Source organism: Archocentrus centrarchus, chromosome 22, assembly GCF_007364275.1.
Source record: "Archocentrus centrarchus isolate MPI-CPG fArcCen1 chromosome 22, fArcCen1, whole genome shotgun sequence".
Taxonomy (NCBI): Eukaryota; Metazoa; Chordata; class Actinopteri; order Cichliformes; family Cichlidae; genus Archocentrus; species Archocentrus centrarchus.
The window spans coordinates 10,993,113-11,064,733 of record NC_044367.1 but is presented as its reverse complement, the minus strand read 5'-3'; the positions used below and the strand labels follow the sequence as shown (position 1 = coordinate 11,064,733).

Below are 71,621 nucleotides of genomic sequence, written 5' to 3'. Positions count from 1 at the left end.
ATTGACCATTATGTTTAATGGTCAATTTCAGATGAGAAACACCTTCTCTCCCCATGCGCAAAGAATTGCATTTGTGCTCTGCTTTGTGAAATGGTGAGTAACAAATCAGGGCCTGTTCAGCATCTTGGACATGGTGACTGTTGCCTGGGTCTCATTATTTGCAAAGGAGCTGTGCTGTGGGACACCAGTGTAAGTGAAATATAATTAATCTATCACATCTATTCCAAAATGAGCCATTGACACCTTGCCTTTGAAGCTGTGCTGCTGCGTGGATGTAGATGTGTATCAGCTGTGTCTGGCCCCTGGGTGCCTCAGATATAAACATTCACGCCACCGGATGCTGTTATCCTCTATTGAGTGACACTGATGCGTTATGTGGGATTGGCTAAGATAGCAAGGCAAAAGCTACAAATCTCCATTTGCAATGAGGAGAAAATTCCATAGGATTAATTTTCTGTATAAGACCCCTGCCTGGGCCCCCACCCCCACCTCGTCCACAACTTCAGCTGTGCAGCCTGGTGTTAAAAGACCCAGAGGAATACTGTCTTTGTCATCCTGCCGTTTGGGGCTGAAGAATAAGAGAAGTTTTAATCCCCATTGTCCATGAGTCTGGTGGTTGTGGTGGGGGGGTCGGCGGCTGTAAGATGATCCAACCGGCCACACTAATCCCTCCATACCACTTTCGCCTTCACATCAAAAACACCCCCACCCTCCCACAAAGCAGCGGTCTTGTGCGTTGGACCCCAATGTGCAAATTCTAAAGAGGAAAATGGAGCAAAGAAAAAGTTGCAACAACAGAGCAGAATAGACTTAAAGACAGTTGCACAGAAGACAGGGCGAGCTCTGGGGTGATGGTGGGGGCATCACAGCCTCCTTCCAGCCTGCGAGAACACACGCTCCCTCTGCTGCCACTCTCCCCCTCGGGTCGGGCCATGATGCTGCTGCAGTTGCTCTTTTATAGGTCTCCCTGGCAACTGGAATATTTCCCGAAATCCTGTGTGTGTGTGTGTTTTTTTTTCTCATTTTCTAGAAGGACTACAAGCCAGGGGAAAGGGGACAGGTGCCACTCAGCCGAATGCACATGGGCTTACAGTTGTACACAAATACCAACTGTGATACACCATATTGTTTTTTTTTTCCTAAATCCCACTGGATAAGCCAGTATAACAAAAAGATAGACAAATGTTAAAAAGTGGGTGTGTGTTTCTTTTTTGCTGGTGGATCAAACGTGACTTTTAAGAAGTATTTAAGGAAATAAGTAGTTCGACAGAAGATTTACTTACATCCTCTGTTTCCACAGCATGTAAGTAAGTAAAGTTGTTGAGTCCTTAGTTTTTCTCCAGTGTTGTCTCACCAAAACTGGATGTCTTTTGTGCAGTCTTTAGAAACCAAAACACATTAGAAATGACCAAAAAGGACCTTGAAACACATATTGCATAGGCATCTGATAACATTATAACAGTCACATCATGACTGAGATGGTGAATGTTAAATGACGGACGCTGGGGAAGTGGGGTTCCCTTCATTATGATGGTCAGAGTGTCCAAAGCGACAGAAGTAACAAAGTAAGATGAGAGACCAGGGGCAAAGCTCAAGGCCACTGAAGTCATCAGAACGATCCTTGTTGTGGCCTCTGGGGGCACACACACACACACACACACACACTGAAGATGCTCTGATGAAGTTCACTGTAACAGAGAGTGTGCAAGGAGTCAGGGTGGGGGCAGGGAGCAAAGACACAGGGGGTGGTGTGTGTGTGTGTGTGTGTGTGTGTGTGTGTGTGTGTGTGTGTGTGTGTGTGCGTGCGTGCGAGTGTGTGTGCGAGGGAGCCAGGAGACAGCCGTTTAAAATTCTGTTTCCTGCAAGTGAGGAGGCTAATCCTGCCCCCATAATTCCCTGCAGCCAAAGCACCCCTCCTTCCTCAACATCACCACTCCCTTTTTCTCTATCTAGCTCTCCCTCTATCTCGCTCATTCTCTCTCTCTTAGTGCACACTCCATGAGTGACAGCACAATGCCCAGGCCCTCGCACGCTTATCTAACTCTAGCAGATGGTCGACTTGGATCAATGCACACACGCCACGATCAATGGCTGCGATAAAGAGCGGCGGGGATGGTACCCTCTCCCTAGCTCCCTCTTTCCTTCTATCTGCCTCCCCTCATGCCCAGCCTGCTGCCCCCTGCCCAATTGTTTCTCTTCGACGCTTGTTCATCTGCATCTGCACTGGCACCTACCCGGCGGCAGGCTCTCTGCTGGTACTGAGGCCCTGCTGATGGCAGGGGTGCCCAATGTGCTGTCCCCGGCATCTATCCACCTCCCTCGACCTGCTCCCTGGGAGAACTCTGAGCCCTCTTTCTATCAGGCTTATCATGAGATCACTGCTTCATCTCCTCCTCGCCCACCCTCCTCAACTTATCTCACTCTCTCTTTCTCTCCTGCATCGGCTCTGGCTGTATCTCACATGTTAATCTCCCACAGCTGTACACATTCTCTTCAGCCATACAGTGAGCTTTCTGCTTCTGAACTTCTATGCTCTCCTTGAATGCACCGTTTACTATGTAGTTACCATCCTCTGATGATGCAACATCACCCTCATCGGTTCCCTGCTGTATGGGATGTTTGTATGAAATGCTTCGACTTATTTATACACTACAGACACTTTGTTTCAATGTCAGCCAAGGTTCAAAAGTGGTCGTCTAATTGGACACTGACATAAATGAAGTGAATCAAAGTGGGTCATAGACAGAACTGTGAAGAGAAAGTGGAGCAGAAGTCTGACTGAGTGAATCCCCAACAGGAACTATGGGTGGAAGTGGGCCAGGGTGCACGCTGCTAAACAAATTTAAACACCATAAGCAAGGATTGTATTCAGAAACACACAGGGGAATCTGATACTGACAAGTCAAAACACCATTTCCACAAAATACTTTAGTTTAGTTGTATTTTTTTTAAGTGCAGTTATGTCACTGTAACTTTATGATTGGGCTTCTTCTGACATCAAAGTCACAGTTTCTCTTTCAAGGACCATTAAAATTAAGACAGCACAAAAAAAATTTTTATTCCTTAAAAAGTATTAGAAAACACAGGATTCACTGCTTATTTGAAAAGGACCTTTCATGACAACCCTACTTGTATAAATGTACATTCAGACTCAACACTGCCAGTGTGTAAATTAAACTATTTTTGTCCTTTCAGGAAACAATGAAGTACTATACAAATGGTACTACATTACAGCTATTACTTGGTACCTATATCTATAATGAAAACATGGGGCCATGTGACTTGTCAGTTATATAAACTTTGCCTAAAGAGTTAGTTCTCCCTTTCCTTCTCCCATAAGGAATTTGTAATTGGCCGTTGGTGATGTAATGTGGTTCATAATAAGCCCATTAAAGCCTTTCTCTGTGCTGATGGAAAACGCAGTGGCAATATGGACACCTCCGCTATTTATACCTCTCAAATCCTCATGCATATTCACACAGTGTAGAGACAGGGAAAGAGCAGGCAGACACCCTGACAAATAAGTGCCTGGATCTCATTTCTTTTGCAGCCTAAGCTATTTCAGCACAGTGGGGCCTCCTCCCCTCCTCGTACTACGGCCACAGCCTCAGCCATTCTCTGACTCTGCCTGCTTTCATTTGGTCTTGGTCAACATGAGCACGAAATGTGTGTACATGTTTGTGTGTGAGAGAGAGTGAGTTGAAGAAAGTGAAGAAAGGTGATAACGAGGCTGTGCTATAGAGTTTAATCTGTCGGTTCTGTAAATCATTCTATATGTCACCATCGATAAAGCACACCCACCTATAGGTGTGATCAAGCCACTGTATCCCTCTTTAGTCACACTGACTCCTTTGCCTTGCACCAGTCATTGTTCAAACTGACTTGTACCACATTTTCACATGTTTCCGCTTGCAAAAGTAAAATATCTTCATAAAAACACAGATATACAGTTTTTATACGTGCACTGTAATCTTATGATCTTCCTATAAAGATGTAAACGTATTTCTTAATTTGATGAAGTAATTGCAGCTTAGACAGACAGCTCACATTTGTATCAACTGATTTATTACAGTGGCAGAATAAGGTTAGAGCTTGGTGACTGGGCTCCAAGCTCATCATCCCCATATGATACCTACAGAAACCGGGAAGTGATGAGTAAATCTGATCACAGAGCACTACAGGTGGATGCCAGGGTGGTGGAAGGGTTGAATAAGCAGGCCACTATAGGGCAGCAACGGCAAAGACATCAGAAGATGTGAGAAGATTGAGGCATGTAGTTGCCTGGCTAAATTAGCTCACCTGCTTTAAATCATTAATAGATTTTCAGTTCCTATTTTAATCATGGTACATGATTAAAGAAGGAACTTAAGCAACAGTGACATCTCTTACAAGAGAGACTATAAAAATCATTTCTACAGTTTTTTGTAGCATGTGCCAATAATTTGTATTAGATATATTCCCATTGTGGAGCATGTCTAGAAAACTATGCTGAAGTTGTAGAAGAGAAAATGTTTTGTTTCTTTTTAAGTGGACACATGTGGCTTCGCCAAACATCTGGGTAAAAATTGCAGTGGGGGCCATCTGCATACATAAAAGAATCAACATATTTCTTGGGTGAATGTGAATTTAATTTTTAAATTTTTATGGCTATGGCTACCACTGCATCATTGTCGCCTGAGAGTAGCCATGTGCAACAAAGCCAGCACATATGCAGGCCAGAACAATCCCCAAACCATGCCCAATACACTGGGATCAAATGGCAGGCGCTAGGTGATACACCACACTGTAGGTGTGTAGGTGGGTGCCAGCAGGATTTGAGTATAAATATGTAATTTCATTTAAAATATAGATTATTGTGAATGTAATTTTATGCAAAATAGGTCTACCCAACCAGTGGGCAAATAATTCAATTTTTTAGTAATTTCAGTAGTTGCTCAGTTCTGCAGGAAAACAGCAGACTTGGAAACCAAAGCAAACCCACCTCCCAGCAAGAAAGGGGCTAACACGAACACAATGTGAGACGGAATAAATGAAAGGAACTTAAAGTTCAAAGCAGCTAGGTTTCAGAGAATTTGAGCATCTTTGGCCATATAATTTTTGTGCCTTTTGTCCTGTTTCTCTCCTCAGCCCCAACCGGTCATGGCAGATGACTGGCCCTCCCCGAGCCTGGTTCTGCCGAAGGTTTCTTCCTGTTAAAAGGGAGTTTTTCCTTCCCACTATCACCAAGTGCTTGCTCATAGGGGGTCATTTTGACTGTTGGGTTTTCACTGTAATTATTGCAGGGTCTTTACCTTACAATATAAAGCGCCTTGACGCGACTGTTTGTTGTGACTTGGCGCCATATAAATAAAATTGAATTGAATTGAACAAGCTGCTGCGATAGCTACCTGTGTGCAGAAACTTTACTGAGACACAAAGTTGTTGGTCTTTTTTCTTTTGTTTCTGACCTATCTGTTCCTATGTTAATTGTCATCAGGCGGTCCCTGTGTGGTAACAGAGTGCAGCGGTGCAGCTCCTGCGTCTACATACAGCTGGACAGATAGTCTGGCTGACCACACTTGGCTATTGTCACATGAGCTGTTGTCTGAAGAAGCCGTGCTCCCCCTCTGTCCCTCTTCTTTGTTCCCTTACCCACACTTCTTAATCCTGCTTAATTTGAGTGCAAAGAAATTCACATGTGCCAGTAAGAACATTTACAGAGTACACTGCCTCCATTTTCCCCCCCAAAATAAAACAGAGCTTAAGCACTAAGCTGTATTGATCTTACAACTTGATAGTGTGATTAAGGGGTAAGATGGCGCCCCCCAAAAAAGTGCACACTTTAAGATTACAGGCTACGCTACACCGCATTTAATTGGGAATTCATTAGTATGAGTGCAAAACCTTGGCAGGGATGTGCCCCTGAGTTTAAGTGTGGACTTCTCCGTGTTTTGATCTGTGCGTGAAAATGTTATACTTTTAAGGGAAGAGAAGAGGAAGAGAAAGGTAAAGAACAATTTGACTGTGGCAACCATCTCTGGCACTTACCAGCTATCAAAGCAGAGGAATGGATCTTTGTGTGTGAGCAAGGTGAAAGAAACAGAGAAAGAGAGGAGGGCGAGGGGAAGCCATGGGCCAGAGAGAGAGAGAGAGAGATTTGTCCCAATGGAGATTTGAACACCTCCATGCTGTGGGTGGGCAGACTCTTAGAGAGACACAGAGCTAAGGGGCTGCACGGCCACCCGGTAGAAGAAACTCTACACCCCAGCGTTGGTAGGCATTAGTTCAGCACCAGCTCTTCAGCTCACACACACTGACAAACCCAAAGGCTGTAGAAGTAGAAGCTTTGATCATAAAATCACTGGCAGAGACGACAAGAAGAGATCTACTAGTTCCATTTAACCCACTTCCACTAAATTACAAAAAACCTTCATTTTTCTATCTGAGCATCAAAGTACCACAAGGCCCTTCTGTCCAGCAAGGTAGTTTCTCCACTTAAAAAAGACATTGTATTCTTCTGTGTCATTTTGGACTTAAAATGTCAAATATTGAATAGGCTGACAAACAAAAGAAAAAAGAAAAAACCCATCACCATGCAACTGAGCAAAATTGGCATATTTTTCTGAAATTTTTGCAAACATTAAGCCAAAAGGTAAGAAGCACAAAATAAAAAAAAACTCAGTTGACAATGGCACTATTTCATTGTTTGCAATACTAAATGTAATGTCTCAGATCTCATTGGCATCTTCCTCTGGCAGCCCCACTTGCTTTCCTTTTTGTATTTTCATTGTGGATTGTTGTTTACTGGCTTCAGCGTGTTATATCAGTGCCTCTCTTTCCTCAAAACACCTACTCATTTGAAGACTGATTCATTCCAGGCTAATTCATATTCCCAAGGGATTAGAGACATCTAATTTGGTGATATTTCTGTCATGCATACTTTGGATGTAGTATTCAAACAGTCGTCCCCTCCCCATTTGCCACAGCACAAAAACACACACACACACACGCAAAACAGAAACACTGCAACACACCATGTAGTTATCTTGCGTGCCAACCTAAGTATCTTCTCGTGTGCTTGAAAGATTCTCAGTTCACGTCTTGGTTGGGCATCTGCATTGTGGTGTGATTGGCAGATAAGGGTTCAAAATCAGGACAAAGAGGAAAAAAAGAAATGTGAAGATAAGTATTTCCAAAATGAAATCAGGGTACAGAGGCACATTGGAACGTTATGTGCCAGTGGATCCAGATAAAAGAGAGAAACAGAAAAAGTCTGAAATACTTGGACAAGGCCCCAAACTATGCAATAAACAGATTATATCCCAAGATAGCAATCATTTGTTTATGGATGCCTAAGAAGATCAGTGTTAAAGGTGAATGCAAATCAATTTAAGCTGCAATATGTAGACGTTATGCAGTCAATACAGCATCCTTACACATAGTAACTCACACTGGTAATAAATAAGTATAAAACCAGCGGGGTTAGTAACACAATTAAAAAACAGATGGATGATTCTATTAAAATCTATAAAATTTAATTGAAATAGGCAAGATGAGTTTTGTACTTTATACATGGGAAAAAATTAATTTCTAAACAGTTTATTAGTCTGATGTTCTGTTTTAACATATTACTTTTAGTTTACTCAAACAGTAATAATGTTAATGATAAATAAAGATTACATTTTCCCACCATAATCAGAGTGCGGGCATTAAAATGATCTTTTGATGTACAGCATCTGATTAAGTCCGAATCTGATTTAATATTTTTTAGTGGAATTGTAGCTGCTTACTGCTTAAATTGGTCTTTAATGGCAGAAAAAAAGCAACTGTTGCTTTTCAGTGTGGAACTTTTAAAGTTAACCATGATTTTAATGCTAAACTGCTTAATAATATTACAACTAAGTCAGTGTCTGTAAGTAGTGTAAATCAAGCACTTATGTAGCGCCATCATTTTTGGTTTGTAACACAAGGTTTTAAAAAATGTTATTTGAATAAAAGGTTATTTGAATAAAAGGTGCAGAAGACAGTACAGGAAGGGTAGAGTGAAGAAGAATGCAGGGAGTGATTCCCAAGTACAAGGTGACATTAAGAGTGAAAGTTTGCAGTGAAACCAGTTATGAGTTAGAGATAATGCTGCTGATAAAAGAGGTGGCAGAGGTGAAGGCATCTGAGATCAAGATGCTGGGTTTTGCTCTGGGAGCATCAGAGGGTCAGCTCAGGTTGAACAGTGCTTGAACTAAGGAAGAGAAACACAATTTTAGTTGGTTTAAACATGTGCAAAGAAAATATACTGGGTATGTTGTGATGAATTGGTTATTTTCCCAAAGTGTCCATAGATGATGTTTTTCCACAGTGTGCCCTGTTTTTCGGAGGGTGGTGTGACAGTGATGGATAGCTGCAAGCTTGGTACCAATAAGAGCCTCCGAGTGGTAGATTTGGGGCCCAGGACTGTAGTAGATGGACCCTCCAGGAGACCTACTCTAAATTAAATCCTCTGAGGCTGCCAGGCTACATTGACGCTTTCCTGTGCCTCACACCCATTCTCAACCGCTGCCTCCAGCCAGCCTCACTTTTGTTCCCCAAGAGCAAGTTTTTCCTCCTTAATTAATTCAACAGAAAGTAATTAAACCTTTGCATTTTGCCGACATGCCTCGTCTGCCCCCACCCTTACGAGACACAAAGAAAAGGTAGGATGGAGAGAAGGGGTGCAAGAAATTAAGAGCACTCATTGCCAAATGACCGTCGGAAGCAAAACAATATTAGCCCCCTGAGTTAGTAGCCAGGACTCATAATAAAGGAATAACAAGACCAGGCATCGAGCTGAAATGAATGCTCTGCGGTGGTAGTGCAGGTTGTATTGTTCAGCAGGGAGGTGAAGGCTGCTGACATAGACGGCTCTAGCCACAGAACCCACTCTTAATTTGCTGAGTGATGTAAGTCCTCAGGGGTGCGTGTTGTTTTGCCCCGAGGGGTAATAATGTACTTGGCAACTTCACCCCTGCATTTAACACTTTATGTGAGCATTTCAGGAAAAAAAAAATCCTCACTGCTTTAAGCCTGTTCTTAAAATCACGTATATATTGTACTGTGCAAAAGTTCAAACAGTACTGGGACTAGACTGCACATGAAAGATGGACAAAGCCACTGTGATGTAAACACCCCCCCCAGTTTGCTGACTCTTTGGAGGCTTGACTTTTGCTTCATCGCCACAGCCATGTTGGATTTTTTTAAGCCAGAAGTGTCCGTATTTACATAAGAGGGTGAACTAGTTGTAATCTAATGTTAGCAAGCTTAGTTAGTAAGGTGCATCCATTTTGCACAGACACAAATACTTGCAAATTAATGCTAAATACCCCTGCAATGCACTGACAACCTGTACAGGATGTATCCCACCTCTGGCAGGGACAGATGTCTATTGACTTCAACCACATATAAAATACCAGAATTTCACTCACTAAAAATGATGAAAAATATATTATCTGTCAGATGATTACATCAAAAAGGCACCACCATCACAAACATGAACAAGAGTGGCTCAGACATGTGTTGTTATAAAAGGGGAGGCCATAGAGACCAAACAGTCTTCGTACTAAGTTGTAAACTTGTTTGTTTCTGTTCTACAGTTGGGCATTGAAACAAGAAAGTCTATTTTTTTCAATCATCTGATACTTTTTTAATGGGAGACATTTTTTGTAATTGTAATGCCAATGTTATTTATTTTTTTATGTTTTTTGTTTTTAAGAAAAGGTGGTAGTTGTGTAAGAAGTGGCTCTCTGGATGAAAATAAAAAGCAGAAAATGTTTTCAAATGAGTTCAAATTAGATCTATTTTGAATGGACTGAAACACTACTTTCACATTAAGCATCAGTATGAATAATCCTGAGATTTCATGAGATTTTCATGAAGTTTTATTTTTGACACTTCAAGCATACTTTTTCTTAGGTAACACTTTTGATGTAGAAATGATCCTTCAGCTAATGGTTTAGTACTTTTTTATACTACAAATGAAGAATATAAAATTCTTTTTCCACTGCATTAAGTTTTAGTTTCATAGCAGCCACTGAGAGTTTCTTATTAACCACAGAATACATCTTTATGTTCTTTAGTAATCACCTCACTTTCAGTGGAGCACATGATCCATCTCATTTGGCTCCATGTGGCACACAATCAGCAAGTGTTTTCAGTGTAATCAGCCTACATACAAATCGCTGGTATTTTTTTTTTTTTTTTGTCTTATTGAGCTATAAATGATTCATGGCCTGTGTCCTGGGTGTGGTTCAGGGATGTCTTGATTATTTGTCAAGTAAAGAGAAAAGTTAGTTAAGCCCATGTCTTTGAACTATGATGTTGGGTCAGACAGCCAAGACAGATATTTTCCCAGCAAATATTTTAATCCCCAACTAATCACTTGGTGAGTCCAGTGTGTGGAGGTTTTGGAGGGGGTGGTGGTTGAACTGGGGGGGATTGGAGGCTATGAGGAGGGGGCTGCCTCAGTGGCTTGGCACATTCTTCCTGTCAGTGACACGCCCTTTTTTCCAAGGGGATTGTGGGAAGAGTCAAACAGGGCGACCTCCGGAGTGAGCTGCTGGATGGCAGGAGGTGTTGACTCAGGTCCTAGAGAAAAGCCACGTGGGTGCATGGATGGGGCACCCGCAGCTGTACAGGTGCTTACACAAATGCTCATGATTGATAAGAGATGTGACTCAATTTGTCATTGATCTAAACGTTGAATCTGAGGTATAAATGAAAGTATGCATCTCTTTCATGTTCAGTATAAAGAATCTGCCCTCAAGAAGCCCCTCTCTTTCTGCAGTTTGGATTACATTTCCTTTGAGTGGAAATGCTGTGCATGCACTCCTCACTCTAAACATTTTTTCCACTGATGCAGAGAAACACACTTTCTCATGCTGTGGCACTCCAGATTCCTCAGCCGTTCGGTGACTCTTGGCATTTGCTTATTATCAGAATATTCTTAATCATAGTGGAGACAGTGCCAGTGGAGAGAGCGAGCCGAGAGAGACACGTCAAAACATCTTCAACCGTAAAGGACCAGACAGCAAGCGTGATGGGCAAATTAGTCAGAGGCGCTGCCTAAATGGATGGTGAGGGCACAGGGGGAGAGATAGGGAGTATACGAGTGTGTGTGGAAATCAGCGAGGGAGCAGAAAACAGAAAGAGAGAAAGAGAGGAACCTTCTCCGTTTCACCATTCAGCGGTGCCTCCTATTCCCGAAGCACTTCGCCAGATCACAACCCACTAACTGATAGAGAAATAAATTAAGGAAAGGCTGCTCAAATAGATACGATTCTGAAGGAGATTTAAGGAGTGGAACTGATTGTGCATGTCTGATTCCTGCGCTTCAGAGTCCTCACCCGGGGGGCTTGGCTTTCAAAGCTGAGTGACTTGCATGGAGAAACACTCCATTAACAAAGTTCAGCTATCCTCTGAGCCCCCCCATCTTCCCCCTCTCCTATCCCCCCTCTCCCACCACAGAAGACCTCTCCCAGGCAGCACAGCTTTTTTTTCTGAAACTGTTTCAGGGTGCAGTGCCTTCATAAACAGGAAGATTGTAGTATGTTTAGAGAGCAAACAGTTGACAGAGGGAGCTCCAGGCTTGGTTAGAGCATTAAAGGATAATTCTAATTAATACAACTTGGATCCTGTTTTTGTAGTTTCGACTATCATTTCTATCAGTTTGGATAACATTGTGCTCTACCAAAGAGTCTGCTGAGCTCACACCACATATCACCATCGACATAAAATGAAAACAATGGGGCAGCACTAGCAGATGATCAAGCACATGGTGACAAAACAACCAATGCAATGACTTTATCTACATAAAATAACACTTGTACATCACTCTGATTATAAAAATTATAAACATTATAACAATAACAGAAAGATTATAAAAGTCTTTCTGTTATTGTTACATTCATGCATTTATAACCAATCGTGAACATGTTTTTTCCTCACCTGAAAATAAGTCAAATTCATTTGCAGACTCAGAATTGGAACACTGGTGCCCAGTACCCATGGTCATAATGATGCATCACTAACATGAGCCACTTTATATAACAATCAAGGAAAAACAAGCACACTCCAAACTGTTCCATCACTGCCCAGAAAAAGTATGTAACTGCCGATTTTCCTATGGTTGTTGTTTACCTTAAATTATAATCATGTTTCCCTTTGTTGCCGTTTAGCTACCGTCATCTTTGTCTGCTTCTCTTCTTCCTGATAGAGGCGCCCATCCTTTGTTGTGCTTTTCTTTTTATCCTACTTAAAGGGCATTTGGGGGCATTTCCTGTATAAAATAATGTTGTACAATTTGTGGAGGGAATTGGTGGAATTTGGAGATATGTAAATAAAACTGATATGACTTGAGTAGTGCAAGGCAAGTACTGTACAGCATTTCAAACCTTAAACCATAGGTTTGGTAAAGTTTCAGCAGTTTTTGTTAAGTTTGCCTCTTTTAGTGATGACATTGTTTTCTTAGATTACAGATAATGTGATTTTATATATTCTTGTGAGCAGGTGCTGGAATATTTTTAAAGGAGTTCCTGAGACAGTGCCAGCTCTTAAGCTAACCTAACCATCGGCCAGTTCTAGCTTCTTATTTGCAGATATGAGAGTTACTGAGCTTCGCACTTAACTCACCCCAAAAGGTTGGACTTTTATCAAAACTGCAACCCCAGTTACAACCTTATTGGTCCTGTAAATGTTTCTGCTATACAATTTGCTTTAGCCCTGTCAGATTTGTTGGTGCTAAACTATTCATGCATTCCTAAATCGTATTAAAGGGTTAACCTGAGCTCAGGCAGTTTAGAAAGACAGAGGGGCATTGAGCAGGCAGCATGGAGGAGAGCAGTAGCTCGGGTCCAGAGTCCCAGGATTAGAGTCATGGGACTAGGCAGAGGCAGGACCATTACCCCTCAGTGGAAAGGCTCAAACCCAGTGACTCCTTCTCAGATCAGATGGAAAGGGAAATACTCAGAAAAAGAATAAGTAGTGAAAGGGATGTAGGCGTAGATGGAGAGGAGTGGGTTATGTGTCCAAAAAGAGGCTCCCAGAAGTGCAGAGCAATTAGGTGCAGTGGGATGGGGAAGTTGTGTTTTTATGGTCAGAGAAGAGACTTGTGATCACTTTGAGAGAGGGTGTTCATAATCTCTATGAGGTGGTTACTGCAGAAGAAATGATTGTGGTAATGGAGGTCAGTGTTTGAAAGAGGAGCTTTGATGGGCCATCACCACTGAACTTCATTTAACTTAGTCCATCTAATCATCTGATACCAGTCCTCCAAAACCCATTCACAAATCCCTGTATTATTCCAGCAGGGCTGTTATCACCTGAATATGTTGCAACTTTATCACACAGCTCATGTCTACAACTGAGCTCTTGACCATTTAACCTCTTTAACTTGTCAAAATGCCATTTGAAATATTTGACTTTTTTTGGTTTCTTTGCATGGGTGAAAAGAGGAAGTAGTATAGAAGCTAGGTGAGTGTGGATAATTGAGCAGTCTGCAGGCGTGGAGCCCAGAGATAAGTGAAAGAGTCAGAAATTGAGTGTGATGCTGAGGCGAGGGCCCGGCCCTTTATTTGATGGAGAAAAGAAGAAACGGGAAAAAGGAGAAGAGGATGTCTCTGAGGAGGAGAGATAGACAGCAGCGGAGCGAGGGACTCAGAGACAGACAAGGGGAAAGATATGGATGGCAGGCAGCAATTACTGAGACTGAGGCTCCATGCGAACGCAGCCAAATGTGTGTGTGACAGTATGCGAGGAAAAGAGAAGCACAGAGCAAGTGGAGGAGTGCGGGTGGTGGTGGGGGCAACAGAGGGAGGATTGAGATCTCTGCCTGCCTGGGCCCCTGCTGACTCTCATACAGGCAGATCACAGGCTCATCATGTCAGCTCTGTTTGTGGAAATCCTCCCTCATCAAATGACAAATTTGCTACACGTTTACCTTTATCAGATCTGAGAAGAGAGGCAGAGGAGACGAGCGAGGAAAAAGGGTGTGTGCGTGCGTGTGTGTGTGTGTGTAAGTGCTTCTTTCTGTCGCTTCTACCATCGAGGGGCCAATTACTTGCTCCTCCGAGAGCAACTCTGCCATCTCAGGCCTTTCATTCAACCGCCCCTTTTCTCCTCCTCCTCTCCCTCGTCCTCGGAAACATCTGTCTCTGAATATGCAATGAGTGTGTCAAAGAGAATACACCCACGATCAGCACAGAGCTAATATTTGCTAACATCAAACCTGTCTGTTCTGCCTCTAGTGCTGGGTACTGCCGCTGGAGCAGGATGCCTCCGGTGCTGCTGGGAACCTCTCCCCCTCCTGCTGTAAGATTACTGGCCTTGTTACTGACACCATGCCTCGCTGGCCTCCTCCCTCTCTTCCCTCCCTCCCCTTTACCCATCCTCTTCTTATCATCCTGCCCCTACTTTTTTTTTCTCCCTCCTCCATTAAAGCTTAATTAACTGGACTTGAGTCTCATCAGCCTTTTGCAGCCTTCTTGAATAAACATCAGTATTGACCAAAGTTTTGCTTGTCAGTCTGGGTTATCAGGATTTTTATGGATCATGGATAATGAATGTATTTAGCCTGTCTTTAACCTGTCTTTACCGGTTTGTCTTTTAAATAAATTTTCCGACTCTTGTGCCGGAGAATGTGAACATCAATAGAGGAAGGATTTGATTATGTGTAGCTCTGTAGATTTTGTACTTTTGTAGGTTCATAGAAGTAATAGTTTGATCTTAACATGTTTTTGAGCACATTAACCCTGTGCTTATTTCATTTATTAGTTATTAAGGAGTGCTAAAATACACTTTCACAAAATCTATCTTTGGAGTAGATTTTATTTAATTAGTTGCATTCCTTAATTAATTTTAAAAAAAGAACATTTATTTGCTTTTAGAAACCAAGCTGTGGTTCTTTTAAAAGCAAAGCTGTATTCTGCTGTCTAAGAGTAAAATTTCATTTTAACTAGCTCAGACTGCTGTTACCAACTTGCTGAAGTAAAGGATAAAACTACAGGTCTCTTGTTACTTCACAAAATATGATGTTAGAGGAATTAAATATTGCAGGCTTTAGAGTCTCAAAGCAAAAGTGAAAAACTTAGGAAACTGGCCTCTGTACATGCTGAAGTTTCCTTGGGTAATACACTGAATTCCAAGCTGTTCCTGAATCAGGCCAGCACTAACATTGGTATCTCTGTGTGTGCTAACAGGTGAATAAGAAACATTGTGAAGCCTTTTATTCGACTAATGCAGATGGTTAATAACTCCACTCTCTTTACTTTCTAGAAAGGATTTTTATCGAGTTTCCAGCCTCCTGATAATCTGGATTTTTACAGTTTGGCTAGCTACGATCCCCCTAATTTTACTTTTGGAGATTTTCGGGAACCAGCACTTTAGCACATAAGAGAAAACAAGAGAAGAGGAGCTGTTTCAACAGGAGACACTCTACTCTGTGTCTGCCTCTGCTGAGTGATGAAGATTAAAAAGACAGAGAGAGAGAGAGGGAGGGAGGGAGAGCAAGATTAAAAGGGGACCATAGCTTGACTGCAAGAGAGAGAGCGAGAGAGAGAGAGAAAGGGTGAAAGAAGGGAGGGAGAAAGAGCGAATGGAAGATAGCAGGCTATGACAGAGAGAGTGAGGGAGAGCATTTGCATAATGTCCTCCACCACAGTAAGTCCCTGAGGCTAGCCATGCTGGATAACAGAGGACCAATACTCTTAATTCAATCTCTTTATTTTTCTAATACTTCAGAAATTAATAATTCGTCCCCATTCCACCCCCAGCCACCCCCTCTCGTCCACAAAAACCACCGTGAGCGCCAGGCTGAGCTGCCTAAGTTTGTAACTTTAACCCAAGAAATTGATGTGAGCAGGCCTTGAGGCAGACCTGCTAATGAATGGATAGAGAGAGAAAGAAGAAAGTTAAAAGATGGTCTTTTATAAAGTAATTTAAGAAAATCCTGTTAGCTGGATCAAGTACAAGAGTATAATTTCTTAAAATGGGAAAAAGAGGAGCTTCCGCGCCTCTCCCGCACACTTAATAACAAAATTAAGGAGGTAAAAAGATAAAGAGACGGAATCAATTAGACCAGGCATGGTAAACAGTGCTAACTGTATAGAGGGTGGGATGATCCACGGAGGTGGGACGATGGGTGTGATTTTTAAGTGCTCACACCCTCGGGCTGCTTCATGCCACACCACCTCTGACATGGCCCTGATGAGCACTGGGTGAAATCAGAGAGGGAGGACACAAATACACCTGCCTTCACTGCCATCTTAGATTTTTTAAAAGGGGAAAATATTCCAGCAGTGCAAAATATACCCAACATTAAATTTCAATATTACATTGATATATGCCTTACAAATAAAAATGTATTTTTGCAGACATTAAGCAGTCTCAAAGTCATTTTTTTCTACTAAATTTGACTTTCAATGACTCTCCTACTGTAGCCTTCATTCAGCTCCAAGTCACTAGGATGTCCCTTTTTCTTGCGTCCTGATGACACGATCACTTCCCTATGGCAGAGTCATAGAGAGACACCCATCAAGTTGACAGCCTGTTAACCAGGCACTAAACACACTAGAGATAAGAGGAGATTATCAGACTGTTATTGTTCCAAAGGGGAGTCCTCTGTCACAGAGACCTGGCCAGGCTCAGTCAGTCAGAGAGCTGGGTTGTTGGTACAGTGCCGGTGGTGATTATTTTCGGGGAAGAGGATCTTTTACCATCTCTTCCCTTCTATTGTCAGAAAACTGTGGTTTTTCCCTGGAATGTCAAAATAAGATCAATCAGACAAAGAAAACGGTTTTGAAAATGATTTATAATTTCATTCATATCATGGTTGTGTAGATGCTGAAAGTGTAAAGTAGTACTAGTAATGTAAAGTGCATTTAATGCAATCTTTAAGCAATTAAAAAGTTTACTGCTTTAATATCCCCTAAAAATCCATTTATTTATTTATTTTTTATCAGGTTGCACTTTGTTCATCCTGTGCATCGTTTTGTTGTCTTTATAAACTTATATATCATGCATGCTGCACATCATGATTGGACTGACTCACATACTTTTATTATACTTTTATTTTTATTATTAAATTACTCCTGGCATCTTGACATTTTCGATATATAGAGTGGCAAAAGAAATAAATATTTTTTCACTATTGGAAATATATATATATATATATATATATATATATATATATGACTTTTGCAATTATGTATATTTACATTTTTTTTATAATTTCTTTATGTACATTATTCAAATGTATAAGATAGTTAGTGCATTTATTATTGAAAATGACAATGAATGAATTACAGTGAAAAAAAAAGACATTTCAGCATCTTATCTTAGTGATCTTTATAATTTGTATCTTTACCTTTACACAGAAATGTGACTCTTTTGACCTTTTATCCAGTGCTTCACTTGTGTCCCACTTCCTCAGTAGATAAAAGCAAGGATGAATGCTCTCTGTGGGCATACCAAACACCGAGCATTATTTGATTCAGATTCCCCTGGGTGTTATGACTGGGAAATAATTGTACGTATTTGTATTTGTTTCTTTTAACTGTGGTGTGCTCTGGGAAATTCTTAATACCTTCTAGAGATTATACGGTAACTCCCAAACTCCCATGATTATAATTAAGCCTGACTTGGTTATAAAATGAGCAAATAGCAATTTAGTTTTGCATCGTGTGAGGGAGCATCTCTGTGTGTTCCCTGTGTCTCCATACATCTTTACATTTCTAAATATACTTACAATGGTGCTTGTGAGTTTGAATATATACATGCGTTGTGTGTGTGTGTGTGTGTGTGTGCCAGGAGAAAGTGCTGCAGAGGAAATGCACATATTGAGAATGTTTGTTTGGGCATGGAGACTGCTATCATCTTTCTTCTTGCAAAAAAAAAAAGAAGAAGAAGACAAAAAAAAACACACACACACACAAACATTCCCCCATCCATTCTTTCTCTATCTCACACTCACTCTCTTCAGCTTCTCCCTCTCTCTTTCTGTATCACTTACAAAGGCAGCCGTTTCCTCCAAAATGAGGCCACGTACGGAAGGTATGCAAATGAAATCATTGCTCGTGGATTAGAATGGGACACCATATACCCTAAATCATGATTGTCAATCATGGCTGGGGATTAAGGGATATGGGCTCACAGACCTAAAAAAGCAACATTTCCCCCCTCAGGCAGATCCCCATTGTGAGAAGCTCTGAGGAGGAGAGGGCTCCACAGGGGAGGAGAGCAACACTGGAACACTAGTGCCCCCTTCTGTCTCATGTTCACTGCACCGTTTCATCATCAAACACAGCCAGTCTCAACAGAAATAAGAGGCTGGCACACACGAGCCTATTCATTTACATTCGATGTAGCCGCAGGCAAAAACTTGATTAGACAAACGCACATGCTTTGGTGATGCAGTGTTTCATCTTCAGTGGAGGAGAGAGAGACCTCATTTGTTTCTCTGGCAAGTGTGCAGGCTTGGTTCAACATCAGTGGGTTAGGAGGGCCAAAGGCCTTACAAACGTAACAGATGTTTGTTTGCCCTGTGAGTGAATGTGTTTAACACCGAAGTCCCTTAAACATCACAATCAATTTGTTTTTTATACTGCGATTTTAAAATGTTTCTGTATACTGTTTGCAGTATTTATCTCTGTCCTGGGTGCACCGAGATACCATTAGTGGTGTATATTCTGTGGAGTTTAAGCATGCATTGTATACTATAATAGCAAAAATGCAAAGATATGCTTTGGACTAGTTACAGGACTACTGCTTATTACAAATAATTACTCATAATGTAGAATAATATGAAAGAATAATATATTATAACATTAAATACAGACACATAAAAATTCACATGAAACGTGCTTAATGCTCCTCCAACTCAAGATTCCTCCTTCATATTTAGGAAGTAGTGCAGCTCCTCACACAGAGACATGTTTAGTGGATTGTGTGTGCAGACCCTGGAGCCCTCAGCTAGAGTGCCAGTCTGTTCCTGTGGAGCAGTCAACCAGACAAACCCAGCCAAGAGAGAGCAAGGCACAGGCACCGGGCCAGGAAATAGCACTGGAAGACACTCCACTACGGCAGAGAATTAATAGTGTTTTTAGGAGATGGGGAGGGTGGAAAAAAAGGGGGGGAGGGGGCAAACACACTAGTTTAACTACTTAAAAAAATTGTTTTTTGAGCATTGTGGCTGCAAGAATCAAGGGAGAGCATTATTAAACCCCACTAGATAATAAAAGTGAGCAAAGGAGGAGAGTTGGCACCATTCACATCCTGCACAGTGCAGCCCTCAGCTGCCCAAGACTGAAGGTGGTGTGGCACCTGTGCCTTTTTGGCCCTGCCATCATATGGGCAGGAGGTCAAGGCCAGGGCAACATCTGCATCACATCAGAGGGCCTGGCTGTGTGCCCACACCACTAAAATCTCTCACAGAGGAATCCTGAAGAATAGAGTTGAAAATGGCCACAAAATGCTTTCTATGAAAATCCACCGTAGATGTATAAATACAAATCATAATGGATTCTACTGTTTTAACAATTTTTACTCTAATTCAGCTTATATTTAAACTAGTTAATCAGTTTTCAATGATCCCATCTGTTGCACGATTTCTGAATGTCGAGCGCTGTTTGCTTCAAAAATGCTAAGAACTGAGACCATTTACTCAGACAAGATGTTCTCCATGAGGCCAAAACACTCATGGATCTAGTCACAATTACTGCCTAATTTTAACAGGGGGGATCCTTAATCCCAGACTGTCTTCCACAGCAAGTCCACCTGAGTCATCTTTTCAGTGGTGGGTAAAATAAACCAGAAAAATTGATATGAGCCACAAGCACACTAAAGAGCAAATCATTATGCATCATTAGGTGAAGATTTAGTTTAAACGTGTTTAGCAGGAATTAAGCAAAGCTGTTGTTGACATGGATTGACTGCTGTAATGCTTTATTGTCAGGGCTCCAGGAGGCAGAGAGAGGGACGGCCTAGTTGGGGAAGCAGCAATGCGCCGAAAGCAAGGATTTACGGGATATTGGGAGAACTAGCTGGGTGAGTGGACAAATCAGAAGCTATGGTTGATGATTTGGCAGAGGAGACAAAGGAGGGAGGGAGATGCATGAAGAGAGTAAACAAATATTGTTGATTGTGGTTAGTGTCAGAGAGGATTCAGCTGCACAATAAAATTCAATAATAAAAAAAAAAAAAAAAGGTTAAAAATTGGAGGGACTGTCGCGGGATGCCTAAAATCTGCACATGAGAAGGTTCTGTTTGAAACTACTGTACAGATAAAATTTCCTCACCTTCAAAAGATTTGGATTTGTGTGGACTCAAATCCCTTTAGATTAAGAAAGCAATTTTTAAAGACAGCAAATGTCTCTTTTTAACTAACATCTTACTAAACAAAGCTTGATCTAATAGTAGGGTTTGAAGACTGTATTGCACAATGCAAAGGTCACTCCAATCTATATTGTAGCTATGCTGATGAAGGTCATAGTCCAGGTATAAATTCGAAGCTAACTGCAGTGATATTGGTATGGTTTCCTTGCATTGGGGTGACTGGAATAGATATACTGTGAAGTGAATACTGAGTGTCAGTTTTCTCAAAAGGTGCTGGATGAACACTAAAGCAGAAAATAGTTTTAACAGGAAGCAAAAATCAAAAGTAGAACGACTTGTTCATGGTCAGTTCAACTACAATCTTTCTGCTGTCCTGACACCGGTGTATGTTTGTATGTGTTGGAGTCTTTATGTTTCTGAATGTGTATGCAAGAGCTGCTCAAACTGACGAGTAAGAGAGGACAGTCTTATCCAGCTCTCCAGTGTTGACAGTTTTACTAATCCCCTCCACCTGCTCAAACACCCACCCCAAAAAATACATCCCTCCCCCTTTTCCATGTGCCTGTGCTGGGAGTCCCTGGGGCCAGGCTGCGCCTCTGCCTTCGTCTCCACACCAGTTATCGTCTCTGGCCTGGCTCCGCTCCCCTAACCCCTTCCCGCGCCACGCACATTAATCGGCACAAAAACAAATAGTTTTCAAATGTTTGGAAAAGACCCACTGTTTGCATCAGGGCCTAACAAAATAATTTTTACAAGCTATCCAGTTGTGATTAGGGCTGAGAGAATTGAATTTATGTGGCATTGATAATATTAATATTAGCCTAATTAATTATGTTGTTTGAACTTGCACAGCACTGTGTGTACCCTCTACACAACACTAACCAGCCGGCGCTGGAACTGAGCTCTCAGCCATCTCTATCTCCCCAGCTCTCCCCCAGTCCATGACTACTGCACACAATTCATCAACTCGTAGATATCTAATCCCCTCTGGCTCTGCTCACTTCCTGAAGTCTAAGAAAGAACTTTACTCTGGTGGCAAGAATTCCTATGAATACTTGATGACTTCTATAGACAGACTGTTTCATCTCACTTTGAAAGTGACATTTGAAGAGAACTCACCAAACTTTCTATTCACAGCTCTCCAATTTATGAAGGATATTCATAGATGGACAGTAATAAAATGCAACAGATTTTTATTGGGTCACTAATTAAGGTAAACAGCAGTACAATGAGAGTGACATTGTAAAGGAGACAATTTTGGGCATTAGGTACATAACCTTTCTTCTTTCTCAGTGTAGAAGCTCTCCAATAAGCCCTGTGTGAAGGAGTCCCTTCTAGTTTGTTTCCTTAATCATTAGAGGTTAACACTGTAGTGTTTCCTGACCCAGAAACACTGCAGATCAGGCTGACAATGTCTTTGGACTGTGTGCCCCACTGGATGAGCAAGTGTTGATCTGTGCAATTACAGTGACACATAGTCACTGACCCATCACACCAATCATCTAAGCCATGAAGGGACCACCCAAACCTCCAGAGAGGTTCTCAGACCTGTTTATAGCTCAGATCACACTTCTCTGAGATGGCCTCTTGACCTCTAATTTGTGGTCAAGGGTCAAAGGTTATAGAGGTGGTCATGTGTCTCTCGTAGCCAGACAGAGCTCAGATCTCATGCTTGGTTGGGCTGTCTCTGTCTGGTCTCCTACAGTTCATTTCAACGGGTAGCTGTCCTAATACACAGAGCTGCTGCAGACCTGACTTTACAGCGTGATTGTTGACAGTTTCCCTTTAAAGCAGCTTTCGCGTCCATTTCTGTGCACAACCGCAGCCACAGAATCTATATTTTTGGCACAATCAAAAGAAGTGTTTCTTTTAAGAGAAGCACAGAAATTAGTATCGTCCATTTACTTATATCTTTGCCATATGAATTGGTGATAGATTAGTATTTAAAAACAAATCGAAATGAAGTCAATAGACATTTAAATTTCTTCAGCTTGGAGAAATAAACAATGAAAAAAGGTAAAATGCACACATTCAAGGAGCGTTGGCCCTTATCTCCATGAAGCACAAAGCAATCCCAGTACAGTCTGTATGGTAGTGCCAGACTGATGCATTCTCTGAAGCAGTAATGGTTATCTTCAAGATGCATCATCAGCAAAGCATAATTTACTGGACGGAGCTCAGGGAGGTGTTGAAAGAGTCATTAACTGAAGTGTCTACCGAGTCTAGCTGAACGGTAATCCACTCTGAGCTGGACAAAGGCATGCAGGAGGTTTCGGTCCAGATTGGTTAGCTGCTCGCCCGAACAGACCTGCTTCAGGTTATCAGGGGCAACCACCAGGAGGTTACAAAGGGCATGGAGTGTGTCGAAGAGCTGTAGCACCAGAGGGACCTGAAAGACAGTGAGGCACAAAACTGCTTATATAGGTTAGATATCGATGGGAGGAAAACAAGAGGTAAAACTATTGTTTATTACATTATTGTTATCAAATGCACTTTGTGTGTAGATTACCAGCTTTTCCATATAATATAATTACTAATAATTCTCCTGTGGACTTTTAACACTTGTTCTGACAAAATAAGCACTTGTACATGTGAAGCACTGGAAATTTGCAATGTTGTTTGTCTGTGTATATATTTAGACTGAACGTTTAACAAAGGAAAAGAAGCAATCAAATAATCAATGATGGAAATAATTCTTATTTGCCACCCTTCTTGTTTGTACTGAAAGATTAACAAAGGATGCCAGAGCCTTTATTTTGGATTGGCCTGACTAGTTTATTTAATCAAACATCCCAGGTAGAGCCTGTGTAGGCAGAGCCATGTTTGCCCTGTGACCAGTGCATTCTGGACCTATGCCCCCCACTCACCCTGAAGTCCTTGGCGCATCGTCGGTATTCAGCCACGTCGCAGATGGCCAGCATCCCTCCCATTGAGCTGTAGCTATATTGCTGTAGATGCTCGTGGATGAGCCGGTGGAAACGAATGCCCAACTCCGTCAGCACTGTGTCCACATTTTTCCCATCCATGGACTTCCGCACATGCTCCACCTGCCGACTGACGTAGGCACATACCTTGGAGCAGGCCTGTCAGGTGGGAGTACACGCGGGGAAACATGGAAAACACGCTCAGTCCAACACACTATCAGTGTTTAGTTGAAGAAAAATGAGGTGTGGATTTGATATGCAAGTTGCATCTGCTAATTTGTTTTGTTTTGAATGCGAGCTCCTTGAAGTAAGCTGAAGACTTTTCTCTCTTACTGTAGTGTACTGGATCATGACATTGTTTTCATCCTCAGGCCTGAAATCCGTCTTCTTCTGCTCTGTTGTCAAGATGTGTTTCATCTGCCCCACCATGCAGTTTAGTGTTCTAAAAAAACAACCAGAAATGTCTTTCTTTTAAAACTATTTGCTATTTCATTATAGGTTTCCATCTGCACATACAGACAAAATAAGTTGCTATCCATTATAAGTACACTGACCTGTCAATTCCTGTGTCCAGCTTTACTTCCATCTGTTCTATCACCTCTTTCTTCTTGTGCAAACACTCTGCCAACTTTGGAGATGAGCTGAAAACAGATTAGGAGAAGTAAAATTCAGAAAATCTTTTTATTAACTAGACAAAGGATTTTGATCTTTAACTCATAACTGACCTTATCAGAGGCATGAGCTGATCATTAAACTGTTTGTCAAACAAATGGAAGATGGAGTTCGCCTGTTGAACCACATCCAGGAAGTACAAGTTGGCATTCTTTGCGTCGGATGAGGGAATTGCTGTAGAAGAGAAAAAGAGAAAAATCAGACAATAAACAAATAGGTGGGTGAAAGCATGATTCAACATGATTCACAAAGAGCAGCAAACCACTACTGCCTGATGTCTACTTCTTGGCATAACAGAAATATAATGCATGTAACAGAAATTCTTGGTGATGCTGTTTCAACGTCAGACAGTGAGGAGAAAGTAATCAAACCACAGGAACATCAATGATGCATTCCCTTAATGCAGAATGTACCTAACGAATTGAGCACCGGGATATACCAAATGCATGTTTAGTTCCACTGTAGCTGGCTGAAAATGATAAGCTGTTCCCTTCTCATATAGTCCCGTAAAAAATGTAACAAAGTGCCCAAAGCACAGCCTGCATGGTAACAAGGTAACCTGGATTTTTCACTTTTTCATATGGAACAGACATTAATAGGCACATGTGACTAACTGCAGTAAATGATGTCAGAGCAGGTGTTTTCCTCTAGGTGTTAAATCAGAAACTGACATCACCGAGCAGGATGTAGCCTGTCAGGTAATACACCTGAAGGTTTCAACTCATATGGAGCAGATAACTGATGATGCATTACAAAGGATCCTACACAAACTGGCATTTATTTTGCTTTTGATAACATGCTTTGTGTCTGTCACTCTGTGTTAGCCCTGTGATAGGATGGATTACATGATTTATATTCTTAGGAGTCAGTGTTCTGAAAACATCACATGAGCTGAACAAAAAAAAAAAAAAAAACAAAAAAAAAAAAAAAAAACTGTAGCATGAACTATGTATTCTACTTGTTTCCAGCAGGTCAGTGGATTTATGCTCTTAACACTAGATTAAAACAGCACACTGCACACACATTATGGCTTTAACAAGCAACACTGGCTTTACCTGAGAGGCCTATCTCTAGGGCATAATCAATATGTTCTACACAGAGGTGTTCAACCAGTAGCAGGAAGATTGAGAAGGCATTCTTGGGCAGGTCAGAAGGATCTGAAAGCTGTGTAAAAAAGTAAAAAAGCATTTAAACTTTGTCAAAAAAAAAAACACATGCAGTACAGTTAATGCCCTGCTCATCAACAGAGGGCCGAGCAGCCTCACCCTGTGGCATCTCTCAAAGGCATGGCGCGTCTCCTGCAACAAATTGACAACCAGCTCTGGTGAGAGAAAGGTCTCTCCATGAGTGTCAATGCTGGGGCCCAGTGGAAGATTGGTGCGCTGTCTGATCCGTTCCTTCAGTTCTTGAATACTGTTTAAAAAAACCAAAAACAACCAGAACATAAATAATTTTTTGTTGTTGTTGTTTTTGTTTGTTTTTCACCAGTGAATCTTTTCTTTGTGTAAAACGAAATTGTGTAAAAGTCTGACCTGCCAGTGCCAACTGGCCGTTTCTGGTGATTTTTGGAGTCGTAGTATCGCTGCAGAATCATGGCACCTCGAGTGCGAAGGTATTCTCGCTCCATATCGATGTAACTTTCCAAGTATGAAGAAAAAATGCTCTTAATCAGCTTGGAGAGGAACGTATGCTTGTCTGAGCCCAGGTTGAACTCTGTCAGCTTTGTGGCTAAGCCTGTGGTCCTTCAAAAGTGAAATAATCAGAGTTAAAAACAAGAACAGTGGTTTCTGGGTACACATGAAGCGATTTAAATTACAAGTGAGCAAGTTAATTACCTGGTATAAAGGTCGTAGAGATTCTTGAGGTATTGCTCTACGTCTGAGTGTCGTGTCCCATCCAGTTTTTCTTTAACATGTGCCTGCAGACACAAAGCCAGTTAAATATAACCAAGGGCACAGCAATACTTAAACTCTTAATTTCAGTAGAAATACCTGCAACTTGTTCTCAAAGATGTTCTGGATGAGTTTGGCCATGACAGTCTCAGGACTGCTGAAGACCTCGCCCACCTGCTTATTGACCCTCTGGCAGAGGACTGCAGTGTCCTCAAACACATCATTCCTCATGTAGGCACCCTTACAAAGACAGATGGAACCAGCAACATGTAAATGTTTTGTCTGTAGATATTAGTGTAAGTAATACTACCAAGTGTAAGAGGAACTTTACACACTCACTTCCTGACACTGCTTGATATAGACGTCCACACAGTGTGCATAGCCCTTTTACGAAAAGACAAACATTTCAGGTCAGGGCAAAAAAATAAAATCATACACAATGTGCCGAGAGTTAGTATTAATAGAATAGGTATCACAATTATCACATTAATTTGACCAAAGATTAGGTCAAATGCGGACACTGAGCCTCTTTTCTAGGTTACCTTGAAATGTAATAGAACCGCTGCAACCTCTCGCATACGTCCAATCTCACCCCTGCGCTGGGCTGCAGTGAACTCCTGGATTAACTGCCGCTCCAGGTCATGGTATTTACCTGATTAGAAAATCAAACAAATGCCAATAAATAATATAATATATAATATAATCTGTATGAAATTATTATCACAGACGCAAGAATATATATATATATATATATATATATATATATATATATATATATTTTTTTTTTTTTTTTTTTTTAAATCTCCATCAGATGGTCCCTGTAGCTGCTTATGACATGAGAAATTCCTGCCTGCAAAAGTATTTCGGATGCTGAACAGCCACAGCGTCTCCTTGCTAATGTACTTTTTCTTTGTGCCCTCCTTCAGAAGCCAAAAAAACTTTACATCCCACAATATTTTTCAATTATTAACAATAAAAAAAAATAATAATCACAGTTGAAGAACATAAAAGATCAGCAAAATCAGCATGATTTTGAATTTAACAGCAAAATCTTTGGGTTTTTTTTCTTAAAATTTTTAATTCAACTTAGTTGTACTCCATATTTTCCCCAGTTCATCCACACTCCCCCTGCAGTCACAGCACAGTTTCATACCCTCCTAAGCTTCAAGTCAGGCAGTGCTGTTCTGACATTCCCCTGGAAAATGTAATTTAATTTTAAAAATTAACTTTTGTCTCATTTGTCCACAAAACATTGATCAAGAAGCGTTGTGAATACCCAAGTGGACTTCAGTAACCTTGAGATATTCCACAAAGTTGTGTTTGGAGGGCTGTTGTTTCCCATGTCCTTCCATCAGCACACATTTAGTCATTTAGTGTTTTTCTTAGATTAGACAAAGATGCTAAGAAGCTGTTGAGATTTCTGCAGGTGTTTTCCTGTAAGCCTTGTTTTTTTTTCACCCCTTAGGAATACAAAGTTTTTCTCATGGTCCACTCTCTGCGGGACATCCATTACTCGTGACAGTAGCAACAGGCTTGGACTGATGACGACACCCAGGTCTTTAGAAATGCTTTTGAAGCCTTTTTCAGGTTTGATTCTGTGAAATTTGTTGTGGCTGAAGCACAATTAAAACAAGCAGTCTTTGTTCACCTTTAAACTCCCTTCCTAAACTGGAGCACTGACTCCAGGTAGCTTTTGGAGAAATCACTGGAACACATTTTTCAGCCTGCACTGTTACTGATTGCTTGAAGTGTTTGGTTTTGTGTGCTAGCAGTTTAATCAGCATGGTGTCTGGCTAGAATTGTACCTTAGATGAAGATCAGATCATATTAATTAATGCAGAAAACTTGGTCATTCCAAAGGGTTTATAATAGAAACAGCCAGTGCAGCCAACAATAGGTGATTGTCAGAAACTTACTTGCAATTTTTGCCTTGACATCTGCAAATCTGGCAGAGAAAAACAATAAATCAGGATCAATTACTCATTACTGTATATACAAGTAAAAAAAAAGTATGGGGCTATATTTCTAGAAACCACATGATGCTGTAAAGATTTATTGTTGAGGTTACACTGAGAGGAACAAAAGTAATGCACAATGTTCCTCTTGTACGGTACTGTTTTTGTCTAAAGCTGCCTTCAGGATGCCTGACTCACCTGTCGAATGGCAGCTCCTGGGCAATGAGATGCAGCTTCTGAATGATATCAGCAGCCTCCTTAATCTGAAGGAGAGAGAGAAAGAGACACAGAGAGAGGAAGTGAGAGTGTGTGTATGTGTGCGTGTGAGAGTGAGAGTGAGAGTGGAACATCAGGTGATGGAAAAAAGAGAGAGAGCACGGCAGGACCATGTGAGGTGGACATCCAGAGAGAAAGTGGGCAGGCCGCCGGCAGTGTCTCCCCTTGGGGGATCATCATCTTAAAGCAGCCTTCCTCCACCTCTCCGTGTTGAACAGGGAGCTGATAACAGACAGGCTGCGCTCACCTGGGCATCGACAGTAGCAACAGCACCAGTCCTGACTTAGCAGCACATCCAACTCTTTATTGGCATGCCTTTTCTGAATGGGCTGTAATCCCACAGGAGTCTAAATCGCCTTCAATAATCTGTCCGTCCAGGGATATCTGTCTAAAAAAGGGGCCCCTGTCGAGAGCTGCCCCCCCACCCCCCGCTCTACACACCCCCCACCCCTCCTGACATACACGCTGGCTGAAAAAAGCCTCAGACCTACGAAAGGCCCGCCGTCCGCAACTCCTCTGTTCCCGCAGATGCCTGCCTCAGCTAACATCATTACTCTGCTCCCGTGAGGAGGATCCAGCCTTTCTGCTCGGCGAAGGTTTTCTAAGTATCTGTCCCCCAGCTAAGATTAGCTAAATCCCATGTAAGTAATGTAGCCGTCTCCCTGCAGTCAGGGTTTAGCAGCACTTGTCTCCACGCTGGCGGCCCAGCCCTCCCTTTCAGAAGGATTAGCAAAGCCATCCCCCTTCAGCTATTCACTTGCAGCTTTCCTCTTTTCCCCCTCATCTGGAGGTATGCTCAGGAAAAAGGAATCTGGACAGATATTTCTGCATGCCTTTCCAGAAAACTAGCTCCATCTCCAGCTTTCGTCTCTGGGATTGACCCCCAGACACACTTCTCAGCATCTACTAATGATATTCCTACTAACAAGAATAAATCTAAAGCATCTCAATCTCTCTGCTGTCACTACAAAACTGCAGACTCAAACTTCTGGCCACTTGTCTAACATCGAAAAGGCCTCTGTGTAGACCGAAACTGTGTAAAAGTGTGCAACTCTTTTCCCAGCATGTATGTCATTGCTGCCCCTATTTGCACCATCTTGCTACAAGCACTCTCCCGCTGTAATGTGACACAAAGCTGAGGGCCATCCAAATTCTCTCTCCCAGACAACCTACTGTAAATGCAATTAGTTTTGACATGAGCATGTTGACATCCATGCTAGTCAATCAGCCAGCTATTGTCAGACGGCAAATGACAGTTTATTAATCCAAATTAGTCGAGGGATCCAACTAAAGGGATAAACTTAACAAATTAATGTGGCTGGTTTACCTCGTAATCCTGTTCATTCTCACCTCCAGCAGTTTCACAGTGGGGGGGCCTCAACAATGGTCACACATATACACCTCCACTGACGTGAAGGGATTGAACATGTGCAGCATACTGTACGTACCTTGTCTGGGTTATTAAAGACATCGCTGCGTAGGTCTCCATCCAAGAACTCGTTGAAGTATGTCATCAGACGCTGAGCCTCCACAGCTCTCTGGCGAGGTGTGTTCACCCCCTCCAGCTGGTCTCCCAGGTGACAAACCTTAGTGGCCACATAACTGATGTGCTCGTCAAGTTCTTGGAAATGCTGAAAGGCCACCTGATATCATGCAAAACAAAGAGGATGTGAAATAAAAGCAAAAATGTTTGTGAAATGATAGATAACATAACCTTTGACAGCTCAAGGGCATTACAGTGGGTGTGATTGGGCTCCTTTCACCATACAACACACCTGGTTGCTTCTCTGTAGATCTTGCACTTTGTGGGCAAACTCCTTGGCCTCACGATGACACTGATGCTCAAGCTTCTCCACCTTCCGCTGGATCTTCTCATCCAGTTGCTTCAGCTCTTCAATGTGGTTCTGAAACTCTTCCAACAGCCTATAACACAGGAAAGAAGGTATGTGCAGACTTAAATTCCTCGTGCTCTGAACACCATATAGTAGTTTTTCAAAAAACAACAGGTAAGAGATGCAAAAAATACTCCTAGTCTAGAGTAGTAATTGGGTACCACAAGGTTAAATCTGTCCCACTGACCTCACAGTTACAGTTAATAGTTAATGAATAGTGCCAGATGCTTAATTCCTGGGTCCCCAGGCTTAAGACGCTCTGAAAACTAGCAGCTTCGTCAGCTGCATTTTAAGTGCCACCAGGACTGCAGAGCAAATGTTCTAAGTCAGCACCACATTTCACAGAGTAGGAAACATCCCGAAATGATGAGTGTATAATCTTCTGACTAATTCCCTCAGCACTGGCTACAGCTTAAAGACATCTCCCATCCTTTCCCAACAGACACTCATTCCCTGGCTGGTGACTCACAGCATGGTGGCCTCCACAGATATGTTGTTTCTGACTCTTTGCTAAGAGTATCCGAGAAGGTGGCGGCAACAGTTTGTGTAGGGAGAAGATAAGGCAGGATGGATCTGTGGTACAGTTAAACTGTTGTGGCATTTTCGCTTATGAGATGCAGGCCTGTCCCCAAGTGTAAACATCATAACAAACAGGGGAAAACATGCAAAGGACTTTTAAACATATTCATTTCTCAATTTTCTTCAACTCAAAACTCTAAATGAGCGGAGAAGAGATCGAGGTGATTTTCTGAAGTGCAGGAGGACACGTTCTTGAGAAGGTTGCTATTGACTGTTATAAATAAGTGTAAAATATATCTAATTATTTCCAAGTTTTTTTATGGGAAGTTTACCCTGAATAACTAAAATATGTTTGCTAAGAGAGAAAAAGATAGAAATAGAGAGAGAAAACTGTCTTGATTACAGCATCTAATTAGCTTCAAGGACTATTTAAAAAGATGAGGCATGAGTTACACTACGGCTAGAAAGACAGATGAGCCAAATGAGTAGAAAGGCTGAGTTTCACATTTTAAAAAGTTGCAGTTAATTTATTAATAAGGTATCCTTTTGAGAGCTCATTTATTACTATGATAAACTTTATTTTCTTCCTTAGGGGAAGGAGATTTTACACAGCACATAATCTAAAATTTTATGTACTCTCGAGTTAAATTAGCATATGAATCCGAGTTAAACTCCGGCCTGATATTGAAGAGACGAGAAATGGTACTGTATATGTAAATGACATGTATCTACAGTACCTTTTGGGGTCAAACGCCTCGGCTCCTCCTTTCGAGCCTCCCCCAGGAATCCTCCATGCCAGCCTTTCAATGTACTCATCTGCATCAAAGGGCGCCTAAAGGGGAGAGAAAGCAATGGGAGGGACTGGCGATTACCTCAAAATACGACCAGCACCAATGAAAGGAGGCTAAAAAGACCACAGCATGGGATAAATCGTTAAGAAGTTGATGCTATTGCACACAAACAGCCAACAACATGGCCATTTCTCGAATAAGCGAACTCATACAATTAAACAGTATTTGTCTTCTTTTCTCTCTGCTTTCTCTGGGACATGTTTCCCCTCATGTCCGAATCATTATTAATTCTTAATTACGTACTCAGTAAATAAATACGGTCCGCACCGTTTGGATACCGTTAATTGTAGTTAGCCCCTTAGTTAGCCTGATAGCTAACACAGCTGCCCGCTGTCGTTTTACCTCGAACAGATGAGCGGTCGTCGCCATGATAAAGATTCAGCTGGCGGGGCGGTGAAGTGAAACCTAGGAGACGGAACTCAAAGTCGGCAATAAAGCCGACTTCTGCATGGATTTGGTGGTTTCGTACAGTTTTGCCCTTTGTTGACAGCTAGCTGGTTGGTAATCCAGCTTCCTGTATGGGAGAGAAGGGTGGGGACAGCCGTTTGCGAGTGCGCCTGCGCATTTGTCAGCTGATTGGTCGTAGTTGTCACATGAAACAACAAAAGCAGGAAGTGAGTCGCTTGCGTTAGTGACATACATGCAGCGAGGTATAAAAAAATGAATTTAACTCATGCACAGAAAGATGGGAATATTAAATTGTGACGATTCTGATTTCTTTTAATACATTGGGGCGTTTACTGCAGTCGGACAAATGACTGTACGTGGTTTGTGGATTATTTCTCACGAGAAAGGAGAAAATGTGTCAATACGCTTTTCTAGGTTTGTGGCTTCTGATTATTGTCACATAGATTCAAACATAACATATTTGTTGTCGGATTACTTGTAAGTCACTGTATTTTGTCATGAATTGTGTCTCCCTGAACAGGAGGTTTTCCACCGTGGAGCACCGTGCAAAGAGCCTGGCAGGTTCCTCATATGTAGCAGTCCCAGAGGAAAGCACTTTCCTGCAGCTCCTGCTCACTGAGCTGGGGCTTTCAGACTCAGGCAAGAATTATGTAGCCCTCAGAGATGATTGCCTTTACCGTCCACGGTCACCAGCCCTGGAGCTGCATGTGGATGGACCTGGAAAAGGAATACTTTGGCCGGTGTTGACTGTCTCACAAGGGCCTCTTATCCTGGCTTGCCTGCCTTTAGTGGATGTCCCTCCTGAACCGCGGCCACCTCTGGCCAACCTGCTGTCAGTCTCACAGGGTCTCACGCTTCTGGCAGGCCTGCAGACTTTTCTCCTTGGCTCAGGAAGTAAGCCTGATAGTGAAGGGCTTGTCTCTCGTCTGGCAGTGTTGCCCTCTGTCCTCCTGCAGGTTTGTCCACTTGGCACACCCCTTGATGTGCCCCTACCTGGGGCACCTGCTACACCTGCAGTGCCCACTTCTGGAACTCAGAAGCAGCCAGCCTGGAAAACAGGCCTACACCGAGGTCGAGCTTTGGTTAATGTAGGACTGATAGAAACAGTGCGCTCCATGCAGTATGGTAATCAGAGCAGACAGGACCTTTGGGATGTTTACGGCACTGTGACATGCAAAGTAAGTCTACAATGTAATGAAAAGTGATTCATGTTATAGTTTCTGGAAATAACTTATTTTGAAACATTTCTGCCCTTCTTTCAAAAGTGTGAAGTAGAGGGGGTGCTCCCTAATGTGACAGTGACCCTGTCACTGCCACCAAATGGTTCTCCACTGCAGGATATCCTGGTCCATCCCTGTGTCACATCTCTGGATTCTAGTATCCTGACTGCCAGCAGTGTGGATAATTATGATGGCTCAGCTTTCTCCGGGCCATACAAGTTTCCCTTCTCCCCTCCTCTGGAGCCCTTCAGACTATGCAGCTATACTTCTCAGGTATGCATTTTAAAATAAAATCAGTGGGTATTAAAATTTCTTGCATATATATGTTAATTTTGTAATTGATTTCTGCAAAAATCCAAATTTTTCATCAGGTTCCTGTTCCACCCATACTTGGATCATACCAACTGAAGGAAGAGGAGAACCAGCTACGTGTGTCAGTAACCCTCAAACTTCATGAGAGTGTAAAGAACAGTTTTGAGTACTGTAATGCTCACCTGCCATTCTTTAACAGGTAAACAGCACAAAGTTCTTTCTTTATGCTTTGTTTTTTTTTTTTTTAATGTGAGCCAGTCAATATATAATCGCTGAGAGCCCTTTTAGGTGTTTAGAAATAGTTGGAAAACCAAATACATGCATGCCTGCAGGTTATGTTTTAGTAGAAAAAATTTTTAATCAAATTTTTAAGCATTCCAGTCTTTCGCTTGTGCGTGAGAGACTATGAAACAAACATAGTGCATCCTTATGGTTCCTAATCTGTGTAAACAGAAATACTTTAACAGCCAGCTAATAATCTGGTGGCAAGTCTCAGACTTTGTCAAGAAACTATGTGGCAGAAATGATTGTGCCTTCTAATTATTCTGAGCACAACAGCGATGTCTTTGAACTAGTTGATATTCCTGTGTACTGGCTCTGTTTGCACTCTGCAGGAATCAGATGGGTGTTGTAGATATGAAGATGAGCTCTGGACAGTTGGAGGTTTCAAAAGAGAAAAACCTGCTTCTCTGGGTCCTGGGTAAGTGTAATGCTCCAGACCATCCCTATTTAAAAACTCACTTTCACTGTAGCTGTATACTTAAAAAGAAAAAACAAGGATGACTCCTTTATTCTCAATGATATGTAGGACAAAAGTTCCCAAAGTCTCGTGAGGTCACAATAGAGGGCAAGATCAGCTTTTCTGGACCAGCGCCAGGACCTTTGGACCCCCTCTGCACAGACCTTACTGCTTATGTCAAAGTAAGTTATTATGGGTTATAATTATCAGTAACCAAAGATATTTGTGTACTACTCAAATTAATATAAGATAAAAATATTTATTATTCATGATTTAGTTTTTTTTAAATTAAGTCTGATCTGTAATGAGATATAGTCAAATAAGTATCACCAGGCTCTAAAGGGAATTTTTTTTTTTTAATGCCATTATTTTCTTCACAGTTGAATTTCAAAGTGCCTGACATGACATTGTCTGGGTGTTGTGTAGACCAGCATTCAGTGCAGGTTTATTCTTCTGCCAAACCGCGGATTGTAACATGTAAGCTTACAGCAGATTTCGTGTCAAAATATTTGCTGCCACTGTATTATGTGACCCTGACAACTGTGTCTGTTCTGTCCTCAGCCCGAGAACTTCAATCTAAAGAGTACTACATATGGAATTCAACAGGTACTGCTCCGGTATCCTCTGGACAGATGACGATGTAACATGGTTTCACAAAGAGAGGCTTTGTGGACACTGCACTATATTAATGAGACTGAAAACACTTTAAAGTACACACAGTGAAATTAATTTGTGCTGCCCTGTTTTACAGGAGAGTTTGCAAATGATAGAAGATAGAAAACCATTACCTATTATCTAATACTCACATGTACTTCACTATATGCAAACATTGACTGGATTACTACTTTTAAGAAACTACCTGCACCTGCAGTTCAACTTCTTTTATCCCCCAGTCTTCAGCCACCCTCAGATATATCCCATTGCAGACACAAGGGCCACCCCTTGCTCTGACAGTCGCACTTCACTGACTCTCCATCAGCCGGATAATTAGCAGCTGGGGCCTTGTCATCAGCTGTTGTAGGCCTGGAGTAGAGGGGCGGCTGGACTGTGAAAGGCAAGCCTGATTCGGCCAGTGTCTTGGCTACAAAAGCTTCTCTTTTGAGCTGGCAGGAGGCCATACCCATACCAAGCACTCACCCCCACCTCTTTTGACCCCAGCTTTGCCCTGTCAACTAGTAGCCAGCTGAAACACACAAACTCTCCAGCCGGACTGTGATTGAGCGCTGACCCTCGGGCCCTCTGAGACTTGAAAGCAGCCGGTCCCATTTAGTGAGGGCCAGGATCAGGACCTGCCTAAATGGTGAAAAACTCATAAGGATGGTAACCATTTGGTTGCCTCTCGATGTTGCAGAGGAGGTGTTTTAACTATTTTATTGTACAGCCTAAAGCAAATGATTTTGATCTTTACTGATGCAATACAATTGTCAAAGTAGATAAATGGAGTGTGGATAAATGGAGCAGACCTCCATTTATCCACACCTATTTGCAAAGAAAACACTTCAGTTCTGCTTTTGCTTCCAGATGCTTTTCTCATGTTATCAGTACATTACCTGAACTATGCATGTAATGTTTCTACTACACAAGCTCCGCCTCCGTGCGTTAAGTTGAATGAATAACTAGCTGACGAAGGGTTAAATCAAAGGAGATTGTGCCCCACTATTCCACAGCAGCCAGACTCCTCTGAGTGGCCTCATTGTCTGCCATTGGCCTCTTGTGCCCCTTGCTGGTCCAAATGCTACATTCTCACGTGGATTTCCACTCAGAAGGCTGACCATGACCAATCCTCTGTCAATTGGAACCAATTGCTCACACGGCATCCTTCACCTTCTTTTTATGTAGCAGTATGGAGTGGCAGACACCGAGACCTCTCGGCTCTCCCCCTCCACGATGATTTGGCTTTAAGGCCCAGTGTGTGTGGCTAGCGAACTGGAAAAGGAGAAGTTTTTTGAAGAGTTGGGCCACTCTAAATCTCCTCAGTGTCGCAATATGTGGTCGGTCTGGCTCCTCAAGTCTGCAGTTAGTGGCCTCTCACTGGCAGACTTTGCTTTGTTGATTGAATAGCTTGCTAAGTAGATGGACTCATTTAATGTGTTGCTTTGCTCCAGTGCCTTCAGTCCATACCTTTGGGCATTCAACTGAATTGTTTTTCAGAATCATTAATTTATGTAATTTGTGTTTACTCTTGTGTACATGCATACGAGAAAAAGATACACACTTTTGTCCAGTAATAATCAAAATAAAGATCCAAAAGCATCATTTTTCATTTTTGCAAATTATTTTAAAACAACATGAAGTTTGGATGCGAAAATATTTTTGCATTACCAAAAATGATTTGCAATTAATCACCAAAATCGCTTTCCACTTCACTCTGGATATTTGGTCCTCTGCGTCCCTCAGCCCAATAATGACACCCAGTGGCAGATTACAATAAAAGTCATGTTGGTGTGTTTTAAATACATTTAATGAAGTACATTTCTTCTGTTTAAATAGTTCTTCTGAACTACTGCAGGATTATCTCTGCTGATTGAATTCCTCCTGCTGTATAATGTTCATTTAACACACTGTGTCTGAGGACCAGGCTTTTGAAAGCTTCTGTGGCCCCAGGTGTTTGGTAGGAGTCCAGTCCCTCTCAGTCAAAATAAGTCTGCTAAGACCTGGCCTCAGGGAGACCACTTCAAGAATAGTGGTGCAATTGGCAGTTTCCTGTTTTCAGTCTGATTATTTCTAAGGAAGTGTCAATTTGCTTTCAAATAACAGAATATCTTTGAACACTGAAGGTTGTTTTTTGTGCTAACTTCTATATTAAGTGTCTAATAATGGACCAGGAGCCTCAAAGCAAGTTGATTTGAACCTCTTGTAGTTAATAGATGGTCCATTTTTGGAAGCTTGCTGTCGATATTGCAGGGAAGCTATACGAGTACAGTGTTTCTGCCTAAACTGCAAATTTTCTCAGTTCAGTGCATTTCTTTCACCCGTAGAGGGCACCATAAACTCAGCTAAGGAAGCAATGCCAGAACGTCACAAATTTCGATCATATTCCAAGTAAATCCTGAACATGTAAACCAGTGTCACTATTGTTTCTGAAAACTTCAATTTGACAGTGCGATAGCTGTTTCAGTATTTAATCTGTATTACTTGATCTCATGTTTCAAAGGTTATATTTGTTTTGATCAAAATACAAAAAGGGTTTTTACTTTGGCTTAAAGAGCCTGCTTCTACTTCTTATCTTCCCTATCTGACAGCTTCAAGATATCCACATCCTATGACCCCCTGTGCACTTTACCTCAGAATTCTGCGGCATTTTCCCTTCAGTTGTCGATTAGTTTTTTTGTTTGTTTGTTCAAAACATCTTCCGTGCCCAGTTTGTTGAACTTTTTCTTCCTTTTTGTGCCCTTGACATCATGAGCTCAGTCTCTTTTGACTAAATCATCTGGTTTGGATTGTAGCTGTTTGTTGGGCATGTTACACATTATCGCTTCACTAAAGAAAGAGAGAGATTTTGGCTCCAGAAGGCAGCTGGGGTCCAGCCTTTATCCCGTGGTCTCATCCCAGAAGATGCCCCTCTTGGTGGGTCTTCTAACGAGTTTCAGCATCTGGAATCTTCTGCATTTGGATCGCTATCAAAAAGGACAAATAAAAAGAAGGCAAGTTAGGTTGGACTAGACCACATTCAAACAGAGTTTGCATTAGATTAATAATTTGCAAGCCTACTGTTGAATGTTTGTTGAATGCTGAACTACATTCTACATTTTTGTTGATGTGAGCTTTCTGATGCTACACCAGTATAATTTTGAGGTATTTGCACTTTACTGAATTATTTCTAGTTTGTTCTACTTCATACTTCTGCTCCAATGCCAGGGAAATACTGCATACCTTTTACATCTAGACTTTTATCTGATAGTCACAGTTACTTTTCAGGTGTAGATTTTATCTAGAAACATGACAAGCTTTTAAAATATAATGAATTTAAGAATTTAATGTAGTCCCTTCAGAAAAAAAAAAGAAAAAACTGGGTTTAATGGTTTATTTCATTTCCCATTTAATATGTCAGTTTATCCAGTATCACTATTAACAATCCAGTGCTTTAACAATCTTTTCAAATAAAGTACCTTTGAGATTTTAATTACCCTTAGGCAATACCAAAAACCATCTTCTAATCTCTCTACTACTTATTTACTTTTAAATGCTTATCATTTTCACAATGAAATAAAGATATTTATAATTAAATAAAGGAACTGACCAATCAGTATCATTTGTAATTTGTCTTGCAGCTGATGATGGTTTTAAAGCAAACCACCCTAAAGAAAGAGTCATATGATTGTTAAGTCTATGCTTTTATTTGTATCTGCAAGTTTGCATCACATGGGGAGGGTTTTTCTGTTCTCTGTAACCTGAAAATGGATCCCATTGAGGACCAGTCATGGCTGTAGACCACCCCACTTTCCACTCTACTGACACTCTAATCAGATCCACTGGGAGAGAAGAGGAAGGGCTCAGACTCACAGCTGCCTCTCTCTCCCTCCTTTCCCATTCACACCATCTTTTCCTCCCCTCTCCAAGTCTTTCTCTTAAGCACCGTTGCACACTGTTTCACTGTAAAAATGTATGACCTGAATTATTGATGTTATAGATGCACTTCACCTCTTCCATAGTTTGTCAAGATGCTTTACCTGAATCCCTCTGCTCGTGTTTGTCTGTCCGCTTGCAAAAAACTGCTGGATATCCCCATCTGTGAGGTCCCTGGCCTATAACAAACATCAAAATTCCTTACTGGAATTATTTGAGATAGCATGAGGGTGAGAGTGGGTTAGCAGTGATATTTTTCTTTTTCCTTTCTTTTTTTTACTACCATGGCAATTTGATTGGCAGCACTTGTGTGGCCAATTTGAAGGGCCAATGGTTGCAGTGCCTGAGGAGAGATAATGACGGGATGTCTGGGTAATAATCACAACTAGTCAGAAACAATAATGCAGAATGATGTCTCCCAGAGTCCCAGCTCAGGATTGAACAGATGAGAAATGGTTTTAAAATGAGCCAGGCAACAGGACTACTCTGTTACAGTTAAATATATTAGGCAGCTAATTTTGCCAAGTTAACCCGGGGTCTGCTGGGTGGGTGAGAATGAACGAGCGCTTTAACTGTTACTTTGTTTCGAAGGGAAAGTTCCTGCAGCACACGGGTGTTGCAACACACACACAACACACAGTGATGAGTATCAAAACAAATAAATCATGACTGGGAATTAAATTTGGCACAGACTAACCTGAAAGTGAAGAAAGAGTTATTTCCTGCTTCGGCGGAGGAGAGGTTGTTCTTTTCTCTCCAACAGATCCTGGTGGCAGCTCCACAGTGTGTGGCAGAGCAGGGACTGTCCATTGTGGTTTTGGCTTCTGAGTCTTTTCTTGCAAAATGTTACATGGGACCACTTTATGCAATCCTGGTCTGGAGTGTGTGGAGCCCATTGTCCTTCTGTCTGTCCAAGAGGCTGACACTCACAAAATACCTCTCTCCAGTCCAAGCTCAATATGTAAAGTTAAATAGTCACAATATCTGTCTCAAAGTTGGGTTTTAATTTTAGTAACAGGCTCAGCTTTTTAATGATTTTAGTCACATGAGGGTTCTGCCGGCGTAGATCCACTTAGGTTAATATTTTTGCTGCTTTTTTGCCCTGTCCTATAAACATGTTGGTAACTTCACTTTTAAAAGAGTCTTTCCAGTTTGCTTCATTTGTTTCTGCTGCTTCCAAGCAAACCCAGCGGTCTTCACATCTTCGCTGCTTTCAAACTTAAGATTTGTCCTGAAGCGTTGCTGTGTGGCACCAAAGTAAAAAATCCAATAACACTTTTGGAAGAAGCGGTTAAAAGAGTAGGTGTATACTCCATCCCAACCTGACTTTCACATTATAATGAGCTAGGTTTCTATGGCAACTCTCCCTACAGGTTACTTTGTAACTCATAAGTTAATGCTTGAAAGAGTCTGTTATTTTCCTGCACCCCCTTTGCTATCTAAAAGCCCAGAGGGGAGCAGAGAGAGAGCCAGGTTTGTTGGGAAATTGTTTTCTGACTGAAAAACATGACTCCAGTAGAGCTCATAACAGCGCAGGGGTAGAAAAACTGTTACAATCATGGTATTAGACTGTAAAGTTGTGGTTTGTGCAGTTTTTCTATGCTTGTGATAAAACGTGTGGAGGTTTTTTTTGTTTTTAAGACGGGTATTGTTTTTGTTATTAGCCATGCTAGCAGCATGGTTCTACCAGTGTGATGGCGCACTATTTTGATCCTGACTGAAATACTGTGACAAACAACTACGCAGTGTGATTTTTGAAAAGACTTGGATGATACATATAGGCAGAATTATAGCGCCACCTTGAGGTAGAGAGACTTTTAAAAAAGATATTACTGAAATATCTTGACTAAGACAATAAAATTTAGTTTTTGGATACCTGGATGTTTTTTTGTTTTTTAAAAAAATATTTCCAAAAGCACTAGCTTTTATTTCCTGCAAATGATTAAACCACAGCAGGCTAAAAATACTAAACTAAGATAGTAAACATGCTTGCCAAATATCAGCATGCTGATTTTAGCATTTAGCTCAAAGTTTTGCTATGCTAAAAATGAAAATCTCAGAGCTGCAAGTATACAGAAGATTTTACGGGTTTTTTTCTGTCTTTACATATTGGCTTATTTTGTCAGTCCCCTCTGTACAGTCATGTGAAAAATACAGCTTTCACAGAATTCTCTGCAAAAAAAAATCTAAGTACACCCATTATTCAATAGTAGAACTACCTTTAGCAGCAATAATTTTGAAGTAATTGGTTTCTGTATGACTATCACTCTTACCCATCATTGTGGAGGCACTTCGGCCCATTCTTCTTTATAGCATTAGTTCAGCTCATTGAGGTTTGCAGGCATTTGTTTACACAGCTCTGTTAAGGTTGCAACAACTTGATTCTTTTACTGCTGTGTTCGGGATCATTGTCCTGTTGCTTGACCCATTTTCAGTAAGGCTTTAGCTGTTGGATGGATGGCCGCACATTTAACTGTGTTAAACTGTGTTAAATGTGCCACAAGGTGCTGTGGCTGCAAAACAAGCCCAAATCATCACTCCTCTGCCACCGGGCTGTTCAGGTTTGTTCAGATGAAACTTTGCAAACCTAAACTGTGCTGCTATGTTCTTTTAGAGAGAAGAGGCTTTCTCCTGGCAACCCTTCCAAGCAAGCCATACTTGTTCAGTATGTTTCCATTTGTACTGTCATGAACTTTAACATTTAACATGCCAGCTGAGGCCTGTAGAGTCTGAGATGTAGCTCTTTTTTTTTTTTTGCAATTTCTCTAAGCACAGTCTGACCTTGAGGGGAATTTGCTGGGACATCCACTCCTGGGATAAGTGTGGCATTGTGTTAACACAAACCTGAATGCTCCAGACCAGCAAACTGCCAAAACCTGTTTTTATGGAGGTGGTCACGCTTTGCGATGTTCAAATAATCAAGTGCATGTGATTGGCAGCACCTGGCTGCTACTTACCCTCTTGATTCCTATGGAAACAGTGAGGCTGTTTTCATAGGACTGCATAGAGTCCTATGAAAACTTTCTTTCACATGACTGTATGCATTTAATTTTGCACAAAATTCAATTGCTGCAGCTGAAGCAGTATTTTTTATATTCATCTTAAAAGACTCCTCTGATTAATGCCTTCTATCAGCTTCCAGCTGGATACCAGTGACCATTATGGAAGTACAGTTTGAACATCGCATTTTCTTTTGCTTCTTCCACATCTTTTATTTTAATATATTAAAATACCACCGCAACTGTTTAGCTCAAACTGTCATCTCAGCAAATGCTCCATTAGAGGTCTCGACTCACCGATTGTGCTCCACCATAACAGCAATGTGGTGTGACTCTTGGGACTCTCTGTATGTGTGTGTGTGTGTGTGTGTGTGTGTGTGTGTGTGTGTGTGTGTGTGTGTGTGTGTGTGTGTGTGTGTGTGTGTGTGAGAGACTTTGAGGAATGTGGAAAAACAGAGAAATGATTCCACTGAGATATTCATCATCTCAATAGCACCATTTGGAAAAAAGTCTGTTCTCGCACCATGTTATGAGCTACTACAAAATTACAGTGATAAGATCAAAGTGTTATGATCTGAAGGCAACCATGTCCTGTGGGTTTTGACCATTGTTAGACATGCATGTATTTTTTTTTTTTACCATTAATTTTATCTGTGAAAAAGGAAAAATTACAGTTAATTGTTAGTCTTTTTTGTACTGTGTGCATGTGTGTGTGTGAAGGCTAAGTGCAGCACAGAAAAGCACTGCATAACACATCTTAAAGAGGAGAATTCTGGAAAGTCATCACTGCTAAATCAATGCAACACACTTTACAGAATACTAATATTGAATGAATCACACCACTTAGTTCTGCTAAAAATACTTGTCCATGAGCAGTTTATGGCCAAAAGGACAATAATCTGCTTCATTCAACTCTGATAGGCTTGTTTCCATCTTTTCAGACATGTAAAAGCTACTTTGAATAAAATATATCTTATACACTGATAATGTGATTCAGGGTTTTTCTGCAGTGCTGAGTCTTTTTAAAAAAATTTTTTTTTTTACATTTTTTACTCCTCCACATTGAAAGGAGCCAGTTGAGGTGGTTTGCGCATCTGACTAAGATGCCTCCTAGGCACCTCCTGGGTGGGGTGTTCCAGGCATGTCCTACCAGGATAGACCCAGGATGTGCTGGAAAGATTATATCGCTTAGTGAACATCTCGAAGTTCCCTCATATAAGCTGGAGGAGGTGGCTGGAGAGAGGGAGATCTGGGTTTCTCTGTTCAGGCTACTGCCCCCGCGACCTGGCTTCGGATAAGTGGAAGAAAATGGATGGATAGACATACATGTGGTCCTGAGTTAGATGATGAATATGCAGCTTTTGTGTGGGTTTTAAGTCTTTTATTACAAAATCAAAAGATCCTGTACATGAAGCATAGTATAATTGTCATTCTTCTATATAATACTATTTAGTAAGATTTAAAATTATTACTCTTATTGATACAGATCTAAATAAATATCATAAATATGAATAAGACTGAGCCAAACTGGCCCTGTTGAAAGTTATATTCACAGAATACAGTCTGCAGAGCATCTCAAGGGAAGCCAGTCAGCTCCTGGTGTGGGTGCGTGCGAGGGGTAGAGCGCGGCAAGTATTTTAAGAAAGTAAATAACACTTTCAACTCCATCAGGGTGCATGATCCATAAATGTTTTCAATTTCCCCTCTTGTTGTGAAGTGATACAAAACAGAGGTACATCTCCAGAGCGAAGTTTGACGTTCAAGACATTGCTTCCTCATTTCCTGATAGATGAGTCCATATGGACTGAGCATCCCACCACATCTCCATTCTGGGCTCCAGAGAAATGTGGGGTTTCCAGACTGGTTAACAGAGGTCACAGTCAGATCCTCGTCATGCCAAGGGAATGGAAACGGTGCCGTTTGCTCGGCTGCGGCTCCGAGTGTGGGTGCTGGACTCTGTAAGCTCCTCGCCATGTTCCTCAGACTTTTTGTCTGCAATGGTGGCCAGGAAACGCAGAGTGACCGAGTCCCATTCCTCTGGCAACAGCATGAGCAGGAATCCCAGGCAGATGATGCAGGTGGCAGCCAGTCGCACCACACTGAAGATCACCTCGTGTTTCAAAACATCTACAGCTAGAGAGAGAAGAGAAAAGACAGGTGGGAACAAAAGAGGGAGCCAGAGAGCAGGATGGGGAAAAAGGGTGTGAAGGGTCGAGGAGAAACACAATCAAATTGAGATTAATTACATAAAGTAAGATAAACCACAGGACAGTGCGGCTGTAGGGGATTAGTGCAACAAATGCAGCTTATAATCAGCAAAAGCAATCCACTTTATCCTCTGTGTCTTTGTGGTCTGGAGCCCTGGGACAGGTTGCCTTAACCCACTGACCTTCATACAGTCCATCGTGGTTAAGGAAAAGTACTCGTCTGCAGGCATTTGTATTGCCTTGGGAATCTGATCCTCCCTTAGCAAGAGGATGGTTGCAGGATCTGTTGAGGCACACTGATGATTGGGTTTCCAGGACGAAAGAGGCAGACTTGCTGTGTAATCTGTTTGCTACAGTGGCCCTAAGTGCTGACCTCTCAATATAGGGCCACAGTACGTGTGGCCATTTACTCAATTTTTTACAATCATATTATTTTACAACAAAATAATCAGTAAATTACAGATAATAGAAACCTTACCTGCATTGCCTGGCACACTGAGAAGTGTCCCTATAGAGATCAGAATGGGGTAAGTCAGTACCACACCAACATGGACCAGGATGTTGAACACTGTAAAAGATATGGAAGAAGTTTAAAGTATATGACAAGCTGAAATAGATGTGTTTCACTGACAATTTTTAGGGCATGACATGAAATTTTGATCAGACATCAAAATGATTATAATCAGTGGCTATTCTGTTGACTTTATAAACACTGTTGCATGGTAATTTGTAATTTTTTGAGCATGGTATCACTGGCAAAATACAGTGCAGACTGCTAGCATGATAGCAGTTTCTTAGTCTTGCTGGCTTTTCTTTTATAGTAAACTAAATATTTCAGACTGTTGACAAAACAACAATAAATAATAATTGCATTTTTTACATTGTTTTTTTTGTTATCTTCTGGCATGTTATAGCTCAAACAAGCTGGGAACCTATTAGCTAGTTATCTGCTCTAGCCACTGGGGATGGTGGCCAATATTTTGTAGCTTCTGGTGTGTCCAGGTTGATAATGGATGTCCATTTAAGACTTTCTTCCACCCACCATTATTTATGAATACACATACATTTCAAAAAGCTAATAAAAAGCTAAATTGTTTTCAGTCAATAGCTGAGATTCCATTACTGGGACTAAAAGCTGACTACAAATGGAAACCTGAAAATTTCCTGTAGGAAATATATTACCCTTTGTCTAAAGATTCTACATTCATATGCAGACAACTGCATATAAAGATTATATGCACCCAATGGTTGATGGAAATTATTAGAAATTAATCACTAACGTTATACTAAAGCCTTAAAATGATCCAAAATGATTTGTACATGTGAATGAAACCATGTTTATCACTCTTCATCAGGATGTATATGTACTCTCACCCAGCCACAATCCTGCCAGTCCACACATATATCCCCAGGGCAGTGAGGACAGTGAGCCCCAGTGCTCTACCCTGGTGAAGTACAGGATGAGGGGCACACAGGAGATGAAGATGAGGTTGAAAAAGCCCATAGTGGAAAGAAAATGAGCCACTTCTCCAAGGTTGGCGCTGCCTAGGAACATCTTGAACAGCACCTGGATAGTGAGGAAAGAAGTTGGAGTTGACACTATACAAACAGAACTCAAACATAGCTCAGAGGGGACTAGGCTTGGAAGTCTGACCTTATAAAGAGCTGAAGTTGAGGCTGAGCCTACAGCCAATGCCACACCCACAAAAGAATCACCATGGAAACCATCAGCATAAGCCATCATGACAATACCTGTGATGGCCATTATGGCGGCCACAATCTGTGCACGGAGAGACATAAATATCACTTTTTGAAGTCATAAAAACTAGCATTAAACAAATAAGTCCTTTTCATACAGACCCGAACACCCATGAACCGGTCCTTGAGGACAATCCATGAGAGGAGAAAGACGAAGGCCTTGTGGCAACAGTAGAGGGCAGAGACATCAGTGGCGGTCAGTTTCTTCAAGGCTAAGAGGTACAGGTAGTTGGTCAGTGTCCACAGGATTGAGAAGGGTGCTGTCCTCTTTACAAAAAGCTTGAGAGTCATTCCATCCTCCCCAAAGAGCTTGCTGCACTCCCTGTTAGAGAAAAACACCAGTAAAGTCTTGCTTTACTTCTGAATGGAAAAGCTTCATTGTTTGGAAGACTGCGTTTAGAGAATGGACATGATGGTGGCTTGGCTCTCACAGACTGTCAGGTGGTTTTAAATTGGTTCCAACTCACCAGAAAAAAAAACTCTTGGGGCTGCTATTGAAGCTTTTGAGGTAAAATGATAATAGATATCACATTCCAGGGGAGAAATGTCCTTAGATATCACATTAGGCAAACAGTGTTTTTAAATCTTTTCAAAGGAGGTTTACCTAAATTTCTGTATGGGGGTCTGCTTCTCCCGCGTGGTGACTATGTGCCCCGAGTAGTAGATGGGGAAGATGAGGATGTTCCAGTTGCTGCTGAACCAGGAGATGAAGAAGGGACAGGAGAATGACTGGAAGGTCAGCTTCACCACCTGAGTGGTACCCACCCAGGAGGAGGAAATACACAGCACCATCAGCAAACCACCCAGCACCTTCAGGGCCGTGTTGACACATGTCTGGAAGGGCTGGCTCTCCATACTGGTCTCACTGCCTGGTGTCTCTGCGTGAGACTCTGAGCCATCCTCTCCTGATGAGAGTTGAGAAGAGACAGGAAAAATGAAAGGAAGTCCACTGTAGCATCTGCTATAATTTGGCTTTATCACCTCACTCACTGGCTCACTGGTTTTAGCTCAATAATTTTGATTAGCATAATGTAACAGAGTTTAAAATTAGCATGTCCTATATTTTTGTACCACTGTGTGTACACTATGGCACCAAGTGGCACCGGCCCTATGCCCCCCATGGAGCAAAGAGGCTGCGCATGCCATAAATAGCTTTGTTGCCTCATGATGCAGCATGTACTGCACAGCCACTGCAGCCAGATGTGCACAGAAACCCGATGCCCAGAGGGCAAGAGTAAACCTAAGCATATAACAGTCCACATAAAAGTCGTGTCAACCTTGGTGCTCACGCTACACCATTTATATATTACTGCTATGAAAAGGAATTTACTGGAATTTTACTGGAACATCAAAATTACTAAAAGTTAAATGGTGCATCTGGCTCAGCGCCCTAATGGATGATCAAAGAAAGCAAAGTGGCTTCTGGACCTTAACTGTGCTACGTGTGAGAGCTCAGATCCGTTCTTTACCTCTCAACAGTGTGATCAATTTACACCAGGGCAGGAATAAAAGATGACATGTGCTGGGTGTTTGCTGCCTTTGCTGTTTGCCTGCTCAGCACATAAAGCCCTGCCATATCCACCACAGACACTGGAGCCCTGCGAACACACTAGAACTTGTAGCAGTAGTATCTCTCCTCTACACAACATCTCAGGGGTGCTCATTATTGCATCTGATAGTTTCCGTTTGTTATTTCCAAAGAGACCTCAGCAGGATGTCGAGCAATAGGAGCAGAAGTGAGTGGTATAACGAAAGTGGATTATACCCACTTTCTTACATCTAACGACACTGTAAGAAAGTGTATGGTGTGCAAACTCTTTGATCAAATAACCATTTTATGGTAAGACAGCTGGTAGAAGTTTAATTTTTATAAAGCTTTTAGTGTAATCAGATGCCACAATGTGCTATATAATCGATTCCTTCTTTTTATTGGACACAAACAGAGGAAACTGTCACCAAACTTTGAAAGTAAGTTGATAAGTAACTTCATAAAAAAAAGTCCAAAGCCTTTCCAAACTTACTTTATATATTAAATGAATGCATGAGATCATCGCTGGCACTCAGTGGCTGAAAAACTGCCCAAGAGATTATAAAATTGCAGATTGGAGACAGTTACTACTGGCTTCTTCCTTCAGTTCTGGGGTAAAAGTAGTACATCAATGTAAAAATGTTCCTTCGCAAATAAAAGTTGTTCATTTAAAATCTTACTGATGTATTATCCTCTAAATGCATGTAGCAGCAAGTGAAAGAAGACATTCAGCAGAAAATTGGTTTCTGATATTGATACAGTGTCAAATTTGGCATTACTGATACATCAGTGTGTTAGTAGCATTTTGTTGCTTTAATTTTACTTTATATGTATTATAATTTGTTTTCATTTAAAGATTACAGTTTATTGCAAAAAAAATATGATAAATGGGCTAATAAAGAACAAAAAAAAAACAAACAAACACCTTTTTCAATGCTCGCTAGTATTTTCTTTGTTGTAGACCCTCAGGAGGCTAACTGTGTTTTAGAGTACAAGTAATGGGGAACTTAACAAATACATTTTTATAATAATCATTTTAATTTCAGCCCTGGGCCTCAAACAGTCATTTAGATAAAACCAGCTGTGGATTTTAAAGAAACAAACACTCCTTTTTATAGACATCTTACAAATAAGATAATCTGTTTTATGTCATTTTAATCTGTAAAGCACCAGTGAGCTTTCAGATTAATGTAGTGGTGTAAAAAAAAACAATGGTATGAAGCATATTACAAGTTTAGCATAAAATGCAAACACTCAAGTAAAGTACCTCCAATAAACCTCAAGTAAATGTACTTTCTAGCACTCCATTACTGCAGCACTAGCCTTGAATCTGTCCACAGCGCTGTGGAGGCTTTCATCAAGCTTCAAAGTGTAAATGAAAAAAATATTTAGCACCCCAAAAAAAATTAAAAAGTAATAAAGACTTCAACTAATAAAGCAGTGTACAGATGGTGAACATACACGAGAAAATCCCAGTTAAACGGTTTCACTTTACAGGATGCGTTAAAAGCAAAAAGCTCAACATCGATACAGTTTAGTTTGTGCAGCATCATCGAGGGATTTCATCTAATTGCATTCTGTCACAGCAAGGGTTCTTAATCAAACTAATGAACCTGGAGGTTGCTAAGTGGAAAAACAGAGATCTGATATTTTTGCAGTAGAGAAACAACTCTTTTATTTTTATTTTTTTTTTTCTGCGTTATGTCAGCTTTTCTTCATCCACCAAGCAAGATGGTTTGTGTTTCACAGCACTGACAAAACCTAAAGCTTTTAGTGTTAGATGCAAGCTTTTCTGTCCTGAGCTAAAAGCCACAACAGGCTGATCTGATGCCAAGATGCAGTAATATTTTAACTCTACTATTCCCCTGTCTCATAAAAGTTGCTCCCATTGCCAAAATTGTATTCTCCTCGCAGACAGTGTTATTGCTGACAAATACTGCCGCTAAAATTTTGCACCATAATCTCTGCTAAACACAGGCTGACAACACAGTACTGCAGAAGTGAAGGTAAATGCAGTGAACTCTGTTAGTGTTAAGGTATGGGGATGTCCATCATAAATAATTAGATACTTGGTACTGGGGTGTTCATTTTAAACAGTGATGATCAGTTGTGATATTTTGGTAGGTACGATGTGATTGTGAAAAAGTATCAATAAATGTATAAAGATTAAAATCTGCAAGACGGGATATAACAAATAGTGTTGGAATATTCATTTAAATGTAACCTAAGAAAATAATCTTTCTCTCTGAAGAAGCATCCACTGCAGTGACACTGGTGTAAAAACAAAAGTAATATTTTGAGGGTTTATATAGTTTAGATACACAGTAGCTTATATCAGATCACACATGGAGTCAGAGTATTTGGAAGTGCTAACATTTCATTACAGAAAACACAGTGCTGCATAGCATCAGTCGCTACTGGCACCCATTTATCCACTTGTGATGCAGTATCCTTCTCGAACCTCACATTTCAATCCATTTTCCGTTTTATCTCCATCACTGACGTTGCGTGGCAGTAATTAATGGAGCCGTGCTGAATCCTATAAGAAGCTCTTAGTCTTGTCTGCAGTGTTTAGTACAGGTCAAACGCATTAAGTCTTTATCCATATTAGGCCAGAAGATGCCACATGGATATCGTGATACTGATGAAAAGTTGATTACTGGCATCACTCGGCAATCTCTCTTAACAGTGTTGGGGGTGGGGGGCTTTTATGAGCCTGTTGTGGTGTGGAGAGTAGTACAGTGTTTAATCAGATGAGGGGAGAACTACAACAGGCCTGCTACCATGCTTGCCCTCACTGCATTCCCATTACAACACCATTACAACACTGCTGACAGGATACTGAAATAACAGAAAATGTGTTTACAGTATCCACAGTCAAACAGTTGTTAGATTCAAAGGCTGCTGGCAAGCAAATACAGAAAAGATGTAAATTGGAAACATCCATATTTATTTAAAATCTCTGTATTTGTTATGAAAATATGTACACTCTATATGGCACTTCAGTATATTTGATGCCTTGTAGGAAACAAAATGTAAGTAAGTGAGTAAAGTTAATTTATAAAGCGTTTTTTACAACAAAAATGTCATCTGTGACCCTGAAAATAAAAGGTAAGCCCTTCATGTTATGCAGTCTATCTTATATTATTCTATTTATTTTATTCATGCTAACACACACACACACACACACACACACACACACACACACACACACACACACACACACACACACACACACACACACACACACACACACAAAGCATAGCAGCGTGGGCTTCTTTGGTTCTTTCAGTTTACCTTCAGAGTTAGGGCAGGTCAGGACCTGAGTGCTGTATGAGCTGAGGGGAGCCACTCGGGCTGAGTGCTTCTTCATCCTCCACTGGGGGCACCACACACTGTCCTCCCCTGGAAGGTTTGTGTATGTGAGTTTAGAAGTGCGGCTGGGCTGCTGCTGCTGCAAGCTCAGCAGCTCCTTCAGCTTGCTCCGTGCATCCTCAGGCTCCTGACTTCTCGGCTTCTTCTTCACGCTCTTGACTGCCTCCGCCTGCCAGGTCTCTGTCAACTCTTCTGTCTCCTTCCCAGCACTCAAAGTCCTGACTCTCCGTTCCTCTCTAGCAAAGCACTCTCACTGCTACTGGTGCTCTGTCTGTACAGTGCCACAGCTCAGTGGTGATAGCTCAGTGGAAGTACAGCAAAGTGGAGACTCTACAGTTGCGCTGTCATGCCATGATCCTGCTCTGTCAGTGTCTCCAAGGGAGACTGAGCTTCAAGTGTGTGTGGCATGGTGCAATCACTCCCCTCATCTCTTTCTATCCTCCCCCTCCTCTGTTCGTGTCTGTCTCGCTCACTTTCCCTCCTCTTCCTTTGCTCCACAAATCAGCAGCTTTGTTTGGAAGGTAACCAAGCAGCCCAGGCTAATTTATGCTGTGCTGGCTGTGCCCCCTCCTTTCCTCCTCCCCTCCCCTTTCTACCTGACCAGGCTCTCCTCACTTTTTCCAACCCCCCCCCCCCCCCCCCCCCCCCCCCCGCAAAACTCTTGTCCTCTGTCTTCCAATGATTCTCTTTTCTTGGCACCTCTCCTGCTCTTGACTACTCCTTGAGAGTCAGATTATTAGTAGAGCTCTCTCCCTCTTGTTGCCTCTACCTCTGCGATGGTATGAAAAAGACAAAGACCATGTGCATACTAGAGATGAATCCATGACAATTCCAGAGATTTAAATTCTGTTGTGCACAGAGGTAATTTTAGTCCTCTTAGGGGAATAATAGGCCTTTCTACCAGCGTAATTCATACTCCACTACAGCTTGTCTACACACTATTGCACGCTACCCACGTGTTATTTCCATATTCCACACATACTTCATGTAATAGAGACTATACAAAATATTTGCAAACCTTGAGAGAAACAAACCGCTACTCAAATTCTTTCATCTCCTTATGTATAATCCATCTGCGGGGTTCTACTTAGAGACCTTGACTTCGAGCTGCTTCCTGACAAACTAAATGTTGTATGTTGAATGTTTTAGCTGATTAGATGTAAAGTGTTTATTTACCTCAATTTTTTTTTTTGTTTATTTACATATTACAATGGTGGACTGTCAAACTTAGGGGCACTTCTTTAAAAAAAAAAAATGACTTTAAGCCATTATCACTATCAGAGCATTTCCTTATTTAAGTCAAAGTTTATGTGCAGGATGTTAACTGTTAATGAAGCATTTTTACAATAATATGTATTTATTATATGCTTGTACTTTAATGAAGGATTTCAATATTTTATCCATAACTACTGCAGAGTCCTGGGAAACCTTCCCATCAGCTGCTGTGCTGACGGTCAGAATGGACTTTGTGAGTCAGCCTCAGGATTATAGTCAGTCAGGAGTTTCCATTTCAAGGAAAGCCCTGCAGTCATTCAATCTGATGCTGCGGTTTATCTACCTGATTTAATGGACCTAAATATCACTTGGGCCTCTACATCAACAACATATCAGTGCCAAGTATATGTGGACAGACACATGAGGCGATGCAGCCAGCAATATAATCTTACTATAGCCTATGTGACCAGTAGAATCAGTGTTAGAGAAGCAAGAACAGAAGCTGATCTGACCTGAGAAACAGAAAACAGTAGAGGGGAAACACGCAGTACAGTAACTGCAATGTGATTTCGTCTAAGTTGGCTGGCTGTGAATACTGAGAGTTATTTGCAGCATGTTTGCTCCAGGATTTCTGTTAACGTCTGCCTCCTGTTTCAAATGCTGATCAGCCAAAGATCTGGCAAAGCTACAAAGGGCATAGCAGATCAGAGCATTTGTTGTGCATTCTTCAGGCTGTGAGAGAACAGAAAACAGCACAGTTATTGTTTGTTGCAAGTGGAAAAAGAAGGGGAAAAAAAATCAGGGCCACGTTCCAGTAACACTATAATAATTCATCTGTTAGAGTTCAATACTGGGACTTTGAAAAAAGCAGTTTTCTGCTGTCATTTTTTAAATTATGATGCCATAATGCAGGCACATTTATTCCCTGTGGTCATCCAATTACAGAATGATTGTAGCATCAGTACTAACACCGTATATTATGCAATGACTTTGTTTTAGTATGTTTGCGCATTAAATGTGTGACAAGCATGACTGAATAGTGTAATCCAGGGATAAGCTGGGTGATATGGATCCTCCAATACATGAAGGGTTAAACTTAAAAATAGACCTGCTGATGAGCGGAGAGAACACCCAGACACTGAGGGGACAGAAGAGATACCCAGTCAGCAAATCCCAGGATTCGAATCAGTATCGGATTAAGAGAAATACCCAAAGTACGGGCGCTGTAGGAGGCCACAGTTCAATCTTAAATATTGCACTAAGAACTTAAAGTTTTAAGAAGATTATTTCTCTCTCTATTCTGTGTTCCTATACTGTTCAGTTTACATGTCACTTTAGCTGAAGCCAACAAAGAGATTCAGTCATATGCTTTCCTTTTGTCACAGCTGTAACTGATAAGAGCAAAGTCATTGATCATTCATTTCAATTATACTATTCCCTGTCTTTTTAACTACTTCACAACCCATTCTGCAATGGCAAGTGCTTACCTCTACACTACATTTCAAACAGACCACAAACAAACCTCAGTGATTCAATAACTCTCCTTCTAATAAATAAATGAATAGATAGATAAATAAATAAAATCCAATCTTCTTTAACCTTTTGGAGTAACTAATAAAATGGAAATTGTGTCTATGTAACAAAATGGTCTGCAAGCATAACTGATCAAAGCACACTATACTACAGCATCCTCACTCTTTACCTCCATAGCAACACTGAGTCTCCTGTGCACACTGACGCACTCGACCCATTCAGGCTCTTTTGTCATTTAGATTAACTGATGCTCGACAGTTTGTAGGAGACGGGTCTTTGTCTTTATCACCTCTCTGTTACTCATCACGTCTCCACGAGGACCAGGAGCAAAGAAAATGAACACAGGATGCTGATTTTAGCTCAAATGGGGACTAGACAACCTCTGAACTAATTTCAGGTGTGTATCCAAACAGAGTGCCTCATACCATCAACTCAACCCAAGGCACTAACAAGATTTGAAGACGATGACACCTAGTGGTAAATATGTCTGGTTGTATTACAGGTGCAACAGGAACGCAGGAAAACCTCTTGAAAGGGCAATTTTCTCAAAGCATTAAAGGGTCAGTACACCCACATTTATGCACTATACAATCAAAGTTAGGGCCTTTTTTTAAAAATAAAATAATGACAAAGTACATTTGAAAAAAAAAAAATCAACAGCATTGTGTCTTAAAGAATCTTTGCCCAGGTACCATTCAAAATTAATAGAATTTCTCTTTCTGAGCCAACTGAGCAAAGCAAGGCTATAGCTACTGTTATGAGTTTAGGAAACCAACTGTAGTGAGTTCAATCTGTTACTGTAGGAAATATTTATTAGTTTCTTTCATAGTCAGAATGTGTTTGAAATTTTGTTTACGTTAGATTTTTTAAAATTTCGATTAGAGTATAGCTGTGCTTCTACAAAAAAAAGAAAAAAGAAAAAGAAAGAAAGAAAGAAAGCCAGAATGTGAGAATATATAGATAAACTGGCAGGTAGAAGATCAGCATGCATCAAGGAGCCCCCACCTCCCACAAAACAGACACCCAGACCCATGTTGCTTTCTTCTTATGTTGGTATTCTATCAGTGGAATAAAATAAACAAGTAAAATGCACAGACGACTTTGGAAAATGGGATTCTTTTGCACAACGTACATTACATTACCCACGGCACATGGCTTTTTGATTGTGGATACACCTGATTAATAACAACACCAACTTTACTAAGCAAAACAGTTTTTGAATTTAATTAAATTCTTCTCTTTTGTCACTGTAGTAAAATTTTGCATGATCATTATTTCTGAGGTTTTGTTGATCTAGTTCATGACACCTTTCACATTTTTCATTAAACGAAAGGTTTATTGATGTTATTAGATTTAAAGACCACAAGAGGGCAATGTTAGGCTGCAGCTATCCCTCAGTGTAGCTGTAAGGCATGCACATTCTGCCCTCTTGTATTATGTAATGTTACTTTGCATTACAGTTGGCTAGAATTTATACGCTGCTTTTTTTTTTCTTACTAATCACTCAAAGCAGTGTTACACTACAACCAGTCACCCACTCACATACCAATAGATCAGCTGGGCTTCAAGTGTCTTTGTGGGTGATCATCTCTACCTCCTGAGCTGCAATTGCCCCAATATCTTCGCAAGACAAAGTTCCTAACCATGAATTGCTGAGGCAAGCTAAAATATTCTTCTTTTTTTTTTTCACCTGAAATGGGCTGCAATACTACAACACCTAACCAGTGTACAGTGGCGTGAGAATAGGTCAGCAGTTCTGTAATTCTCATGGAGAAATATTGCACCCATTACTCCCAGGTTGGTTCTGTGCTTTCGCAGGAACATTTAACACTAACAGCACTCCAGGAGTCATTCAGGCAAAGCTCATATCCCATTCGTTGGCCTGGCTATAAATAGCACAGAGTGAGCGGGTATGGGAACGGGACGGTCCAAAATAAGTATGTGCACATACATAATGTTTGAGGAAGGAAGGGAATATTCACCTGGAGTGAACACTGTCTGGTTTCAAAAAACACTCACACAAGCAGGTATAAATTCACATCACAATCATCCTCTGAAGTCTTCTTTGCTTATGCCTCAAGACTTTCTCTGTGGATGGAAGCACACATAAAAACACACTGCTCTGTGATAAATGCTTGCTTTTCCTGCCCTTCCTATATAATTTCCTTCCGAGTGCTTGGGTGTGCTGCTGCTGCCTTACTGTGATGCCAGCGGTGAAAAGGATATAGGCCCAGTACTGAGAGGAACTTCCACTACAAGTACCGGCAATTTCTCCCACACCATAACTATTTACCCAGCGGGGAGCGCACAAGTACTACACACTTTTTTCTAAATTAGTGCCTCAAAAAACCAAAAAAAAAAACCAAAAAAGACAGCAAATTACTGTAATGTCTTCCAGGAGGTGCTGAGGAAGCATTTGCTGCACACACTATTGTTGTGTTAGAAGTTACTTTCCTTTTTTCTGATTTAACATCGATTCCATTACAGCTTTTCTCCAGAGCACACTTTTGTAGCTGTGCAACTATATAAGTGGTGGATTAAGAAATATTGCACCTTGCTTGTTTAGAAAGCCATTTACTTTTTTTTTTTTAATTTTCACATTTTGTCACCTCACACAGCCACCGTATCATGACTGTGCTCTATGCGTTAGAGCCCGGACCCTGTCTCCAAATGTGGTCCACAATCCCCCTCAGAGGCATCTTCTAATTCACCACAGATGGCAAGTGGCAATACGAACAAACTGGCAACAAGATCTTACTAAATATATCATTATGCCATAGGCTTGGCAGGACAAGCCTTCTGTTCTATTTAGGTGCTCCTTTGTCTTATCCTTCATGGAAAATTATACTCACCAGCTTGAGGGACATGTGACTCAAAGTGTAAACAAACCACAGTACTTGAGTGTGATCTTTCAGGCAGCAAGCAGCAGGAAAGAAATGGACTTTTCACAATCCCATTCTCTAAGAATGAGCAAATATATTTAAATAGGATGATGATGAGCATGTGCAAAAGAACTTTAGGCAGCAACTATATGTTTAAGAGCTGTGCAAGTGGGAAAACACTCATAAACATGCTGCACTCGAGAGCATCATAAATTCAGTTGATGGCTAGAAGGAAAAAACACCTGGGCATCAGATATATCTAAGAAATGGGAAATGTCAGTCAAGTCAAAAAAAAAAAAACCTTCTTCTGCCTGATACACTGTTATTTATAAGCTCGGTACACCTCTTGCAATCCACACCTGCTCCTTATGTCTGAAATGATATCACAGACAACACCACATCTTTCACTTTCCCAAGTACAGCATATACTGTAATGAAACAGAGGTCTGCAAAACTGGAAACCTGAGCTTCAGCTAATACTGATCTAAATTATTGTTTAATCTGCTGATCTGATTTTTATTTTATTTTAATGTATTTACTTATTTTTGCTTAATTACATGAAGAATGATTTAGTCTGAGCAATGAGCAATGAAAATGCCTATTATAGGAAGATGTCATACATGACAAAGAGAAGCAGATCTGAGCAATTTTAAACACTGAAGCATTTTTGCATTTTCTTTTGACTGAGCAATCAAAAAAAAAACAAACCTTCTTTTTACTTTCTTTATCAGAGCCAATCATTTAATCCCAGTTACACAATTCTAGTACTGCCTCAAAGGCCCTTGAACGGTTCAATCTGTTTTCAATTGAAAGTTTGAAGTACTCCTGATTAATCGGGCACTCTTTCAATAGATTAATCTGGACAAGTAGATATATTCTCAAATAAAATATGTGATTGCGTTCACGGTTAATCTACTGCAACTGACACCCCTGATAAACAGGAGGCAGTTAATGAAAGACAGGCTCATTTTGTTGTTCCACAGCCTCTATCTAAAAAGCCATTGAGATGCTCCGAGTTGATCTGAAAGGGCCTCAGCTGGAACTGTTCTTGATTGAATGAGATCTTATCAGCATAGCGGTATTTCCTTTGAGGTTTCAAATAGATTTGCCACCATATATGATAGAGCAGGGAAGCCGCAACATTGAGAGCACGGCACTTTCCTGCATGTGCATTTAAGTCATGAACTTTTATGTAACAACCTGAGGGAGATGATAGGGAGATGATGTGGTGTGCCCAATTTAATTGAGGTTAAGGGTGTCAGCATCTGAATGTCTAGACACCCATATATATAGGCCTGATGACCAGCTGCATTTTGGTGAATTTATTCAACAGAAAAACATCCTTTTAAAAGAGGAATGACACAACAATGTAATGGTTAGGGCAATTATATAAGACAAAGGTGAATCTGTGCCTGCTCCGGTGCTTTAGGCCATTTATGATACCACTGATTGGCTTTTCAAAGAGCTCAGTGCTATTTTTCTATTCTTTTCTCCTTCATAATCCCACTGGCAGTGGCAACACTTTAACAAAACTGGAGGGCAAGTTTTTAAAGATCACCCCTGAACAAAGTGCACCATCAGCTCTCACCTCCAATCACAGCCATTGTCTCAGTGTCAGCAAATTCAGAATAATGCCCTGTACAAATCAAAACCTCTTTGACAAATGAAAATCTTAGAAAAGCTTTGCAAACGCCTAGACGCACTGCTGTATTTGAAGCTGGAGACAGCGGGCAATATTCACATCCATCACAGGAATTGTGGTATTTTGAATAAACAATTTATTGTGAATGACTGTTTACAGATTTCGCCAGCATGGAGAACATGAGTGTTTGATGGTTGGCAACGTTACACTTCTATCACTTGTAACTTAGAGAATGTGTTTGAAAATGGCAGCATGGCACTTTGCTGTGTAATCACATTATCTCACAGATTTGGTTTGTATTTCTCTCTCTGCCCCTTTTACTCCCACCTCCACCTCCCCTTCTCTAATATAGTGGCTCAGAGATGGATGGGCCAGCGCATCACCCACCCTTCAGCTGATAGTGGCAGAGATGGACACTCTGCTGCTCCTTAATAGCCGTAATTAAAATCCAGTTTGCAATAACCAATTTTGCAAAAGGCCTAATTAGAATTAAAAGGATTTGACAAAGGGGGGAAGATTTGTGCGTTGTTTCTTCCAATTAAAATTAAAAAGCATTTTAGCTTTCTGTAGCTATAACATGTTTTCTGTCACAGTATTCTTAAATTTACGCAGTCTCACCTTCCCAAGAAATGCGTGAACCTGTCGCATACACAAATGATCACATCAGGCTACTTTGTTTTGTTTTTTTTAATCTTTTCACTCACTTCTGTGACTGGAGTATCCCGGGTTGTAGCCGTAGTAGCCGGTGATCCTCAGAATCCGGTCTTCTATGTCGTGCACTCCGTTGGCTGTCACTTTGGGGCTGCTTTCCACGAAGACAGCGCAGCTGCCACCGGTCGGCGTCGACTTGCCCGGCAAGTGTGTATTCTTCAGGGGCTCCAGCCGAATACAAGGCTCGTCTCCACTCTCCAAAACACTCTCGGTGCTCATCATTGCAGGTCCGGGCGAGAATAGATCAGATGAGACCGGGAACGAGCGCTGATAACCATGCGTGAGATGTTCGGGGCTGCATCAACAATTAGCAGCAAGAGGAGGACATCCAAGCACGCATCCACATTCCTTCAGTGATGCTCCCGGACGCAGAGCAAGGTTATCAAACTCAAGCACCCTGGCAGATGTGAAACACTAGGGGGCGTGTCACTACTATCACATGTGTTTTTATCTATATGTTCAATAAAATAGAGGAAAAACTTGGCTGAAATCAGCGGCGAGGAGCAGAGGAGTCAACTTTGATAGCAGCACCCATGAAAACAAAAGCAACGTGGCTGGAATGATCAGTGAAACTAGTTTTCAGTGATGAGTTGCTCTAATTCGCTTTTTATTTTAGGATATTTCTGTAATATTACATATTGTGGAGCTCATTTCAGTTTAATGAAAAATTGTATTTTTTATCTTTTCTGGTAGTGGAGCTTTTGACTTTAAATTGTCCTTTGGTATATTTCAGCAGAGGGCTGGTATCTGATTTTGTTTCCTTTTCTCTTCCTTTGTCTCTTTATTGAGCTGTACTTATTTTAGTTTTTTCTCCCTAAAATCAACCACTGAAATATAATCAGTCTAAAACAATCCTGCGTGCAGCTGGGTGCTGGGTGCTGGGGGACACATCAGACAAAAACAGATTAAATGAATCTTAACTTCTCGTTTAACCCCACACAAACATATCTTTAAAAAAAGACCACCAAGAATTTATTTTTAACGCACTATTTTCAGCACGTATTCGCTGCTTCCTCCACTCTCTGATATTTGTGGACTAATGCTGAACCTCTCAGTGACTTTCCTATTTGTTGTTGATAAAATATGCATGTGCGTTTGGCACAGGATTGTCTCACACTCTGGTTCACAGCTATAGACCCTTGTCTATACTTGAATGTGGGCCACATGTGTTATTTTCTTTTTTTATTGTCAGCCTTTGTGTGAAATGTTTTTCTTTTAGTATAAAAGCTCACAGATTAGGAAGTTTGTGCACACTGCTGCAAGCCATACCAAATCAAGTTTTTTTTTTCTTACTATTTTCAAGCACTTATTATGAATTTTATTCTAAGGTAAACCCCAGAACAATCTCTTTTCCTCAGCTGGCCACAAGTTCTTGTGCTGGCTCAGGGAAGCTACACTTGACTGGATCCCCCAGCTTGCAGATACTTGGTGAAAAAAAAATCTGAAAACTGGGCTCCAAATCCAATAACACAAGATGCAGTATTTCAGTGTCTCTGCGATACGCCTCTTTTCCTAGTCCTCCCCTCTCTGTGTGAAATCGATTCCCAGTGTGTGGAGAATTTGTGCCCCTGTTGGCATTGTTGTGCAGACGCATGCTGGGGTTTATGATGCCCTTGGACGGCAGAAGTGCTTCCTCCCCCTGTCTTACTTACTAAACCAATCTCCACCTCATGTTCTTTTGTTTCAGTTTGTTTGCACTCCAAAGCACTTATCTCACACATTCAGTTCAGGGACAGCTTTGTGGCTACAACAATGAAATGCCAATGCCCAGAAACTCTCTTCTCTCCTTTTTGAGAATTGTTAATTTATTATTGGACACTTTCTTACAAGTCTGTGCAACTGACTCCAAAAAAAAAAAGTTTTCTTCAGTTGCCTACTTTTGTTGAAGGGTCTACTTTTGTTACAGTTCTGTTTAGTTTATGCAATACAAAGCTTAAACAGCTACATTAGCAAATTTTGCGTTGGTTTTTGTCCTTTCATGTCTGAGGTGCTCGCCTGGGTTACTATTTTCTGTCAGCCGCTAATGCACGAAGAAGAGTTCAGCTCAGGGGAAAATTGCTCTCTGACAGCAGTGGGCTTATTAAAAGTCTTTGCAGCTATAACCCACATTAAGAAAGCAGTTTATGCATGAACTGTTAGAATGCAAGCACCGGCTTTTTAGATTTTAAATGCTCGTGTTCTGTGTTGTGTGAAAGTGTCATCGCAAAGTGATCTCTAAAGAAATCACTCCATCCTTGAAGCAATATCTTAAAAGCTATTATGAAAAGATGATCCTCACATCGACTTTAATAGGATTTCTAATTGTCCCCCAGCACCGAGGCTGACCTCAATCTTAGACAACACGATTATCATTGAGAGCATCTCCCTGTGCATGATAAATTACTGTCTCACCTTCCTTTCCTTCAGTCTCTAGCGTGGGAGAATAAGTAAAAGGGCCCGAGTCTAAAACTCAGATTGTCTTATTAATCAAATCTTCAAATGTTTCCCACTTATTGGTGTGATGAACAGTTTTTCTCAACAGCGCTTTTTCACTGCAGCATGTACAGGTAGTGTGTGAAAAGAGTGTGGTGTAATATTTGATGCTGAGAGATGAGAATGTTAATCAAATGACAGTTTAGCCATAATAGCACTCTAATGGCTCGCTGACACCTCTCATCCATGCTTGTGGTAGGCAGTCTACCATAAAATATAATCCTTTACCTAAGTGGAATAAAAGGACACACTGAGGAGACAATACGTCCCATGTGACTTCATCCCAGCCCAACCACATCACACCAGCACCTCCCACAGAGGCGCAGCAAGTCACCTTAGAGATCAGTGACTGACTCCCCAGCCACCTGCTGTATAAATATTCAATGCGCACTAAAGATAACCTGGCTCGTGCATGGAGAAAGAGAAAAAGGGCTGTTAGGCAGAAGAAGGGGTTGTAATTTCAATATAGTGAGTCCAGCTGTGACTGGAAGGTATGTTGGCCTGCAAAGGTCACGTTTAAATGCTTGGTAAACATTCAGTAACTTTATGGTAATGTATGGTATGAATTAGGGAGAAAATGGAATGTAAACACAATAAAGAATAAATATTCACATCAGAGCCAATTTACAGATTGAAAAAATCACGTATTCAGGCAATGAGATATTTCTCTTCCAAATAGAGAGGCTATTCTCTTGGACAACAACAATGTTTAAGATAAAATATCGATATGTCCTTTGAAGCCTCACATGACCTTTCTTTGTTGTCTCCATGCAAAGAAAAACACTCGTGTCTCACAAAGCACTCTCCGGCCTATAGGATTTCCTCTTCCTCCTCCTCTATCTTCAGCTACAAAAGTTGATTTGTGTCGAGAGGGCAATTGGCAAGCAAGTCTGCTCGCTCCCATTTAACGATGCCAGTCAGTGTATAAATAAAATATACAATGACCAGACTGTGTTTTAAAAAATAAACGATCCAGAGAGCATATCCTCTCCATCGTGCTAATCCACTCCAGGACACTGTGAACATGCTTTTAGTGGAAAAGAGCATCTTGTCACACTTTTCACTCAGTTTTAAATAATCAGAAACTAATATGGACAGACAATCATTCATACTCACACCTATGGTCAATTCAGAATCAACAATTAACCTAATCCCATGCATATCTTTGGACTGTGGGAGGAAGCCAGAGTACCCAAAGAGAATCCACACAGACAACATCCAAACTCCACACAGAAAGGCAGGATTTGAACCCAGACCTTCTTGCTATGAGGCAACAGTGCTAATCACCATACCACTGTGCCATTAGGCATTGTTATAAATGATATACCAAATTAGCAGTCATACAAGAGGATGTTATATATGTTTACTCAACCCTCAGTAGGTAAGTTGTCACACTGGATACGGCCTTTCATATTCAACGTTTTAATCATACAAACATAATGTTTTCTGTGTTTTAATTCTAGTATAGGCCCATGCAACTAAACAGCCTCAGAGCAAAAATTTACTCAATGTTCCAAGCAAAGTTAGTAAAAGCTGTAAAAAGTCACACTGGCTCCTCTGCAGAATTATTTATAAGAAGCAGAAAACAACATAAATCAAAAATGCTCTAGAGAGTCAAAAATAATACTTTAGTGCTAACTGCAGTTCACACACTGCTGTCTTCTCCCACTATACATCAGAGAGTAGTAGATGCACAAAAGGTATGTTAAACCTCCAAGCAGCTCCCTCTGGTGTTGAAAATAGGAGCAATGTGACAATTTAACTGTCTGACAACACAAAGTAATTAGTGCCTCAAGTCACTGTCTGTCACATGTACCTCAGCAGGCCTTTGCCTCAGTATCATGTCTGGTACATTACACCAGAAGCATGTTTGCACATTAAATTTTCATCAGCAGTTGTCTTGTTATCCTCATCACTTAAGGTCACCGTCTCCATATGTGGCTATGAATTGTAAAACACGTACACAGGATTTATTGTTGCCTGACAGAGGACACTGGAAGCACTTCACTGAGAGTCAGCAAAATGGATATCACAATACTTCTTTAAGCATGCGGCCTTGTACACGAGAAAGCACTTAACTCTTGACCTTTGTCTATATTGTTAAAGGACGATCAATATACCGGTCCAAATAAGTGTGAATTCTGCAGTGAAAATTTGCATGTCATTAGAAGAAGATGTCAATAAGAGGAATTTTTTGCATGTCTTCATTAGCTTGCCTTTAGGTGTACTCAGTGTCTTTTATGTCAGAGTCTGAGAATTTGTGATTAAAATGTGAAAACATATTAAAATATATTTTGGGTGTGTACATGTTGTTTATTTTATGGGATGCAGATAATGAATGGGGTGTAGTTGAGTATTTAAAAGGCTCGGTTGGAAAAGAAACACCACATTTTGATTTTAAAAAGATACAATACAAAGTGTCCCTTTAGAACTGGCTGGAATTGTTTTTGTCCATTAAGCCACACTGTTTGTCAAGTCAAGACGCCGATTCGATCATCTTGATAAAATTTATCTTTGAAATATATTAAAAGCTTAAAACTATGCAGTACATTAGTGTCAAGCTCTGGCTGAGGTAACATGTCACAGCAGTGTCATGCCAACAATTTCTCATTCATATCTAAGCATCCTTTATGTTATGTCATACTTTTAATCAAAAAACTGTAAAGTGGATATTGGAGGCAGCCGCTGCAGATTTATGGCCTCTGGTGGTAACAAAGTTAAATCCCTCAGTGTAGCTTTTCTGCATGCTCCATCCCTTCACGCTGCAGTCAGGATGATGGATTGGGCCCCTATTGTGAGGGGGGCTGAGGAGCAAAGGCTGGACGACATGAGCAGGAATGAGGACATTTAGCGTGATTGACCAGGCGGGACTATGAGTAATGGTCACGCTGATATTAGTTTAGGGTCTGTCTCACTCACACACCCTCTGAATTTAGATGATTTCAGGGTGTTTATTATAGCAGATGCTGCTCAGCAGATTGCAGATCTACAGATATCGGTTTCAACTGCACCGCTGGGGGAGACACACCTTAATGTAAACATACTGTTTTCAGTTTTAATAGAAAAATGCTGTCATTTGTAATTAAGCGCTCTCAATACATGTTTATTAAATAGTTTACTTAATGGTTAGTAAATCATTTATTAATCATTTATAGGTTTTCTAACACCCTTCATGATGCCAGAATTTAAAAAAAAAATCATTTGGCTGCTCCTTTTATTTAGTAATAGGTCTAATATAGACATGAATTTTCTTTAATAAACAGTTACTAAAGATTGAGCTTTTAACTAATCAAGTATGACTTTAGTCACCTTAGTTTTAAAGTGGACCTCTTTGGCACATTTTAAGCAAAATATCTGTATTCTTGGACTGCATGGTTTACAGTGATCCTTTCCCTTTAAGCTAGCATTCTTCTGATTGGCTGCCCCTCATAAACAGGTGCGGGGGATACTGTGGTCACAGTATGTAGAAAGCTAGATAAAAAGCTAGAGATATAGAAAATGAGGAAAAAAAAGTTTCACTACCAACTAATCTCAGATCTCTTGTGGCTTTTAATTGCATCAATACTTTGGTTTCAGCTATTTTTAAAATAATATCACCATGTTAATATTTTCTCTTTCTTAGTTTAAGAGGTTAGCATGTTAACAGTTGTAAATTACAAACTTAGCTTGCATATCCCAAGAAGACCATGGTTATGCAACTGGGGCCCTGAAGGTCATGGCAATCAGTTCAATACTGGTATAGATATTTCATGCAAAACTACACTATACTGCCAAAAGTATTCACTCATCTGCCTTCACACACTTATGAACTTGAGTGACATCCCATTCTGAATCATAGGGTTTAATATGATGTCGGCCCACCCTTTGCAGCTATAACAGCTGCAACAGCTCTTCTGGGAATGCTTTCCACAAGGTTTAGGAGTGTTTGTGGGAATTTTTGACCATTCGTCCACAAGCGCATTTGTAAGGTCAGACACTGATGTTGGACGAGGAGGCCTGGCTCGCAGTCTCTGCTCTAATTCATCCCAAAGCTCTTCTGTCATGTTGAGGTCAGGACTCTGTGCAGGCCAGTCAAATTCTTCCACACCAAACTCGCTCATCCATGTCTTTATGGACCTTGCTTTGTGCACTGGTGTGCAGTCATGTTGGAACAGGAAGGGGCCATCCCCAAACTGTTCCCACAAAGTTGGGAGCATGAAATTGGAGCTGAGCCCAACTCCTGAAAAACAACCCCACACCATTATCCCCCCTCCACCAAACTTTACACTTGGCACAACACAGTCAGACAAGTACTGTTTTCCTGGCAACTGTCCAACCCAGACTCATCCATCGGGTTGCCAGACAGAGAAGTGTGATTCATCACTCCAGAGAACATGTCTCCACTGTTCTAGAGTCCAGTGGTGGTGTGCTTTACACCACTGTAACCAATGCTTTGCATTGTGCTTGGTGATATAAGGTTTAGATGCAGCTGCTCGGCCATGGAAACCATTCCACGAAGCTCTCCACACACTGTTCTTGTGCTAATCTGAAGGCCACTTGAAGTGTGGAGGTCTGTAGCAAATCACTCTGCAGGACGTTGGTTACCTCTGCGCACTATGCACCTCAGCATCTGCTGACCTCGCTCTGTGATTTTACGTGGCCTACCATGAGTTGCTGTCATTTCCAGTCACTTCCACTTTGTTATAATACCACTAACAGTTGACTGTGGAATATTTGGTAGCGAGGACGTTTCTCAACAGGACTTATTGCACAGGCGGCATCCTATCACGGTACCACGCTGGAATACACTGAGCTCCTGAGAGCGACCCATTCTTTCACAAATGTTTGTAGCAGTCTTTATGCCTAGGTGCTTGATTTATACACCTGTGGCTCAGAAGTGATTGGAGCCTGAATTCAGTTTTCTGGCTAGGTGAGTGAATACTTTTGGCAATATAGTTTATCAATGTGAGTTTCACCGCAGCGGTCCACTAGGTCCAAGTTGGTCAAGTAACTCATTTGCTGCAGACTAGAACAGAAGTCACCTTGCCAATGCATCTGACTTGATTTTGCTTTGCATTCCATACATTTTCATATTTATTAACACACTGTGGGTAAAAAAAAAAAAGTTTGATCAAGAACCTTTGAAGAAAATCCAGGTCTATCAGTTTTAAAGAGACTTCAGCCCCAGAAGCAGGTTAGATAAGTTAAGTTAGATAAGCTGTAGCTTGACAGCCAGTCGATGATGATTTAAACTTCAATGTATTGAACCACAGCTCAACGTACTCTTGGTCATATTTTTATTTTGTGTTGTTAACCCTGTACTACCATCCATTTTCAGCACTACATCAGCTAAATTGTTGACTATAGACAGGAGTGTCTCTCTTCTGCTCCACAGGCAGATTACTGGCCTCAGTGAACTCTAAGCTCATTAAGTACATCAAGTATCAGGTAAGATGGTCAATTCTCAGAGTGAAACCGGTCGAACTCTGATCCAACAGAAGCACACAAGGTAAGTAAAGAAATGGTATATGAAGCTCTCATTGTTGTTTCCTTTGGCAAGTATGTCAGGCAAAAATGGTGGAGAGTGTGGCTCAAATCATCCTCTATCCGGCCTTTGGGAGGATGAAGCCTTAGCTCCTACAATATGTCCATTGTCATATATTAAACTGTGGTAATTTATGGTTGCTCACAAACACACACAGGGGAAAAAAAGTGTTGCTGGGAAGTGCTAGTCAGCAAACACTGCCTAAATAATGCATCAAGACAGCCTTTTTTCAAAATATAACCAAGAAATATACAGCTGAAATTAAGGGTGAAAAAAGGTTGGAGATATTTTTTCTTTTTCTGCAGGGTGACAGAAATATCGCCGTTCATACTCAGTTTATATGGTCTCACATTCAGCTTCCTTTTTTTTGACATCAAGATAGAGAGCAATGGGAATTATGCGTCCTGCACTATGATTTTTTTAAAAAGAAAACTGAATTGTATGTAGCGTGCTATTTTGTGAGCTTTAGAGGTGCTCATATGCACTTGTTTATTGCCTACAAAGCCAGATTCGTTTACTCTTGTTTCCACTTATTGTGCTAAGGTAATCTTATTAACAATCTTAGTAACTTGAGCACATACTTACTGTACAAACATAAGAGTGGGATCATAATTCATATCCAGTTCCAAGCTTATTTCATAAAATGCCATCTTTAATCTACCTAAGAGCATTCAAATGCTTTACAAGTAACTTATTTTGTGGCTAGAAGGGTTATGGGCACCCTAAATACTGATCTTCATCCCCTCTGACCCTATGCACCCTTGAGCATCATAACCCCTAAGAGCCCTTATCCTTCTATAGCCCAGATTGATTAAGCCATTTTGGCCATCAAGCTCTGTAGATGCAGGGTCACACTCTGTCTCAAGGCCACCGTCTCAGTAAGAGGAGTTTACAGGGAATCGATGCTCACTGATAGCGAAGTCCCTAAGGAGTTCTCTCAAACAGGAAATGCTCCCAAATAATGCATAATGTTAATGAGATTCTTGATAGATGCCTTGTTTTGGCTACGTGTGGCATTTCATCAACACTGTGATGCACATTTGGGATTCAGTATGTAAACTACCGCTGAAGATCCTTCTCTGGGTGACTCTCGCTAAGCTATTTTCTAGCGTGCAAATCAAAAACTTATTGTTGATTTTGGGGAAAAATTAGGAGAAAACGTCCTTTTTAAGTGTCCCCGTATAAAGAGCTTCTCTGAAATACATCAAGACAGGAAGCCAAATCACAGTAGCACTTATTCCCTGCATACTTTCGCAACATAGTGCTTCTTATCCTTAAACATTTAAAAGAGTAGGTGTTAGCCATTACCATGAGTCACATGATACAAACTTTAATAGATAGTATTTTAAGTAATTTCTTTTCTTTCTTTTCACGACACTGAATCTGAACCACATTAAAAAGTATGACAAAATGTTGTCATTTTAGGTTTTGGTGCTTACCCTTTACAGAGTAAACTGTAGGCCTGTGTGGCAAATATATTTACTAAAGATTTACTTGTATGTGTTTGATGTTATAATGTCTTGCTTCAAACCAATTGAAATCCCTTTGAGTGATGAATTTAATATTAGTACATTCACATTTTTTAAAAATAAAAATCATACAACAGTTTTTGAAAGTGTAATGCTCCTTTTTTTTCACGCAAATCAAGTTTCTAACACATCTTTTAGTTCTGCTGTGAGTACAATGTTGGTGCTATAACTATGCGCTTTACCACCATTTTACTGCTGTTACCAGAGTGCCACCCTCTGGTCATCCTGCCGATATCGCAGCTGTTCCCAGAGGCACTAGAGAGTTTTTCAGATGCTGAAAAGCAGCCTCAGTTGTGTCTGTTTAGGCTTTGATGGGTTTTTGCATCTATTATGGATAGAGAACAAGGCTGTAGAAATGCTACAAACAGCACACAGCACACAGACGATCAAAGGATAAATATAACTTGCATGATAACCCTTCAAGTAAGTCACTGACAAGTATATGTTTTACTTCATGAACAAATGTTTTTAGATTAAACATGGAAAATTTCATGGAATCCCATACAGCCACCAGAAGGATGCAAGAGCGATTTTGTCGCCCATAATCAAAAGCAGTGGCCACTAATGAGGAGATCCCACTGCCACACTGTCTTTTATACATGTTTAATTTTAGTCGTTTTCATTCCTATTACATTTTCCAAGATGACACGCTCATTTTCATATGAAAAGGGTGCCACTGCATACAGAGGAACCACGCTGAGCACTAAATTATCTTGTCTCTCTCCATTATGTGTATTATTATTTATGAACATCTTTTGTTTGGGATCTATGAAAAGAAAAAAAAACACTTCAGACGCATAAGTGCCTTGTTGGAAACACTGGTCAGTACACACTATATTTCCTTTTCTGTGCGACCTTCTGATGTTACAAGCATTACTCTTTCAGGGCTGTGAGCATCTCAGAGACTTAAGATATGTGTTGCAGTGTGGTGTACAAATATTAAATTTCCTAATGCTGTCATATTGTTCTACTTTTACCGAGCTCTTTCCAAATGTTTAATTCATGAACAGCTTGCTTCTTTAAAGATAACTGTATTGATTAACTCTTTCATATGCATAGACAGTCCTGTGCAAAATTCCTTATGCGTGGCCTAATGAAATAATTGCATTACAGTCAAAAACCCTCAGAAAGCTGCAACTGTTGGGTTTTATGTATTATCACTATTATGCCCGATATTTCTCTTGAATTTAGTGGCTGACCCTGGTCATTCCAGCTTCATATAAGCTGCAATTACCTCTCAGATTTTTAACAAGGTGTTCATGGCTCCTGTCAGCAGGTTGAGCTGTAGAAAAGAAGAACTGTCTCTGAGTTCCTGTGTTCAATCATATTTAGTAAAAACACGGCGACTTACAAACAAGAAGATTCAAAATGCAGCTGAAAACTCACAGACTCACAACTCAGCTGTGCACTAACTTGAGCCGCATGATTAGATTATTACCGCACAGCGTGACAGAAATAAAACTTTCATCTTCACTGTTGCAGGCAAGTCAACTCCAAGTGAGGGTCAGCTTTCTTCTGAAAGAACTTAGCACAGAATGGCAGATTCACTGTTTAATAATCTGTCTATTTAGACTTCCTTTGGGGCATTCAGATTTAAAGGTTCCATTTTTCAGCTTATTAACCTCAATAATAGATGCCTTAGCTGCTTAAAAGAGATGGAGCAGAAAAGACACAAAAACATGGTGGTAAAGCATCAGATTTAAGGTAAAATGAACATATCCCTCTGGCAACTTGTATCACAGCTTAAGAAGACTCACTTACTGACTGTTCAATCTGATTAAAATGCAGTCAGAGGCCCATGACCTTATTCAAGGGCAGATAAACCTTTATCTGACCGGTAAATCCAGGAGTCTCATGACTTTGGCATCCAGAGGAGGAATCCTGCGTCTCGCTTCTCAGCCTGCAGTGTAAGTTTTCAACTGTGGATTGATAGGAATTCCTTACACATGCTAAAAGTTATCAACCTGGCACCTCATGAAAAATCTAATTTAGCGAATGAGTCAGGTTACTTCAACTGCACAGCAAGACAGTATTTCCCAAGGTTTTCTGGGAACTGAGATTAGGAGTAATTTCAGATGTTACAGCGATTGCCAGGTCTCCATGAGCTGAACCGTGTCCAAACTCCATTTTATATAGAGATGAAGGCTGTCTATAAATTATGCCACATGGAAATAACTCATCAGTTCAATATGATCACTGTTGCTTGTGACAGATTATTACAATTAGATGTAACATTCAGCCTATTTACGGTCAAGCGAGTGACCCAGTAAACCATAGTTTAATAAAACTGAGGGACTCTGGGACTGTGATTATCCATGATAGCACAGTTTCTGGTCATTTAAGTGTGAATCATTAAAACTGCCATGAACAGCATGTTCTCATTATGACAGTGTTCAGCTCCAAGACCTAATTTTTCTGGCTGCATATATATGCCTGTGCAAATACATCCATGTCTCTCTGCATAATAGAAAAAATGTTAAAAGATCAGCTATATTGTATTTATTAGGGCCCGAGCACGAACTGTGCGAAGGCCCTATTGTAATTGCTTCGTTTATTATTATTTTTTTTTTTTTTTTTTTTATTATTATTATTATTATTCAGGCAAATGAATTGGCTTTTTGGGGGCTTTATCATATTCAAAAACTCATGAAACTTTGCACATGCGTCACACCTGGTGAAAATTTAAGTATTTTAATGGGCTCGGGCAAGGGCGCGCCCAAATGGCTCGCTAGCGCCCCCTAAACTGGAGCCCCACCGCTGTGTTTCACGTACATGAATGAAACTTCATACACATGTATATCATGTCCAGGCGCACAAAAAATCCTCTTGGAGCCATGCCCTAAACCCAACAGGAAGTCCGCCATTTTGAATTAATTATGCAAATTTGGCGATTTGCAGCCCTCACACTTTTTCTAATAACTCAGAGGTTTTAGACGTTATCATCTTCATATTTGGTTTGTCTAACCTACACCCCCAGGGGAATCTAAATCTCGAAAATGGTGAGTTTTTGCCAAGGGGGAGGGGTCCTTATGCCCCTTTGAACTTTGATCATTCGCCATGAAAATTTGATTGCCTCTCATTCATACCTACATGATCCAATGTGCATCAAACTTCTCCAGTAGGATGAGGGTGCCCCCCTGAACACATACATATGACAATATTTAATATCAGTCGCAGCGCCACCTAGTGGGAACAGGAAATGTCATATTTTACACTTGGAGGTCCAGCTCCAAGGTGGTTTAGCAGAACCATCTCAAATTTCACCTGGAAAGCCTTAAGAAGTTGGACTTACTGTGTTTTCAAAACTGTGACTTTTTGACAAAAGGGCGTGACCCTTATGGGACGGCAAAGTTCGATGATTCGCCATGAACACAAAAATGGCTGTAACTCAAAGCCAACTTGCCCAATCTGGCTCAAACTTCAGTGGTATGATAAGCATGCTGCCCTGAACACACTCATATGCATAAAGTCCATAAACGTTAGAGCGCCGCCTAGTGGCAGCTCGGAATATCTTAAAATAGCAAGTTTTTTGAGTAGCCCCGGAGCTACGTTTTATCTACATGTATGAAAATGTACAGGCTCATGTAACATCCTAAGACGTACAAAAAAGTCTCTTGGACCCATACCCCAAACCCTACAGGAAGTCGGCCATCTTCAATTGAAGGTGTCAATTTTTGCGATTTCCACGC

At 41.0% G+C, this 71,621-nt stretch overlaps 3 protein-coding genes and 1 long non-coding RNA gene across 4 annotated transcripts; 1 reads left to right on the top strand and 3 right to left on the bottom strand.

The window, feature by feature from the left end:
- Positions 1-21,507: 21,507 nt before the first annotated feature.
- Positions 21,508-31,866, bottom strand: exoc5 (exocyst complex component 5). Its single transcript, XM_030718718.1, has 18 exons — positions 31,655-31,866; positions 31,199-31,293; positions 29,826-29,973; positions 29,499-29,693; positions 27,973-28,037; positions 27,736-27,764; positions 26,362-26,471; positions 26,159-26,203; positions 25,919-26,059; positions 25,763-25,845; positions 25,460-25,669; positions 25,193-25,340; positions 24,983-25,091; positions 23,981-24,101; positions 23,810-23,896; positions 23,589-23,697; positions 23,199-23,414; positions 21,508-22,720 (listed from the first exon to the last, which is right to left on the bottom strand). Exons 1-18 carry the CDS (start codon positions 31,679-31,681, stop codon positions 22,532-22,534), a joined length of 2,127 nt encoding a protein of 708 aa, XP_030574578.1. The 5' UTR covers positions 31,682-31,866; the 3' UTR covers positions 21,508-22,531.
- On the top strand, positions 31,838-36,238 carry ap5m1 (adaptor related protein complex 5 subunit mu 1). Its single transcript, XM_030718719.1, has 9 exons — positions 31,838-31,962; positions 32,059-32,134; positions 32,241-32,898; positions 32,986-33,213; positions 33,312-33,451; positions 33,867-33,952; positions 34,061-34,173; positions 34,372-34,468; positions 34,553-36,238. The coding sequence occupies exons 1-9, from the start codon at positions 31,953-31,955 to the stop codon at positions 34,633-34,635; spliced, it is 1,491 nt and encodes a 496-aa protein (XP_030574579.1). The 5' UTR covers positions 31,838-31,952; the 3' UTR covers positions 34,636-36,238.
- A 201-nt stretch (positions 36,239-36,439) lies between these two features.
- Positions 36,440-39,798, bottom strand: LOC115773017 (uncharacterized). Its single transcript, XR_004019062.1, has 3 exons — positions 39,255-39,798; positions 38,662-38,736; positions 36,440-37,608 (listed from the first exon to the last, which is right to left on the bottom strand). It is a non-coding gene; the product is annotated as an uncharacterized LOC115773017 (long non-coding RNA).
- A 3,360-nt stretch (positions 39,799-43,158) lies between these two features.
- slc35f4 (solute carrier family 35 member F4) lies at positions 43,159-50,403 on the bottom strand. Its single transcript, XM_030719287.1, has 7 exons — positions 50,347-50,403; positions 46,126-46,426; positions 45,624-45,843; positions 45,418-45,543; positions 45,138-45,330; positions 44,242-44,331; positions 43,159-43,689 (listed from the first exon to the last, which is right to left on the bottom strand). The coding sequence occupies exons 2-7, from the start codon at positions 46,374-46,376 to the stop codon at positions 43,448-43,450; spliced, it is 1,122 nt and encodes a 373-aa protein (XP_030575147.1). The 5' UTR covers positions 46,377-46,426; positions 50,347-50,403; the 3' UTR covers positions 43,159-43,447.
- Between the last annotated feature and the right edge of the window lie 21,218 nt (positions 50,404-71,621).

Coding starts and splice junctions, on each gene's coding strand:
- exoc5 (XM_030718718.1), bottom strand. CDS start 31,681: ATGGCGACGACCGCTCATCTGTTCGAG. Junction 24,102..24,982: donor CCTAGAGATAGGCCTCTCAG/GTAAAGCCAGTG, acceptor TCTCTTCTACAG/CAATTCCCTCATCCGACGCA. Junction 22,721..23,198: donor GATGCGCCAAGGACTTCAGG/GTGAGTGGGGGG, acceptor ACTGTCTTTCAG/GTCCCTCTGGTGCTACAGCT.
- ap5m1 (XM_030718719.1), top strand. Junction 32,899..32,985: donor ACGGCACTGTGACATGCAAA/GTAAGTCTACAA, acceptor TTCTTTCAAAAG/TGTGAAGTAGAGGGGGTGCT. Junction 33,214..33,311: donor TATGCAGCTATACTTCTCAG/GTATGCATTTTA, acceptor ATTTTTCATCAG/GTTCCTGTTCCACCCATACT.
- slc35f4 (XM_030719287.1), bottom strand. CDS start 46,376: ATGGAGAGCCAGCCCTTCCAGACATGTGTCAACACGGCCCTGAAGGTG. Junction 44,332..45,137: donor ACTGGCAGGATTGTGGCTGG/GTGAGAGTACAT, acceptor TATCTTTTACAG/TGTTCAACATCCTGGTCCAT. Junction 43,690..44,241: donor CAGTGTGCCAGGCAATGCAG/GTAAGGTTTCTA, acceptor TTCTCTCTCTAG/CTGTAGATGTTTTGAAACAC.